General features: G+C 48.5%; 3 protein-coding genes across 14 annotated transcripts in view; 1 reads left to right on the top strand and 2 right to left on the bottom strand.

Annotated features, from left to right (window-relative positions):
• The window catches only part of LOC113981210 (ubiquinol-cytochrome-c reductase complex assembly factor 1), a 49,861-nt gene extending 38,564 nt beyond the window's left edge, over positions 1 to 11,297 (bottom strand). For both annotated transcript variants that reach the window (XM_027708498.1, XM_027708499.1), the window contains exons 1-4: positions 11,243 to 11,297; positions 7,445 to 7,549; positions 5,717 to 5,821; positions 768 to 875 (exon numbers count right to left, since the gene is read on the bottom strand). In XM_027708498.1, the coding sequence (XP_027564299.1) occupies positions 768 to 875; positions 5,717 to 5,821; positions 7,445 to 7,549; positions 11,243 to 11,266 (342 nt within the window). In that variant the 5' untranslated portion in view covers positions 11,267 to 11,297. The remainder of the gene's footprint in view (positions 1 to 767; positions 876 to 5,716; positions 5,822 to 7,444; positions 7,550 to 11,242) is intronic.
• An 18,675-nt stretch (positions 11,298 to 29,972) lies between these two features.
• Positions 29,973 to 38,363, bottom strand: GDF5 (growth differentiation factor 5). Of its 3 annotated transcripts, none has more exons than XM_027708497.1 (3): positions 38,086 to 38,363; positions 33,213 to 33,310; positions 29,973 to 31,626 (listed from the first exon to the last, which is right to left on the bottom strand). In XM_027708497.1, the coding sequence occupies exons 1-3, from the start codon at positions 38,148 to 38,150 to the stop codon at positions 30,758 to 30,760; spliced, it is 1,032 nt and encodes a 343-aa protein (XP_027564298.1). In that variant the 5' UTR covers positions 38,151 to 38,363; the 3' UTR covers positions 29,973 to 30,757. The 3 variants fall into 3 exon arrangements, with proteins under 3 accessions (XP_027564298.1, XP_027564297.1, XP_027564296.1); XM_027708496.1 differs by lacking the exon at positions 38,086 to 38,363 and adding an exon at positions 35,245 to 37,045 and having other exon boundaries at positions 33,213 to 35,154; XM_027708495.1 differs by lacking the exon at positions 38,086 to 38,363 and having other exon boundaries at positions 33,213 to 37,045.
• Positions 38,364 to 38,576: 213 nt separating this feature from the next.
• Positions 38,577 to 67,735, top strand: CEP250 (centrosomal protein 250). Of its 9 annotated transcripts, XM_027708491.1 has the most exons (31): positions 38,577 to 38,676; positions 39,259 to 39,315; positions 40,029 to 40,111; positions 40,669 to 40,834; positions 41,541 to 41,647; positions 42,914 to 43,141; positions 43,682 to 43,778; positions 44,253 to 44,351; positions 45,138 to 45,299; positions 45,612 to 45,790; positions 46,240 to 46,422; positions 46,569 to 46,713; positions 46,981 to 47,127; positions 47,298 to 47,528; positions 49,280 to 49,473; positions 49,813 to 49,940; positions 50,102 to 50,271; positions 51,129 to 51,308; positions 52,437 to 52,571; positions 52,839 to 52,982; positions 53,434 to 53,714; positions 56,780 to 56,939; positions 57,488 to 57,800; positions 58,232 to 58,359; positions 58,557 to 58,677; positions 59,498 to 59,652; positions 60,606 to 63,221; positions 64,854 to 65,009; positions 65,384 to 65,497; positions 65,663 to 65,713; positions 66,978 to 67,735. In XM_027708491.1, exons 4-31 carry the CDS (start codon positions 40,778 to 40,780, stop codon positions 67,254 to 67,256), a joined length of 6,960 nt encoding a protein of 2,319 aa, XP_027564292.1. In that variant the 5' UTR covers positions 38,577 to 38,676; positions 39,259 to 39,315; positions 40,029 to 40,111; positions 40,669 to 40,777; the 3' UTR covers positions 67,257 to 67,735. The 9 variants fall into 9 exon arrangements, with proteins under 9 accessions (XP_027564292.1, XP_027564289.1, XP_027564290.1 ...); XM_027708488.1 differs by lacking the exons at positions 38,577 to 38,676; positions 39,259 to 39,315 and having other exon boundaries at positions 40,029 to 40,237; positions 60,606 to 61,007; positions 61,038 to 63,221; XM_027708489.1 differs by lacking the exons at positions 38,577 to 38,676; positions 39,259 to 39,315 and having other exon boundaries at positions 40,029 to 40,237; positions 40,669 to 40,811.
• Positions 67,736 to 68,987: the final 1,252 nt, after the last annotated feature.

The following is a 68,987-nucleotide window of genomic DNA, read 5'->3' as shown; positions in this document are numbered from 1 at the left end:
GAAACAAGTCAGACTCAGCCTTCTCACTGCAGAGAAAGGCACAGATATTATATAATATACAGGTCTATAAAATCATCAGTGGAAGGCAGAATGTGAATAAAAGCTCCAAAGACAGAATAATAACCTTTTTTTTTCTAACTACAAAATTAAAAGGCATCAACTAAAACCAACTGTACTTCTTCCCCCAGTGGTGCCTCAGGCTATGGAAATCCCTGATACTGAAGGCTATGGAAGCTACAAACAAGAGTTCCAAGTGCAACTGGACCAATTTACAGAAGAAAAATCAATAAATATTATACCAAAAATGTCTGTTTTCATGCAGGAAGCCCTGAAACTGGTGGAAGCTCAAGGAGCACATGAGACAAATATCACAATGTGCTTTACCTGCAATCGAATTCTTTCTAATTTACAGCAATTGGTCATTATTAGGGGTAAGATGATGGACTATGTGGGTGTTTGACTTGCATGGTAAGGCTGTTACGGTGGTTTTTGGTGCACAAATGAAATGAAAAAATCAAATATTTGAAGAAATTCAAGAAGGCTTTAGACCACACAAACCAAAAGCAATATTGGTACCTGTGTCAATGATGGCAGTGGACAGATCAAGGGAGGTTCAAGCTATGGATTATTATTCCTTACATCAGAAAACAGGTAATTAACAATTTTCCACTAAGTACTATTCCTATCACAAGAAAAAAATGTGCAGTTTTTTGTCTGCTTTTTAGAACAATCAAACAACCAAAAGAATTATTAAATGACTGCTTTACCCATCTGCTGTACTTGAGTGGTCCTGTGAACCCCATTGCTTCTATTATCCTTGTGAAAGCACCCACTTTCTCTTCAGATGGATGCAAGGAATCTTTTGCAGAAAGATGCTGTAAAATTGAAATAGCACATATTTCAGTCTCAGCAATTAAATCTGACAAATCATTTTAGTTAGAAAAGACACAGATTTAATAGGGAATTTTAGGTTTTTTGTTTACTGTCTTTTTTCAACTAAACAAACACATATTTAGGCCTTCTCTGAAAATATTACCCTGGTTTTCCTATGTGACGTTCTTCTGTTTATGAATGTAAACACTGCAAACCACTGTGATAAAACCATCCCACTGGCAGCTTACATTCAAATAGTTTGTAGAGAAACCTGCTTTCCAAAATGTGGCTCCTATCTTAGACTCCCACATTCTTTCTAGGTCTGTGTCTTTAATTGCATTTAAGTTTTTTGCACAAAAACCAAGCAAACGAATCACAGAGAGAGAGTAAATAAAGCAAACCTTTTACATTCCCTCTCTTCCTCTCACAGGTATATCATATCCTAGAGTAATTACACATTATAGAAACCATCAGCTCCATTTTAAAACCAGTGAAGCTACACAAACCCACTGCTCTCACCAAAAAGCTCCCTCAGATTGTTATTCCCCTTCAGCTAAACAATGTGGTACTTGCAGAAAACCTACATCACTAAAGCATTTATTCCCCAAGGACTTGCAGTGCCTGCAAACATGAAGATAAATATTCTCTTCCAGACCAACTCTACACCTTAAACACCCCTGGGCTGATGCTGTAGCTTAACCCCAGGGGTAACTGGGGATGGGGGAGAGAACTGTGAGGGTAAAAGTGAGAAAACTCGTGGGTTGAGGTAAATGCGGTTTAATTAGTTAATGAGAAACCACACACACAAGCAAAGCAGCACAAGGAATTCATTCCCCCCTTCCCATGGGAGGCAGGTTCAGCCATCCCCAGGACAGCCAGGCTCCATCACAGTAATGGTGACTTGGGAAGGCAAACACCATCCCTCCAAACATCTCCCCTTCCTCCTCCTCCCCACAGCTCTGTGTGTGAGAATGATGCCACATGGTCTGGAATGTCCCTGGGGTCAGATGGGATCCTTGTGCACCCCCAGCTATTCCCCTGGTGGGGTGAGGAGCAGAAAAGGCCTCAGCTCTGTGCCAGCCCTGCTCAGCAGGAACTAAAACATCCCTGTTATCAGGACTGTTTCCAGCACACATCCAAACCACAGCCCATACCAGCTACTGGGAAGAAAATTAACACTACCCCAACCCTAATCAGCACAACTGGTAAGAAAACCTCCTGGCATTCTGCCTCTGAGCACCCTGGCAGCAGCAATCAGCCATCAGGAATTACCACTGGTACTCCAGCAAATCATTTCCATGAATTAACTCTGCAGTATAGACCTTTAGCTATCAACAAATTACTCTATTTTTAACCCATTTTTTGCACATGAATCTCCCACATACACTCGAGGAAACACAGCTGAGAGCCATTACAATCTGAGAAAGTTCCCTGACCAAAGAAATGTTAAACTGTTTTAAGCTGCTGGCATTTTACCCTAAACATTTCCTCCTAACACATCAACATACTAAGAAAAAGATTTTCTTAGCAAGGAAGTAATTTAGCATCACCAGGGCTGCCACACATGGCCAGAACAATGAGACCAGGCTGCCAACTCCAACAAGGAGCAGGAGCAGCTCCTTGGAGAAGACAGGAAAGCAGAGAAACAGCACACACCCCCCAAGATTCCTGGGCTGTACCTGTCCAGCTTTTGACAGACATTCCCACACTAGAAAATGTATCCAGTCATTTTTGGCAGCTCCAACTGGATGCACCTTCAGTACCCCAGTGTTTGAAACTGTTTAACCTCCACAACACAAAGGTGTGGTACGCTGAGGTTTCAGGGTTTAAGGATGTAAAAACTGTGCCTGTTTTAAATCCAACCTTGTCATTTGGACTAGGGACCTTTAAAGGTCCCTTCCAACCCAAACTATTCTATGACTGATTTCCCTGGATGCTCCCAATTTTCCTATAAGAACCTGCAAACAACCATTTTGTATTCCACTTTTCAGTCTTTTGACTTTTATAGGCCAGTATCATACACATGCCCATCCCTCTAGTTTAGAAGGGTCCTAAAATAGCCTATTCTCATAGAGAAAGCTTTTCCCATTGCTGATCATTCTCTATAGCTTTCCTAGCACTAATATAATGATTTTTGAAATGGCATGAATGATACATAAATGCATATTAAAATACAGACCCATATCCTGCACCAGTTGCTATACTTAATTAAAAACTCACTGTAAAGGTGACAAAAACTGTAGCTTTGAGACCTAATGCATCCCTGATCATAATCCACAGTCAGGCCTGAGCATTTGAGATAAAACACTTTGCCCCTGTGCACTGTCCACTGTTAAAGGCTCAAACCCCACCATGCCCAGTATCCAGAGAAATAGGGAGAAACACACTCAGCACCATTTCAGAATCTGTCTGTCACCCCCTCAGACAGTCTCACACTGCCCAGGACCTCCTGGGGTACTCAGATCCTTCTCTGATTGTCAAAACTGTTCACCATGTCCCCTCTCACCATCCAGAACAAAAGTGTCTGCAAAGGCACGTCCCACCCCCTGCCACATGTGATGGACCCCCTGAGTCTACCGGCAGTATGTGAATATTTAAACCAATTTTCAGCACCTCCTCTTCAAGAATATCCCATGCAATACCCTCCTCTACACTACAAATGACTCCTAACCTTGCATTGTAACTCCATAATCCTCCCCCAGCCAGGCAATGACAGGAATTGCTCAGTGCAGAACCTGTGTCCAATAACTGCCACACCAAACTCACTAACTCAACCTTCAGCTCCTCCACAGGAATTACAACCACACTGAACCTCTAGAGAATCCAGGCAGAACTTCACCACAGGCCTCTTATGTACAAGTGCATTAGGAAGCCTCCCTCAGCACAGGTCTTTCATTGCACAGAGGAAGTTAAAAACCAAAATTATCTCAATTCAACTGCTGTTAGCTCATCACTGACACAATGACTGGCCAGCAAGCAGGTTTTTCCTAAGAAATGCTGTGATTCTTGCTTCATTCCTCTGCAAGTCAGCCTGGACTAGCTCAGGAGATGGAGAGGGGATTTAAACAGGGAGTGTTTGGTTCAGCCAAGTGCAACTAAACAGTCCTATAACATCTATAAAATCGTATCTAGGAATCATCAGGGCAAGGAGGGGGAAGCAAGTGAGTGGCTCTGTGTTGCCAGCTGGGCTTAAACCATGACTCAGAGAGAAAACTTCAAAAGTATGTTGTATAACTCACTAAAAAACAAGCTCATCAAGACACTGCAAGGGACATAAGCCCACCTCAGGCTGCCTTTCCTGCTCAATGCAGTGCTTAAAGCAAACAATCTTCTTAATTTTGACACCAAACATAAACTGAAACATCTGGGGCTCACCATCAATTCCAAACCACTTTCCCACCAGGAGTGCACAGTCAAGTTCACATTTCAAAGATGAGTAAGTACTTCTCTATTCAAAATAATGAAGTTGCTGTCCAAAAACCCACCTCGAACCTACTCTGCTGTAAACTGCTTCCTCTCTGGTCATAAATCCTGCCTGGCTTCTTACACCAAGGCTATTTTAACCAGTTTCCCAATTCATCTTTCAACCTTTGGACCCTTCCCCTAGGCCTTTCCAATACATCAAAAGCAAGTCTTGAGTCCTGCCTTGAAGATCTTCATGCCACTCCTGGTTTGTTGGATCTGGTCATCCACTGCTCTCCCAGAGCTGCTCTGCAAACGCTGCCTGTGTGGGTACCAGGGAGCAGCGCAGGCAGGAACAGGGACTGGGGGATGCACCAGTCTGAGAGCCTGGATTACACCTTTAGCTCTGGCCACAATAAATTGTGCAACCCCTTTTGACATGCCTCAATCTCCCTGTCTGCAAGATGTTTGGTTTGTCTCACCAGCTGAAAAACACTGAAAAACAAGACTAAAGAAAGGAAAACCTCTAGTTAAGAACTAAATGTAAAGAGAAGTCAGGGCTTCTTTCCTTGCACACATTTCCTTGTTTTCCTTCATTTTTTCTATCCTGTCAAAATAACTAATTCTAAATCTTTCTTAGCATGTACCTCTAACTCTACACCAGCAAAATACATGACTAGGTAGATAGCAAACTGGGATTGCTGCTTTCATGGAAGTTTTACCCATCAATCCCCAACTTTCTTCTTTCTTCTGTCCTATCATTTCTCAGGCATGCATTCCATTTTGCCATTTTCTTCACACTGGCTTAACAAGATCCAAATCAGGATAATCATTAGTTGAGGGATGCTGACACCCGTAATTTAAGTGGTAAACTAATCTTATGGAGTTGATTCACGCTCCAGAAAACTTCTATTCCAAGACAAAATACAATAAATGTACAAGATACATAGACCACAGATTAACAAAACAGTACAAGTGAACAGTAAATAAATTATTAGACAATAATTAGCTGTTATTAGTAGATTGCCTGACAATTTTCAGTGTTTAGCAGATACCAAAACCATCATCACACTTTACTCCCAAGCTAAAGAATCAGAAAACATCCTGTCACTTCTAATATGTACAGAAGGAATATCTGCTCTGCACACCAATAACTATTCCCCTTGACTTAGTTTCTTTCCTCATTGGAAGGAAGCCCTCAGGATTATCACTGGAACCTTCACCCTGATAATCCAGCTGTAACTGCACCTTCCTATGCCAGCCTCTCATTTTCTGGAAAGGAACAGAATTCCTTCTCAAATGACTGGACCCATTGTTCTCACCACACTAAAATATCTTAGAGAAAAGTTCCTACATGTTCTGGGCAGTTTTTTGCCTCCTGTCCCTGTATAATCCCCAGCACATGTGCCCTCCAACAATAAAAACATCCAGCTCTTCTCACCTTATTTGTATTGTAAAAGGATCTGTTTTGCTGCGTGGTGGCTCCATTGGCTTGAATCAATCCTCGACAGAACCTGGACAGTCGGAAGGGGCCGGCCTTGTGCCTCTGGGAAAAATGATACAAGAAAAGAAAAGGAAAAAATTAAGAGGTCATTGACTTTGCTTTACACCAATCACCTTTAGTCTGCTAATTAGTTTTGGCTAATCTTGAAAAACTTTTTATCAAAAACCCAACAAATTTATTATCATAACTGTTACAAACAAAATAGCTGTCCATGGTTGATGCTCCACACCATTCATTTTCCAGTGTTCCATAAATGTACTGATGGAATGGACTGGCAGAACACTCCACTCAAAAACCACAGGCTGTCTGCTTTCACTTGCTTACACTACTTTTAACTATGGTTTTGTCTTTTAATGAAGAATACTTCTTTTTCCCGACCTTGCAGACAAACAGACTTTATGCTATTTTTGTCTACAACTTTATAGCCCGTTTAATTGTCTTTGTGGAAGGACTTGAGAAAACACAATTTACAGGGTAAAAGCTACCACTACAACCACTATAACTTCAGAGCACATGACTTGTATCACAGAGCTACTGCACAACAGAGAAAACTCTCAAGCAGGAGTGAGCAGGCTCCCCAGGAAAGAAGCTGCACCCTGAACAAAACACCCCTCACAGCCTCCCAGCACCCCCAGCTTAGCAGTACCTTGTCTACAAATTAACTCAAACTAAATATGCTGTTCAGAGCAGTCACCTCCAGACAGGTATTGAATGCACTGGTGGCTCAGACTGAGCCCAACTTCATCAATAACTTCACAACTGCTCATTTCCCTCTCTCCTCCAAACATCGTACGTTACTTGCTATGGACTGTGCTTTAATGGTAGAGTTGTGTCACAAAATCACCAGCAATCTTCCTACAACTGGAAGGTCTTCTCTGAGAAAAGACACTCAAGCCAAAGAGCTTACAGGGAATTTCTAATTCTGAATGTCATGGCTCTACGGCACGAGTTGTGATATAAAGGAGGATGAAGAAGAGGCTTAACCCCCTCGTGTTTCATTGAATGCAGGAAGGAAACACCGAGAGACAGACTCTAATTCTGTTCTGAGAGCTGGCATCTCTCCATTTTCTACATGTTTTTCACCCCTTTCTCATGAACTGCTACCACATGATGCTCCAGTTGATTTACTCTGGACAGACATGCCCTGGTGTCTGTGCACACTGTGCACACTGTGCCTGCTGTCACACAGCTGGAAGCCAAACTGCAGAGCTTCCACTGGAACAACACTAAATGTTGTGCTCAGCACGGTAAACATCCATCAGTACTTGGAAGTCCAAGGCCACTGTCCAGTGGAGACGTTCTATAAAGTGTTCTGGAAAATAAGGTGCTGGAAATTACAATTGTGACTGGATTGTAAAAGCTGCTTTGGAAAAGTGACACCTGCATTTGGACTTCTGCACTTAATCTCCTCAAGACAGATCATTTAGATCTATTAAACAATTAAATAACTTAGATCTATTAAAAGACACAGCCGGAATGAAGACCCGTAACAAAGTGGGAGCTCACCCTTTCTGCAGCAGAGAGCTCTAAGAGGTGCCTTGATATTTCAGCAATACACAGCGAAGACTTTTGGAAGACTCTTTATTGAAAAAACATGACTTTTTCTTAGCAATTTAAGCTCATTCCATTTTTGTTTACACAGTTTAACATGCTCTGATATCATACCTGGAAAATACTGCAGAGCATCCGTCTACACTGGCCCGGGACTGCGGCGGTCTGGAGCAACCCACTGCATCCTGTTATCCACTGAGTTACTCCAGTCTGGCAGCTCTGCAACAGGGACAGGAGCAATGAAGAAAAGGACCCAAATATGCAGAAACAGTTTAACTCTTCTTCTGCTTCCACAAGTTTTATTCATTCATACAACAAGAACAACAAGGAGCTGTGTCAGGGCAGGGTCAGGTTGGATCTCAGGGAAAGGTTCTTCCCCCAGAGGGTGGTTGGCACTGACCAGGCTCCCCAGGGCAGTGGGCACAGCACCAAGGCTGCCAGAGCTCCAGGAGAGTTTGGAAGGGCAGGGTGGGATTGTTGGGGTGTCTGTGCAGGGCCAGAGTTGAACTCAATGATCCCTGTGGGTCCCTTCCAGCTCAGGATACTCTAACAATCCTTAGATTCAACTCCCAACTTGTGCTTGACAGGAGTATAAATTTTGATTATAAAAATATTTTGCCTTCCAGTACAAGTATCCAACCCAAGTCTGATGGCAGAAACAGATGAGTGGAAGGAAATGGTGGGCTGTCTACATCACAAAACCACACCACAATTTTTCAGTCTATACAATAAATTCAAACGCTCAAGAAGCATTCTTCAACTGACAGAGTGAGCTCCAAAAAGCCCCCATCCAACTCACAGCTTTTATGCATCTTTGTCTTACTTTACTCAGGCATGGCTAAGAATTTTAGTATTTCAAAAGCACATATTGTCCCAATAAATTTCAGTGAAGATAATTATTTTCTTTTATGAAAATGTCAGTAACATGGAAAAGAGATGGAGTTTTCTTTGCCTGCACTTTCTTTGCATCTTCCATTTTCTGCAATATTCAAGTTCATACAATATTTGCCTCCTTCATATGTGCACTACACTAATACTGGAAATAATGTATATATTATTAGAAGGGATTGCCTTTATCTAATAAAAACAGCTTCATTTCCAACTGTAGCAAGATGACTCAATTTCTGCTTTTTCAAAGTAACATCATTGCTCAGAAAGTGAGATTTTGAAAACAATATATTTCTATCCAAAAAACCATTTCAGTTCAGTACCACAAAGTACTTCTTGAGGTAACCCAGTGCCCTGACATAAACAGTTTAACAAAGACTTCAGTGAGAAAGAAGGTACCTTTTTTTTTAATCAATTATTACAAGATTCCAAGGATCTGACACAACTTTTTTGAGACTTTTTCTCTGTAATAAGAAGGAAAATATGCCCAGGCTGGGATATGGCTTAGATCTTGAACATACTGTGGTTTATAGCTGTTGAAAAGCACAACTGCAACAGAACTGGACAAAGACATACGAAAACATAAAATAAGCATATGCACACTGAAAAGCTGAGATGTGATAAACAATCCAGTAACAAAGAAAACAGATACCAGCAGAAAGCAGAGAACACGAGGAGCTAAAGAATTTTGTCTAAGCCAGCATCACCCTTCACAGAACACAACCCTCTTTTCAAATTACAAGTGATACTTTTGCTTGGCTGAGAGAAAAAGCAGCAAGCCTAAACTGAACAGGATTACTCAGGAACAGCCTGCAGACTAGTTGAGATGGCAATGGAAGAATATCACTATATGGTCTTCTAAATGCTCTTGGCAATCATCAGGAAAGCCTTAAGTAGCAGACAAGCTATTTATCAAGATCTCTTGGGTAAAAACCAGCTTTATCCTAGTGGCAGTATTAGTGAGTAGAGCTGAAATGCCTGGACGATCATCAGGACGATATCACACACCAGGAGCTCCAAAGAAGGCTTGAAGACAGACAACAAAAGTAATTTTCCTTATTTCCAGTAGAAAGAAGAGACACGGAAAGTTTGAAGATTTATTTTTATACAAGTAGGCAACCACTAAATTCAAATGCAGCAACAAGTGCTGGGAGGTGCCAGGGATGAGCAGTGCACTTCAGATCACAAAATGGCAAATAACTCCATCTCCTCCCCTCCAATGAGTAATGTCTGCTCAGGCTGAAAAACTGAATCAGCTCACTTTGCCACATGAATGCCAGCAGCAGCTGGGCAAGGAGCTGCCCAGGGACAGGTAAGCCCAGGAGGCAAGTCCTTCCCCTTCAGAAGCAGGTTTTCAGTGCAAACCCTGCCCCGGGGGTGCAGCTCCACGGGCAGCTGAACTCATCTGGTGCCTCACTGCTTTCCCACTGCTCTCCCTGCTCCCCTCCTGCCTGGCTTCCCCCTCCCTGTCTGCTGGCCACTGCCTTTTTAATGCTTTAAAACTCCACAAAACTGTTTTTATGTTGACACTGTTCTGCTGCTCCAGAATTTGGATCATAGGGGCCAAGAAAAATGCTGGAGGAGGCAATTGCAGGCAACAGAGCAAGGACAGGAGCACAGAGAAAGGGCAGGGATGGGAGGAGGAAGCAGGAACTCAAGCTCGCTCCACTTCAGCTGCACTCGGGCAGGTTTGTGCTTGGCTGCTTTCACCCTGAGAGTGGAGAGGACAGGGCTCACTGTGCCGGTGAAAACCACACCCTGACCTCTGAGAACTTAGTGGATTCATTTCACAAGTGGAGATTGCCCTCTGGCCAAAGGCCTTTCCTGTTCCTGGGAAATCTCTTCCCACTTAGCAGTGCTGGCCATCCCTGTATTTGTGTGGTGGCATAAGATCAGACCCAGGTACAAAATTCCCTTTTCTAGACTATATGCTAAAAAGAAGAGCTCTGTTGCAGAGACTTTAAAGGCCAATAGAAAGAAAAACGCACACGAATGCACGGGAAAGAAGAAAAGAGTGGAGTGATTAGAAATCCACTCATTCACAGGAATCCAAACTCTTGCAATTTGAATCACTAGGGTTGGAAAAGCCAATCGAGTCCAACCATCAACCCAGCACTGGTGGGTCCACCACTAACCCATGTCCTCAAGTGCCACATCTACCTGGCACTTGAACACTTCCAGGGATGGTGACTCCACCACTGCCCTGGGCTACCTGTGCCAGGGCCTGACCAGTAACACAGGAATGGGAATCTTTACATCATCCTTGGTATCAAACACCTGAAATGAGAAGGGAAACTCGAGGAAGAGAACACACTGAGCCCAGAGGAGCCCCACACTGACAGACACGTGTCTCCAGCCCCAACCAGGAGCCCAGACCCTCACACGACAGAATCACAGAGTGAATTAGGTTGGAAGAGACCTCTAGGATGATCAAGTCCAACCGATGACCCAACACCAGACCACGGCACTGAGTAACATGAATAGTCTTTCCTTAAACGCCTCCGGGGACAGTGACTCCACCGCCTCCCTGGGCAGCCCATCCCAATGTCTAAATCACTCTTTCTGTGCAGAAATTCCTCCTAGTGTCCAACCTGACCCTCCCCTGGCACAGCTTGAGGCCGCGTCCTCTCCTCCTGTCCCTTGTTCCCTGGGAGCAGAGTCCGACCCCCCCCGGCTCCCCGCTCCTGTCAGGGAGGAGGAGAGGGCGAGAAGGTCCCCTCTGAGCCTCCTTTTCTCCCTCGCAGCTCCCTCAGCAGCTCCTGCTGCTCCAGACCCTTCCCCAGCTCCTCTGCCCTTCCCTGGACACGCTCCGGCCCCTCAACAACCCTTCTGCAAACACGAACTCCGCGGGGAAAAGCTCGACCCGCCGCTTCGCCAGACACCACCGCGGGGCTGAGGGGAGGGCGGCGGGAGCAGCCCCCGCTGGCACCCCTCGGGATGCGGGGGGAGCAGCCCCGGCCCCACACGGCGCTCGCCCCCTCAGCACCAGCGCTCGCTCCCTCCCTCCCTCGGTCCCTCGCTCACCAGGGCCCGCGCCAGCGCCGCCATCAGTGCCCGGCGCCGCTTCCGCCGCCGCCGCCCTCCCCTTCCGCGGGAAGCGCCGGGGGACGGGGGGACGGCGGCGATGGCGGCAATGGGGCAGTGGCGGCCATGGGGCGATGGGGGCAATGGGAGCGATGGGGGCAATGGGAGCAATGGGGGCAATGGGGCGATGGCGGCCATGGGGCAGTGGCGGCAATGAGGCAATGGGGGCAGTGGCGGCAATGGGGCAATGGCGTGAGGGGGGCGCGCAGAGCAGCGCTACCGCACAGAACGGGGTTCGCTCCCCGCTGTGCAGCAAGCCCATAATGACACGGTGGAGAGAGTAATTAATGTAACTGCGCCTCCGTGGGAAGGAGAGCGCCGTCCCCCAGTATTTCGGGTGCGGGTTATGGGCTGCCCACGGGAGGTGAGTGTCAAGGGGGCCGTTCCCGAGCCTCCCTGGCAGTCACGCTCCCAAAGGCCAGGGACTCTCACTGCTGCCACTGCAGCTCCTTCACCGTGACCTGACAGGTCTCGCTTGGCTCCTCACACACAGACACACCTCCAGACCAGGTTTCCCATGGCAGAGTCTCAGATATCTCATTCCAAAAAGCAGTTTATTCATGGCGCAGTAACACAGAAACACCTTGAGCTGGTGCCTCTGAGGAGCTCCCCCAACCAAGGAACCCCTGGGTTTTTATACCCTCACACTCTACCTGTGTAAGTCTCGCTCTTCCTCCCAAGTCTTTGGCTCCTGCTGCCCTGTCTGTGTCCATCCCCCTCGCTGTCATGACCGGTCTTCATCTCCTTTGTTACCCAAAAGGTCAGCAATTCCCAGCTCCTGCTGTAGGTCTCAGTTCACAGCTTCTTTGCTCCCACCCAGAGTTCAATCTTCATCCCAATCTGCAGATTGTAAGCTGAGCTACCTGGACTAAATGTATTCCTCAACAAACAGTGAAGGCCAGTAACAGCTTTCTGACCTGTCACATTTTGTACAGGAGCAATCCCTGGACATACTCAGATTTGGAGCTCGGCTCCAAATTGCAGAGGTTGGGTCCAGAAAGTGAATCAAAGTACCTTTCCTTGGGAAGGGAAACGCCTATTCCTCCTATTGCTGCTGCAGATGATCATCTGCCCCATGGGGGTAGAGGCCAGCAAGACCTTTCTGTCCTGGCACCTTTTGTGTATGAACAACCCTCGGATGTATTTAATATTGGAGGTGGTATCATAAATTTTGGTGGTGGGGCCCTGAATGGGAATGACAGTGCTTTTCCATGGGAAGGACAGCACCAAGCCCCAGTGTTTCCTTTCTCTCTTGGAACCTTTTGTGTTGTGGCAATCCCTGTGCCTATTCAGTGTTGGAGTTCGGTTCCTAATGCTGGAACTGGGGGCCTGAACGTGACTGACACCACCTTTCCTTGAGAAAGAAAGCACCTAGTCCTATTCTTGGTGCTGCATATGATCGTCTGCCCAGTGGAAGTAAAGGTCAGTAGGTTTATTTATTTCAGAGTTGTGCAAGCCTGGGTGCTCAGTGGTATTCCACAAATCCAGTGCACCCCTCCGGACTTTGTGTGGCATTATTTACACACAGAAATTCAGACTTAGAAACTTCCCAAGTAAAGCCCCTCTATTAGGACTGGTTAGTCATTTACATACAAGTTACATAATCAAGAGGTCTTGACCTGCAGGCATGATTTTTAGCAGTGGTTCAGCTATAGGATACATGGACCTTGAGTATTTTTACAGAATCACAGAATATCCTGAGTTGGAAGGGACCCACAAGGACCATCGAGTCCAGCTCCTGGCCCTGCACAGGCCCATCCCCAAGAGTCACCCCCTGTGCCCCAGAGCATCATCCAAACCCTCCTGGAGCTCTGGCAGCCTTGGGGCTGTGCCCACTGCCCTGGGGAGCCTGGGCAGTGCCCAACCACCCTCTGGGGGAAGAACCTCTTCGTAATACCCAGCCTAAACCCCCCTGACACAATTCCCTGGGTGCTGTCCCTGGTCCCTCCAGAGCAGAGCTCAGTCCCTGCCCCTCCTCTGCCCCTGCCCAGGAAGTTTTAACTGCGGTGAGGTCTCCCCTCAGTCTCCTCTTCTCCAGCTGAACACACCAAGTGCCCTCAGTGTCCTCACACGCCTTCCTCTCAAGGCCCTTCCCCATCTTTGTTTCCTCCTTTGGACACTCTCTGATGGCTGAACATCTTCCTTACATTTTGTCCCCCCAAACTGCCCCAATATTCAAGGTGAGGCCAGCCAAGGGCAGAGCAGAGCAGGACAATCCCCTCCCTGATGCCCCCAGGACAGGGATTTCCCTCCTGGCTGCCAGGGCACTGCTGACTCAGGGCCAAGTGGCCACCAACCAGGACCCTCAGGGCCCTTTCCTGGCACTGCTTTCCAGCCCCTCATTCCCCACTCTGTCCATACATCCAAGGTTGCCCCATCCCAGGGGCAGAATCCGGCATTCCCCTTGTTGAACTTCCCATGGTTGGTGATTCCCAGCCCTCGGATCTGTCCAGGTCTCTCTGCAGGCCCTCCCTGCCCTCGAGGGACTCAACAGCCCCTCCCAGTTTTGGGTCACCTGCAAACTTGCTCAGTGTCCCTTCCAGTGCTGTGTCCAAGCCATTGATGATGTTGGCGAGCACAGGGCCCAAGATGGAGCCCTGTGGAACCCCAGTAGTGACAGGTCACAGTCTGATGTCACCCCAGTCACTGTCACCCTCTGTGCCCGACCCCAGAGCCAACTGCTCACCCAGCACAGGATGTGTTTATCCAGCTCTGGGCTGGACAGTTTGTCCAGAAGGATCCTGAGAAAGACAGTAACAAAAGCTTTACTGAAATCCAAAAAGATCACATCAACTGGCTTCCCTTGATCAGCCAGGTGGGTCACCTTGTCATAGAAGTTAGCAATGTATACATAGACATAGATCAACATCCTTAAAGCTTGTTAGCTCCAGGTTGTCCATGACTAGGGAGTGCTCCTGCTGCCTGTTCCACTGATCAGGTCTTCTTTCTTGCTCATTAGGCTTGAAAGTATACAAAGACCTTACACAGAACATCCTGACTTAAAATAATCTTGACATATTCCACATTTTGCAACAGCAGGGGAGGCTCTGGGCCGGTGCTGGGGTTCAGTTCAGAAGGGGTGAAGGTGGCAGGTCTGTGCCTGTCTGCTGCTGTCAGCCCTGTCCTTGGGGCATGGCTCTGCCTGAGCTCAGGGGCAGCAGAGAGAGCAGCGTGGAAGCAGCTGTAGGTTCTCTGGCTGAGGTTGGTCAGGCCACCCTGGCTGCCCCAAGCATCAGTGTGAGCCTGCACAGGTGCCAGCACTGGGATAGTACCAGGAGAACAGGGCAGAGCCCCTCACCCAGAGCCCCCAGAGCCAGCAGCTTGCTTCCAGGAGCCATCCCACCTGTCCCTGCCAGGAGCCATCCCACCTGTCCCTGCTGCGTGTTCCCTGCTCCTGGCTGCTGCCGGCCCCAGCTTTCACGAGGCCGCAGAGTGAGCCTGAGCAGTGACCCGATGGGGTGAACTGAGGGGGCTTGTTTTGCCAGGTTAGGCTGAATCTGGATCACATCCACATCACCTCACAAACGCCAGTGCTGGTGCAGATGTGAGCGGCAGCAGCTGGGGCAGGGAGTGAGGCTGTGCTCCCGGCAGCAGCGCTGCCTCAGAGGGCTTGGGGAACTATAATATTCTCCTCCTCCCTTTCCCAGCACGTTAACTGGGATGTCAGCTTCTCAAGAGGGCAGTAGCAGCTGCTTTAATGGCCCTGAAACTCCACAGTAGTCCTTAGAAATCTTTCATATGTTCTTAAATGTCAGACCTCAGGGGGCCAATGGAATCACCTGCCTGGACTTCCTTTCCACAGGCATCCCTGTGCCTGCAGCCGGTCTTCCCTGGGATGTTCTGACTTGCCACAGCTATCTGGTGAAAGGGCTCTAACTGTGTCTGACAATGTGTTTCATGAACAAGTTGTTCTGACACAGGGCTGGATGTTGAACAACACAGGGAACTGTGGATCTCTGTCAGGGAAATGTTACATTTGATTTCATTCTTGTGCCCGTGGCAAATTCTAGGCAGGAAGGTTAAAACTAGTTCTGCTTCTTTCTAATTGCTAAGCTGTCCTCCATGTATTAGACTCAAAGCAGTATTAAATACCATTGTTAATAGCAAATTTTTTGTGAGAAGGCGATGGAGGAGAACGATTACACTTTTCTGAACCCTCTGCCATTAATGAGTTACAGTCATTACAGGTGATGAAGCTCAAGAAGCCCTACAGTGTGTAGTCATGCAGAGAAAAGGCTCCTGCCACCAGCAGTCTCTCTCAGTGGTGTGACATGGTCTGTGCATCACAGCGGGCACTTTATAACCCAGATCTGTGTGATAAATACTGACACTCACCTGGGTTTGTGTTAGTCCTACCTAATGATGCACAGGAGGGTTCTGACACATTTCAGTTGGAGAAAGTTGCTGTCCTTGCTAAGATTCCTCAGCCTGTCACAGTTCTGTCATTCCCATTTAGCACCAAGCCCTTTCCCTGTCAGTCTGGCTGGACACAGCTGCCTCAGGGCTCAGGACAGCACAGCACACTGCCTCCAATGGGACATGGAGCATGAAGAGCTGCCTATGGGCCTGAATTTCAATTTCAGCTCTGAAGGGATTCCCTCAGTCAGAGCACTGGCAATTTATTATCTTTTAGGTGCACTTTTGCTGTCCTTAAGTTCCTCCCCTCAGCTCTGCTCAGTGGGCAGCTCCACAGCTGCGTGGGTCTCACCTCAGTGACAATGACTCCTCCCTGTGGAACTGCTCCTGGGAGAGCATTTTAACCAGCAACAAGCAGTCCCAGAGCCAGGGCAGCAGAGTTCCTGTCTGGCTGCTGGTGTCCTGTCATCTGAGGCCACCAAAGTGATACACAGACTTGCTGTCACATGTGTGCTGAAACATGTTGGGGAACGTCAGCAGTGGCCTCAGGTGTGTTGGCAACCAGGTGGCTGAACAGGAAAGAAGGATCAGAAATACTATGATGATATTTAATGTATATAATGAATTATAAAATAAGTTTCTTATTATTTATAATAATAATTAATTTTTTTAATATATTATATTTAATGGGCTCCTGATTTGGCCTCAATCCTGTCTTCTCCCTTACTTGCAGCCCTGGCTTTGAGTTTACCACTCCAAGAGCAGCTGTTATAGGGAGGACATAAGGGGCCACAAATCAAGGGCTGAGAGAAAGCAGTCTAGAGCAGTTTAAGTGAAGGAGAAATGGAAAACAAAGAGGGACAGAGGGACATCCTTCCCTGAAAGTGCTAAGACATGCTGGAGAACAGCAGTGGCAGGGCTGGGTGCACATGCATGGGGAGAATGAGAGAGGAGACTGAGCGGGCACCGGTGCATGGAGACAGCAACAAGCACAGACTGGGAGTTTGGGGGAGGGCAGGGGCACAGGAGGGAGAGAGTGAGGAATTCCAGAATCCTACTGGTAGCGTAAACATCCAAGCTGGAATCTGCAGGTTAAATCTTTCCTGGATTTTCCACTTTTCAGACTGCAGACACAGGCACCTTTATGACCTCTCCTGGTATTTTTTACTTGCCACAATTCCTCCTCTCCTGCAGGGACGATGTTCTGTGCAGACCACTCTGCAGTCAGACCCTCTGTGTCTAACTCACCAGGGAACTGATTTTCTGTGTGTTCTCTTAATTTGTGTATTTCTGTCCACTTTCAAAAGACTTACCATACACTGCACAGAGATCCTTGGGCTATTATGGTCCTGAGATTATAGATTTAACCTCTCCCAGGCTGGTTCGGTGGTCATTAACTTCTAAATGAAGGTGTTTAGATATTTGATCTTCCAGCATCAGTACATAATTTTCTTTCAAATGTTATGGTAGCACATGCTTTTCCTGTTTTCACAGGGAAAAGCAGACTGATCGTTTTTATGTAGGCCTGTGCTTTTATATTTTAAAATATAACTATGCGGCTTAATAAACCATCTTGAAATATTCTAAATATATAAAGGCCCATAAAAGCTTCTTGTATTTTTCTCTTCTCAGTCACATGAAGAATCAAAATCAACTCGATAAGGCAATTGTTAGCCCAGTATTTGCTAGGGAGAACTCCCTCCTTCTGAAAAACAAACAGAGCTTTAGACCAGGGCAAAAGTACAAATCTTTCAGCTTCGATCTTTCCTCTGCTCAGTCTCAAATGCCTTTTTAACCACCTGCTCCTGCTTCTGCAGAAGGAAAGTCAAAGGAGTCTCATGAGCATATGAGGAAAGAGGATCTGTCCATGTTACCTGGGACAAGCAGGGCTGGGGCATTCCAGCTAACAAGAGGGAAAACAGTCTGTATGGGTATTCCAGGACCTTATGAAGATCATGATAAAGAGAAACCCAATTGAAAAAACTCAGTTCAGGTCCAGCAGGTCTTATTAACTCTGGTTCCGTGCCAATAGAGCAGGAGTGCCAGCTGGCCCCCTCAGCTATGTGAGTGTCTTTCCCAGTGCTCCAGGTTCTGAAAGGGCCTTGTATGTACCCCCGGAGCCAGTGCAGGTCTGGCACTGCCTCCTGTCTCATGCACTCCTTTAGGGCTCGAAGCGTAGATCAGTGATAACATATACCTTGGAGCCCTGGTATATGTGGATTGACTTCTTCCAGAGCTTTCTTGGATGTCTCTGCACTGCTCTTAGCAGAACTCCGAGTTCCAGCAGTGTGGTGAGGGGCCATCTGACCGCACGGGGAAACCCGGGTTCACTGGATTCCTACCTCTGGCTGTAGCTGAAGGAAAAGGGCATTTCTAAGGTTGGACTGATAGTTCATAACACATTGGACATACTTTGCTTTTGCAAAATTTTTCTCCTTTTTATACAGAGTAAATCTGGACACTTTGAGACCGAGTCCACCCTTCAGAAGACATTACAAGCTGAAAAAGGGCTTTTAATGGAAGTTAATTATATTTTAGCAGCATAAAGATGCTTAGTCCTTCCCATAAGACTCATTTTGGGGCGTCAATGTGCATACATTTTTCTACTGCCGTTTCCCAGGATCAATGTTATTTAAAAATATGAAATTAAGATATCTTTTTCAATCCTTACAATGCATTATGGACCTTAAAAGGTTTGGCAAGTACGAAGATCAATTCCCTGATCTGGAATTCCTTGGCTAGGGGTGCAAAGAGGTCCTTGCTCTGGTGTCCAGCAGGGAGTTACCCCTCTCCTGCACCAGTGCTGCAGGAGGAAAAGCAGACATAAAGCAGAACAGGCAGCTCAGTGCTGCACCTCGCTGAGTTTGGTGAAGCCTGACAAGCACAACCTGAACTCCATGGCTGAACTGTTGAGGGGGTGTAGAAATAGGACCTGGTTGCTTTTTCCAGGCTTCTATATCCTAGTGGCTGCTGCTACTGTTAAATATGATAAACTCCTATTTGTTCACGTTAGTTGGCCATCAATACTCCCTGTTTGCCGGGGCAAGCCCAGGACTTTCCCCTCCCCACCTGTCAAACCTGGAGTGTGCTTTGGCACCCTGCCACCAGGGTCTCAACGACTTGAGCAGACTGCTTCAGAAACAAGACATCGCAGTACTTAAGCCGCCTCTGTTTCATGAGCTTTTCTTCCCATCTGTCTGCTTTCTGAAGAAGAAAGTGTTTGCTGGTCGGAGAGGTTTTCCACTTGCGCCTCCTTCAGCTTTCCATTACCGCTCCGAGGTTATATGGGGTGCAGGGCTATACACTGTACTGTACTATATGCAGAGGTGTTCAGACTTAATTTATTCCCTTCTCCTGGATAAAGATTATTGCAGCTGTGTGTTTTGGAAAACTATCAATGAAGGGAGTTCAGCTCATACAACACACTTTCAATAGAGTACTGTACTCTATATTTCCAGGTTCTGTTTTAATTACACTTGCATATTACCTTGGAGGAAGCTGAAATCTGGAAAATGTTTTCTCATATACCATGTTTTAAACCTTCCTGACCTTCTGTTTTATACCAAATACTTTTATGTTTGTGATGAAAACCATGGGGCAAGCTCTGGCTATCCAGGATAATCTACCAGACACAAACTGTCAGCCCCTCCTAGCAAAGACTGAGCAATTGTCACTGAGAAATGTCCCCACCAGCCCTCACCCCACCACCTCCCAGCAGTCAGTCCTTCTTCCCTCCCTTCACATGGCTCCCAACAAGAGGGACGTAATGGCCCTGTCCTGTGGCAGTGAGAGGCTCCTGCTGCTCCAAAGAATCTTGAGGGACTGAGCTACAGGATGGCTCATGCACTGCCAGTGTACTGCCCATATCCTGAAAAAAACAAGGAAAAGGCCCAGCCTCATTAGAGGGGCTGTGTCCAGCAGTGCCCTCCCACAGCTCCCCGGGGGGTGGTGAGCCAGAGCAGCCCAGGAGCACTTGGGGTGCCTGCAGGGCTCCTGCTGGGCCAGGGCAGTGAGCACTGCTCTGCAGTGTCTGCACTGCCTGCACTGGGCACCACTGGAAAAAAAACAGCCCAGTGTCCAGAATTAAAACCCCCTCAAGACAGCTGGCACTGTGCAGGGAAAGCGGGGAACTTGGGCATGGCATGTGCCTTCTGGCCAGGAATAAGCGGCTACAAGCAGGTTACAGGCGGGTTACAGAGGTGCCCTGGACTCACAGCAAGAGGTGCAAACCTCCATCAGCAATCCAAGAGCGTGGGCTTCTCAGGGCTGACAGCAGAACAAAATCTGTAGGAATCAGGCATCTGGTCCAGAGCAGCTTTCAAATAACCTTTAAATCCCTGCCAAAGGGAGCACATCTTGATCTTCACATCCTTGGGGTGTCTGGAGAATGTCCTGGTACAAAGGGTTTTACTGGATATGTATGAGCAGCAGAGGGTCTGTCAGTCCCCTGCCCAGCTCTTGAAGGCCAGCACTTCAACATTCCAGAAGTAGGGATTGCTGCCAGTGTCCTTCTCCTGTGACTTCCCCAGGAGTTCTCTCCTCCTGGAGGCCTGGGATGGTGGGGAGCCATCCAGCCTGGGACACCGGGCTCTGCTCCAGAGCCTGACACTGACAGGGCTCGTGAGGTTCCACCTTTGCTTGTCTCAATGCCTCTTCCTAAAAAGCAAAGTAACTTTTACTTCATAATGAGTAACAGGAATTACATAAATCTTGTCAAGCGGGGACTTTTTAGTGGCACTAAACTGCTTTTTAACTCAGCTGTAAACAAGGATTTTCAACTATGAGGCAAGAACTTATAAAATGGAAAGTTTTTCATTAGAAAGCAGCGATTATGGAAAAGCAGGGTTGGTCATAATAGAAAGCTGAGTCTGAACTCCTAATGTGACACTGGAGCTGAGAGGGAAAGCTGATCCCTGGACTATAAAGGTCAAAATCCAGTAAAAGTAGAAAGTTAGTAGTGCCTCTGTGGCATTGATGAGACTGTTACTGCAACATTAAATGACTCCTGGTGTTTACATACGAAAAGTATTCGGAGAAGTGAGACCCTAAAGAAAAAAACCCAAGAAGAAAAAGTCTGGCAAGGAAGGTGCACAGCAAAAGCAGAATGAAGTCAATCAACCTTTTCCACAGAAAATAAGAGAAAAAAATTCATCACAGTCTGCACAGGTAGAACAATGCCCACGGGAGTAAGTTTTTTCATGTAGCAGACAAAGAAGCCAATTCAGTAATTCAAAGTGGAAACTGGACAGTGGGTAGAAATAGCTGCTTATTAAAAAATGAAGTGCTAATATTCCCAAAATTAGCTTAGAGCTGAATGTGGTAAGCTTTTTAAAACTTTCGGTCTTTAAATCACTCCTGGATCTCCCTTTCCAAATGCATAATACCCAGCTATTACATAGTGTCCCTTAATTCCAAGGAACGTTAAAAATAGGCTTTAAAAAAAAAATAGATGGGAAAATAGAGACCACATCAGACAGCTGTGCTCCTCTAACAGGACAGTGGCCAACCCTGGTAACTCCTACTGGTTTGAGCCAGGAAGTCCCACTGTATTAGTTCACTCCAAGTTTTGGGCTTCATACAGAACATAGGAATGGTTTTGCCAAGTCAGACCATGGATTCCATGGAGCCCATCTCTCCTACAGGGAACAGCAGATCCCTACAAAGAAAATAAGGACAGGACAAATATTCAGCAAAGTTTTCTCGGCACAGCTTCTGAGCTTCCAGCTACCAGGGGCTCAGAAAGTCCCATGGCCTCATGGTCAGCAGCTTTTTATAGATTTTTCTTCCATTTTTTTAAACTTACATGGATTTTAGCATCCCATCCAGGGTGTGCTCAGGAGTTCTGCAGCTGGGCTGCCCTGGGGGAATTAGTGTCTCTCTGCTTGCTTCAAACCTGTCCTGAACTGCCATCATTTGGTGCACTGTGGTTCTTGTTTGGGAGAAAACTTGCTCCCAGTTCATATTCTTAACCCTCATCACTTTTCCTTCTTGACCCAGTCACCTCTCAATGAAGAACTCCCATCTAATTACTGCTCTTACAGAAGCTGTTCCATATTTCCAGTCCTTCTTACTGCCCTTCTCCAGCTCTGCTGTATTCCAGAGTGTTGGAGTTGTGTCAATCCCTGCAGTGCCTGCATATTGTTTTCTCATTTGTTCTCTGTTTCTCTCCCAGTCATTCCTAAAGTTATGTTTGCTTCCCTGATTGCTCTAAAAACTGAGCTGGCACTTCAGGGACTCTGATTTTTTTACCTGGGGTAAGCAGGGCTCCTCAGGTCAAATGATTCTCACTGTTCTTCCTGCCCTTGTTGCCTGTGAATTAAACTGCCATCCTTCAGCCACGTGAGGAGACTCAGTTGGTATCAACAGACCCATAATTTGCTTATAATTGCCAGGTCAGCACAGTCACCCTTTATAGTACTGAATTAAATTCCTTTTCTCCTGAGTCTCCCAAACCTCTGGAATTTCCCCAGAATTCCAAGATTTATTAAAAATCAGTAGGCTTATTGGTGCAGGTTAAATATTTTAAAACTGAGAACGCCAGCACATGCTCTTCATCACTTTCTTATCTTACTGGCACGGGGAATATTTCATTACTGTTGCAAGAAGTGAGTTATTTCTTATGGCTTTTTCTCTTACCAAAAACATAATGTTTTGGGAGACAGATAGCTCCACTGTGTTTTGAGATGAAGAGCAGGTCATTTTTCTAGACTTCCAAAGAATTCGTGTTTAAAATTTCTATACCACTGAAAGATTCAATCTTATATTTTCTGGAGCTTACTGATCAAATGTTATCATGCTGCTGCCAGTTGCTCGAGTCCTTTCTTTCTCTCCTCTCTCCCTCCTCACTCTCAGTGTTTCTTGCCTGTAGGACTCATCCAGCAGCTGTTCTCACAATGCTCCTACACTCCCAGGCTGTTTGTAACCCCGCTGGTTACCCAAGGACCAAACAGCAAAAGGAACCAGGTAAAGATCTGAAGCCATCAGAGAGCGTTCAGAGGAGGAAACAAAGATGGGGAAGGGCCTTGATTTGAAGCTGTGTGAGAACACTGAGGGCACTTGGTGTGTTCAGATGGAGGAGACTGAGGGGAGACCTCACTGCAGTTCCAACTGCCTGGGCAGGGGCAGAGGAGGGGCAGGGACTGAGCTCTGCTCTGGGGGGACCAGGGACAGCACCCAGGGAATGGCTGGAGCTGTGCCAGGGCAGGGTCAGGTTGGATCTCAGGAAAAGGTTCTTCCCCCAGAGGCTGGTTGGGCACTGACCAGGCTCCCCAGGGCAGTGGGCACAGCACCAAGGCTGCCAGAGCTCCAGGAGGGTTTGGATGATGCTCTGGGGCACAGAGTGTGACTCTTGGTGATGGGCCTGTGCAGGGCCAGGAGCTGGACTCGATGGTCCTTGTGGGTCCCTTCCAACCCAGCATATTCTGTGATTCTGTGAAATGTGGAAGCATTTAGTACAAGCCCTTCCTCAAGGTCAGATCAGCCACCCCCCAAAGGATGTGCAGGGGTAGGTGTCTGTCTCAGCCCTCCTTTGCAAGCTTCATATTGTAGGGTGCAGGCAGGAATGTGACTTTCCCATAGCAGTGGGAAACATGAGGAGTTTCCTCTCTCGGTGCCTCCAGCCAGGTGGAAGTGCAGCAGGCAGAAGGCACCGGGCCCAAGCTCTCATCACCTTGGCAATTAAAAAACCCTGACAAAACCAGGGGCTATTGTGTTCAACAGGAGCCTCTCCTCTCCTTTTTTCCCCTAGACAGTAAGACCCTGTCATGCCTGCAGCTGAATCCCAGCAGGACAGAGACACCCAAATGCTGATCCCTGCCCCATCGAGGAGGCTCCTTTGGGACAATGTGCCTGGTGTCACTCACCAGCTCCTGCTCAGCACAGATGCTTCAGTTCACTCTGCCAGGGTCTGTCTCTTCCCTCTCACTGTTGGGGAAGCTGCTTACTTTAGTGCTCTGAATCAGCTGCTGTGAAAAGCATCAAAATGCCAAAATTAAGCACTTTTGTAAAGTCCAGAGCAACATGATCAGCCTTTTTAACCCCAGGCTGCTCATGGCTTGGAGAAGAAAGACTGCTTGTGCCTATGGCACAGCACTGACCTTTGTGATCCACCCGAAAGTCTCGTAAATGAAAGTCCCTCCTCATCCTCCAGACTCGGGTTTCTCAGCTCAGTTGCTTTGGACTTCCCACAACAGCACACGTGGCCACAGTCAGTGCTGTGCTGAAGCTCCTGCTGTTTCTGGCTGCCCAATGCCACTGTAAGAAGTTATTTGCCTTTGCTGAGCTTCAGAAATATTGTACCAGCAAAGATGTGTCGAACACGACCAGGACAGGGATCATCCCTCTGTGCTGGACACTGGTGAGGCCACACCTCAAATCCCTCATGACAACTAAGACACTGAGGGGTTGGAGCGTGTCCAGGGAAGGGAACAGAGCTCGGGAAGGGGCTGGAGCACCAGGAGCAGCTGAGGGAGCTGGAGGGGCTCAGCCTGGAGAAAAGGAGGCTCAGGGGGGGACCTTCTGGCTCTGCAACTCCCTGACAGGAGGGGGGAGCCGGGGGGGGTCGGGCTCTGCTCCCAGGGAACAAGGGACAGGACAAGAAGCAACGGCTGCAAGTTGTGCCAGGGGAGGGTTAGGGAATATTAGGGAAAACTTCTTCCCTGTAAGGGTCATCAGGCACTGGCACAGGCTGCCCAGGGCAGCAGTGGAGTCACCATCCCTGGAGGTGTTCAAGAACTATGTGGATGTGGCACTTGGGGACGTGGTTTGGTGGTGAACCTGCCAGCACTGGACTCAATGATCCCAGAGGTCTTTTCCAGCCTTAAGTATTCTGTGATTCCATAGTTCAGCAGCCAGCTCTTGCTCAAAGCCTTCGACAGCATCTGGGCCAGAGGTCTGCGGAAAGCCCTGAAAGCCACTAGCACAAGAAGGACAGGCAAGTGGAAAGAGAAAATTACTTGCACCAAGCCTTCAGAAAAAGTTGGGTTTTTCCTGGTAGGCATGTAGACAGAATCACAGAATCACAGAATCATTTAGGTTGGAAAAGACCTCTGAGATCATCGAGTCCACCCTGTGCCCAATCCCCACCTTGTCCCCCAGCCCAGAGCACTGAGTGCAACCTCCAGTCGTTCCTTGGATACCTCCAGGGATGGGGACTCCACAACCTCCCTGGGCAGCCCCTTCCAATGCCTGACAGCCCTTTCCTTGAAGAAATTCTTCCTGATGTTCAACCCGATCTTCCCCTGGCACAGCTTGAGTCCATCCTGTCACTGGGATATGTCTGTTCCCCCCGCCCGTCTCTGCTCCAGGTGGCTGTACCTGCACTCTACAGTTACTCCTGCATTTGGTCCAGCTTATTATTCAGTCTTTCACCTTGTCTCAGGCACTGCTGCCCTCCTCTGCTGGGGGGCTGCCTGCCTGCCTCCCCCCCAAGAGCTGCCTGTCGCCAAGTCCTCTCCCAGGCCACATTCCCTTGGAGCAGCTCCTCCTGCGGGGCTGCTGCTCCCCGTGTGCTGCTCCCCGTGTGCTGCTCCCCGCGCTGCCCCGAGCCCTTCATCCTCCCTGCTGGGTTCCTGTAACCCGACCACCAGCCCTAGGAGTTAATGACTCCTTTGCCAGCTGAAGTTTATGAGTCTTATTGCACCTTTGCAGAAAAGAGAGCTCTGGGGAAGATCTCCATCCCCTCCTCTCAGCACGGGGAGGACCCGAGTTGTGTTTCTCTTTCAGTATTTCTGGAGAAAGTTTAATGTTTTGAAGGCATTTGCATGAGGAAAGTGAAATGTGTCTGGTTTTATCAATTAAACGCTTATTTCTGACTTTAAGCCACGATCAACAGCATCGTGTAAAAACAGGCAGATGGAAACTGGATGTGCAGAAACAAGCAGTACCTTCGTTTTAATTCAATTTAATTAGTTTAATGGCATTTTTCTGGCATTACGATGGGCAGGGGCTGCTCAGCCTGGATTCCTGGATGGTAAAGCCTGGCTCAAGATATTATATCAAAGAGATTCTTAGAGGAGAAATGGTGAAAAGAGCATTTTCTGTCCCCTAGTAGAGGGTCAGCCAATTAATCACTGTTATTGTTAACAGAGTCATTTTTTTCTTGACAGCTGTGCCCTTCAAAATGACATCAGGGAAAACTGAATCCATTTGCATTTCTTCAGCTGGCCAAATCATTACAGAAAGTTGAAACTAGTTCTGAAAAATAACAACCAGGAAAACAGGGACATCAGTGAACTCGGAATGACAGAATAAATGAGCTATTCTGAGCACTCAGCAAAGTGCATTTACTGCTCTGTATTTACTGGGTTTTTTTTAAAAAAGTTAAGATTATTGTTTATTAAATTTGTTGAGAAGCAATGAAATCTCCTGCAATTTTATTTTTAAATATCATTTTACTACCCAACAGCAACAGTAAATCCATAAAATAACACATGATTGACCAGGACTATGGAGTTAAAAAAAATATTGTTTGCTTTGTACATTCTTATTAGTCTTGGCTAAGATGTTATAAAAGCAGTATCTTTTAACACCTTTTATTATACAAGGGTCAAGGGGTTTTTATGTTTCTTAAAGAAAGCTTCAAATAGCCCACATAGCGGGTTCCTGCATCTTTCATATGGCTGCTGTATAAACAAGCCCATTTTACACAGGAAATGACATAACCATGTAAAAGTGTACATGGAGTTTAGGCACATATTCAAACACTAATGGGAATGCATTGTTTTCAATGGCATACTTTTATGTTTACCTATTGAGCTTAGTACCCATATTTTAGCCAAATACAACAAAAATTATCCACACATACCTGTCTTATAGTGTACCGTTTATTTGAAATTTGGACCTTCACAAAGACTCCCGTGGGACAGATAATGACCCTAGAAAGTAAATACAAATGAGGCATTCTCAGTGAGAGTGAAACCTGCCATCATAAAGGTGGAAAGCTGAACTTTTAACCTGTATTGCTTTACAGCTCAGGTTTCTCTGCCTTTCTGCCATCCAGTCGCTCACACCAACTCGCCCATGGGAAGAAAGCCGTAACAATAACTTAGGGTGTCTATCTTTGCACGTTATATAATGACCAGGCTAAAGAAAGCAGTGCCAAACTCCTGCAGTCATAGAATCACAGAAAAGGTTGGAAAAGACCTCCAAGATCATCAAGTCCAACCTCCGACTGAGTACCACCATTCCACTAAACCCCATCGCCAAGTGCCACATCGACTCGTTGTTTGAACACTTCCAGGGATGGGGACTCCACCACTTCCTTCACCAGTGCCAAGGTCCTCTGTTTCTCTCCCCTTTCTGTGCTGTGTGTCAGCCCCAGGCTGTGCCCTATCCCTAAACCTGTGGGTTTGGAGGGGAACAAGGGTTGAGTGAAGCCCACCTGGGCTGTGCTTTTGTGTTCATCGGTGACAGTCACAAATCTGGGGAGTGTCGATCCGTGTCTCTGTTCTCTTTGCCAGAGAACCGGAACTGCAGATTTCCATGTAAATCTTGGCAACAACTGGTCAGCTCACTGTGGCAGCATCTTTCTGTTGCTATTGAAATTTTAGGAGAATTGAGAATAACAAACTGCTTCGAAAAGAGCAGTGAGAGAGGTCACTCCCTTCAACATGGTAGATTTAAGTGATCACAACCACTCAGTAAATTTCTTATAATGAATTGCAGAGATAGAAGTCTGTGCCGGGTGATCCCAATGCCTCCAACAATGTACCAATAAAGCACCTATAGGCAAGTACACATTTACAGCATGGGGAAAGTCAGAATAAAACAGTGTTGAACTGGAGTTCCCAGAGTTATCAAACAATTCCATAATGTAAACACAAAATGATACTCTGGACATCACAGCGCTGGTTTACAACTATTCATATAAACCAAGAATACTCAATTTAAGAGTTAAAAGTGAAAAAAAACTATCCTGTTCCCACCATTAGAAACTCCTCACTTTGAGCTGAACCAAACCTGAGCAGTGCCAGGACCATCCCTTCTGGATGTGACCAAATCTGAGCCACCAGCCAAGAAACATGAATGTCATGTTACGTCCTAACCTGAACACTCAGGCTGAAATTGCTTCTGTTTTGGCCAAACCCAGGTTTGAAGTGGTAATAATCCATGATAATTCCAACATTTTAGCGTAGTTTCAAATTTGTTTGAACTGATATTAAAGACCTACTAGCGGTTTGTTTTTTGTTTTCCCTTCCAGGTGTAACTGCTGCCGAGCAGAATTTGGGGTTTTGAAACATTACCAAAGGGTGTTTTTTAAGACTTTATTTTGTCAGTATTTCTTTTAATTTTTCCTCAGATAATTTTTCCTGTTTGTTTTGGGATAATTCCACAATCTTAGCATATTTTTCCATTTAGATGCTGATACATACTCGATTTAAATACCTTTATCTTGCTTTATTCATGCGTTGAGACATTCATACAAGGACAGGAAGCAAGAACCTCAGAGAGGTTTATACCTACTAGGTTTTAAAACCTTTTTATCATGACCAGCCTCACCAGGACCCTCAGGCTGGTCACCAGCTCTGCAGTGTGAGCTGAATAGGAATTTTCCTCCTCAGATTTCCAAACTATGACACCTTGTGAGTAACACCAGTGCTACCTTCCCCCCAAGCTGTTGCAGCATCTGACAAATCCAGCTGGAACTGAAGCAAAATGCAGGCAGTTCTAATCCCAGGAGTTCACTTTTCTGTTAAGACAACTTAGATTTGCTTCAATGGTATTTAAATAGGCAGAATTTGCTATTTTAAACATCATGGAGGAATGTGCCTGTGTGGTTGATAAATGGCATGGCACAGCTGTGTCTGTCACACAGCAGAGCAGAGATGTCCCTGGGAATGTTAAACAGCATTCCCAGCGAGTGCCACTCTCACACAAGGAAGAAAGGAGAAAACCCTTTATCATGGTCATCTAGCCAACCTCTCCAGGAGGCAGATGGAGCCAGTGCTAGGGAAAGGATCTTGAAAAGCTGCAAGGCAGCCACCTAAACCCACACAGGAGCAGGAAAAGAACTGCTTGAACAGACCGGGCAAAAAAAGCCTGAGCTGCCCTCTTGGTTGTGGACTTGGCAGGGGAATGTTTTCTCTCCTACTGTAGCAATGGTAAATCATAACTAAATCAGCTTTTAGTAAAGCTTAGACTTGTTGTTTTGAAAGTCATTTGAGACTGGCTGGAGATAAGCAGTTAGAGCAGGGTCAGTAACTGCTGGGCCCGGCCTAAGTCTCCATCGGGATGAGGAAGAGCAGGACCTGGGAAGCACACACTGAGAGTCCAGAAGGGTGATGGAGGATCCCTGGGGACCCCCTGACCCACAAAACAGAGCCATAAGATGCCAGGATTTCTCATGCCCACGTTGGGAAGTGCTCATCATTCTCTGTGTGGGGGACTCGCCCTCCTGGTCAGCTCGGGTGGCACCAGGCAGGGGCTGGGCTGGTACAGAGCCACCACACAACCAAACCTCCCTGCAGGGCTGTTCCTGCAGCACCAGGCTGTGGGTGAGGGTGCACCACAGGGTGTCTGCCCAGGGCAGCCCCAGGGGTCTGGCAGCAAGGCTGCTTATCCAGGTATTTTAAGCTGGTTAAAGGCTCAGCTGCCCAGAGAGTGCAGGAGGAAGGGCAGAGCTTTATATCACTGTTTATGGCCATTGAGCAGGAATTTAGGATGGTTTGCTGCTGGTGTAAACTAGAGCATGTCCAGCCTGGGGTGCTGACCAGGAGGATGTCAGGGGCCATACTCAGCTCCCTGCCCCAACCCACAGCAGGGATGCTGAGCAGAGGAGAGGGCAGACCCAGGAAACCTTATGACTTGATGGTCTAAGCAACATCAAATCTTAGCATTTATATTTTATACCATTGATAAACTCCTTCAGTAATTTCTGATGGTTCATATGACCTTTCTGATCCGTCTGCAGTTGAACATTTGGTTCCTAGTTTTGTGGGTGGAAACATACAGGAGCAATCCCACAATAAATTTATAATCCATGTCTGGAATAAAGGGGATATGCAAACACACAGCCCTTGGAGGGTGGAATAAAAGGATATCAGAGCTCCTTTGCAGCCATCTGCATAACTCATTTTTGCCCTAGATAAATCAAGTGATAGTCTTATTCCCCACCAGATCAAACCAGGACATCCTTTCAGATCTTTCTTCCAATGTTTCCACAGTTTGTCCCTGTGCCAGCAAAATACATGGACAGGTTTTGCATACCCCTGGTATTCTGCTTCACTGAAAAGTCTCTTTCACTTGTATTTATTGTACAAAAGCATAAAACAAATTTCTTAATAGCATTATAATTATGCAGAGTTGGACAGCTAGACACAATGCAGCACTGTGTCAATAATTTATTACATCTTATGCCATAATTGAACACTTTTACTATGAGCATTTGAGAACAACTTGGACCTTATACAGAATAATATATCTTGCTACATAATAATGGAAAGGTGGATACTTAAGAAAGATATGTAGCTTGGAGGAAAACATACATGGAAGCAAATACCTCCTGCATCACCTATCTTCATGTAAAACTTAAAACTAAACCAACATATTATATTTAATGACTCCTTTTTTCATATATGCATAGTTTCAAGAGCTAATCAGAAAGAAATCACATTACAGTGCAACTATTTACACCAAGATGGGGGCACACCAGAACACAACCTTCCTTTCTAGACATCGGGACTCTTTTCTTACATTTATGAGTGGACAAAGCACATGGGGATCAGACATAAATTCAGTCTCAAGAACAATGTTCAAAGGATCAAACAGGTCATATCCACAGCTCACCGATACCTTCTTTATCCACTGCCTTGAGGCTAAAAGCAGGCGATCCAGAGGTGTAGAGGTATCATCTTCTCTGTCATGGACTTCAGTGAGGGCCAGTCTCGTGTCACCGGCACAAGGCCTTACATCCAGCTGCATGACAGCATCCAAATGCTACTGAAATATGCCCATGGAGAGACATATAGCAGCACCGCATTTATTGCTACGTCCTTGTAAACATACTTACCCTAGAGGTAAGAAATGTAGCTAACCTTGTTTGAGGAGAGGTTATGTCCAAGGTGGTGCATTCATAACATATTCACGTGAGCGACTGTGCTGCTACCTGCAACCACACGACTCCACCACCATGTCCTCATACTGCTTGTAGACCACGTTGTTTGCAGAGTCAATGAAAAGAATGCTGATGGGGCTCAGCCGGGTTGGGACGCAGCAGGTCGGGGGGGTCGATTCCGGGTCCATGGAGTTCATCAACGTCTGGATCACGGCGTGGTTGGTGGGCTCCAGGTGGGACCGGAGGGGGAATTCACAGAGCCCTTCGCAGTGATATGCTTCATACTCCAGAGGGGCTATTATCCAGTCGTCCCAGCCCATATCCTTAAAATTCACGTGGAGGGCTTTTCTGCTGCACCTCGCCTTCAGATTCTTAGTGGGCCTCTTCCCTTGCCGTGTTGCCAGAGGAGCTCTTCTCTTTCGCCTCTGGTTGAACAAGTACTCATAAACAGTTTTGTCATCTTGGCCAGATCTAGCTTTGATTTCATTGAAGAATAAGTCTCTTTTTTTTGTCCTCCCAAACACCAAGAACAGAGCCTTTTCATTGACCTGTCTTCCTGTTCTGTTAAATCCCACACTCCTGAGATCAACAGCTCTCCCCCTGTCAAAAGTTTCCAGCTCAAAACACAAGTTAACCAAGTTTTTAAAGTTTCTGAAAAGTTTCCAGATGTCAAACACTTCCCACTTTGGTGTGTCGGTGATACTGACGGTCCGAGAGTCCAGGAGTGTTGCTGCTTGTCTGTTTGTAGAGCAGCTAAATAATTTCACTTGGGAAGTTTTTCCAGAAGAATGAGACTTCCATGTGTCAGAAGGCTTTTTCCTCAATATTCGAAGCTCTGCTCCCAGCAAACCATCTTTTTCTAATGCACTGATGTCAAAAATATATTTTTGTTTTCTTACAGTTGGTGCTCGCTCATCTAAAAAAAGCACACAAATTTTTAAATGTATGTCAAGCTCAGATCAATATCAGTTATTCAGTTCTTAATAGTTTTCCTCAAGTTTGCTCATAAGCTAGAAGTTGCCTTAATTAGCCCTCTGAACAAAAAAACCAATCTTTATCTAAGGGATCAGCTCTGTGCAGGGACACAGAAGAACTCAGTGACTCACCCAGGGAAATGAGTTTCTAAGTTTGCCTTGGAGAAATCTCCTTTCTTTCACCAGTGGGCATTTTCTACCTTCAAAGTTGTGAGTAGGCAACTGAAAAATAGTCCTTGTTCAGGGCTGAGCACTCACAGGACCTATTCACCACTTGTATCCTACTTAAATTACTGAAACAGAGTTTCAGTGGTGGCCAGGCCTCATGCTGGCTCCAAGCATGAGCAAATTTACCCTTAGATGATACAACAGTGAATTAGTCCTTTAAAACCAGCATCCCCAGGAACTGCCAGACTCAAGGATAATTGCCTTATTAACTTAACTCCGCATGATTCACAGCTTTTTCAAACTGGGCAGAAAAACATTCCTCCCTTTAACCTGACGTTACATTTGCTTGCTTCAGCTGGTGAGGAATATGGGAACATGGCTGAGCCAAGGTTTCAGTGACGTGACATTAACAGTGCCTTCCAGTGGCGAGCTGAGAACCTGAATGCAGTGCTTGTGAGCAGTGGATCATCCCTTCCCAGCAGCCAAGCTATTAATAATTAAATGGCAAACAAATCCAGTCCTGGGGAGGCTTCCATCCCCATTACTTCACCAGCTGTAGCCTGTGTTGCTTCCTGAAGTACGTGACAAAACTCTTACTAACGTCACTGGAAGCAACACGGGGCTCCCCAGCCAGAGGGGTGAGGTAAATAAACATCATTCTTTGGGAACCTGGTTGTTTCTCCTGTGAAAGCAAACACTAGCCCAAATTTCCAAAAATGTTTGGAACCGGAACGTGGAACTGCAAGTTCTGGAGTCCCAGAAGTTATTACTCCTGTTAGTCTGTGCTTAGCTGGGGGCTCCTTGGTGGTACCTGAAAGCTTTGAGCTCGTAGGGATACCCCACCCTACCTATAATAATGCCTCCTGGGTCTGCAGTGTAGCTCCTCACAATTCTACCTTGAACCAACCAGACTGACTCTTTGATACTGAAAATTGTGGGGTTTATTTCACAGAATAACACAGAATGTTACGTGTTTTTAGACATTACACTATAATCTAACATTAGCAGTTCCCAGGAGCTAGTTCCCAGCTTGCTAGAAAGAAAATAAGACAAAAATGCAAAAGGGTTTTAAACACCTAAGCATGCAAAGACTGATTGATTTTCAACAATATACATCTAAAATACTTTCTAAATGTTTTCTTTGGCTGCCACACAACCATCTAGTTCTGCCTCTAAATGAATTTTCCAAGATAAGGCAGGAGGACAAAATCTGCAGCAAAGTTGTGTGATTTCATTTACATTAAAAAGAGCTATTTGACTTTACCAAAGTATGATTATTTTCTAATACTCTCTACATGTATAAACACACTCAGACATCTCTCTCTGTCCACACTCACTCACACACGAGCTCCTTTCTTACCTTGTCCTTTGTCTATAAAGCTGGTTATTGTATTGGCAAGTCCAGCCTCCAGTTTTACACTTCCATTAACACCTTTTCTTTCTGCATCTGAGAGAGTCCTGTACAAAGAGAGCATGTATTCATGTGGCGTTATCGGGGGATGTCGGAAAGTTTCCTTAGCTTCCCTCTGGGTTACAGGCTCTTTAGTCTTTTTGGTTTTGAAAGAATCAGTGTCAGTACTGCTTGTGCCAGTTTTTTTCAAAGCCACCTTGCTGCTAAGATTTTGAACCTTTGGAGTCACTGTCCTTACTCCAGAAGGTCTGCTGGGGAGATGTCCTACCTTGCCCTCCGCGGCTGCTGTTCTTGAGGGAACCTTCTTTGACTCATCGTTCTTGGCCAGCAGAGCTCCAGCCTGAACAGCACTGCTTTTAGTCCTAGCCTTTGAGGTCCCAGCACTATATCCATGGCTTGCAGTCCTCAGTGTACCTGCCCGTGCAGAGGGACTCCTCTCCTTTCCTTCTGCTTTTAAAAACCCTAGTTTAGATCCTGGATTACCCTGGCCTGCTTCAGAATTACTCAGCGCTCCAGGAACTAGATCCAGAGACAGCCAAGTCAAATGCCAAAGCAGTAAAGTGAGAAAATGCAGGATTTTCATCCTCTGGTCTTCCTCTGAATGCCACTAAAGAAAAAATCAGAAAAGGTTCCTCCAGTTTGGCAGAAGAAAACATGAAAGAAATTAAAAACCAAAGTCAGCAAAAATGGTTTTTGTTTGAGATTAAAACATTTCAAATCTCGTTGTTCAATACTTGTATCCAGTCCCATAGTGGAAATGCTCATGTACTCAGATACGATCTCCCCTGACTTCAGTTAGCAGCTATAAAGAACTTGTTCTTGAAAAGAGAAAGTTTACCACCTCGTTTTCTTCTGTAAAACTGACTGAAAACTTGAAGGAGTCCTGTTTAAATCCAAGGGTTTTTTTTTTTTTCCAAGAAGGAAGAATGGCGTAATGCTGCCTCTGTGTTAAAAGGTTTTTTTAAAGTTTTGAATCCTTTCCAGTGAAAATATTTCACACACAGAGACCTGCAGGTGCTCAGAAATCTTTTACAAACCTGAACTCAGGAATTGGAAACGGAATTCCAACAAACCTATTTAATTACTCTCTGATGTCATGCTGTCTAAACTAATTTAACTGCGATATATTTCTTAAAAAAAATCTTCTTTACCCTTTTCATTAGCATGAGTCATACTCTGCCTCATGTGAAACAGCTCCACAGGCTCAAAACTCCAGAGGATGCCTTTTCAAGTGGCAGCACGGCCTCTGCCTCAGCCCTCGATGAACTTCACGTTTAGACAGGACAAACTGCAAAATCAACAACTGAGCCTTGTCACACGGTCTGCTGGACACATACATTAAATAATCGAAGAATAATTCATTTAGTTCCTTTTCCAGAGAACTGTAACAGTGGCTTCGCTTTGTCCTCTGGTGACTGAAGGGCTGGGCTGTAACGCCAGCGCTTAATGAGGGTAACTCTAATTTGACACAAACACACAGGGCCGTGCCTGCAGACAGTGTATTTTGGCTTATTTATCGCTATGCTTAAAAACCCCGTGTGAGCCCAGCTGGAGAAGCAGCTCCTGGCGGAGGGGATGCCCTGCAGGGCGGGCGCGGTGCAGCGGGGCAGCAGTGCACCCTGCAGGCAGCCATCCTCCTCCTCCTCCTCCTCCTCCTCCTCCTTCCTCCCCTTTGTCCGCAGCTTCTCGGGAGCTGGAGACAGGCTTAACCCCCGTCTTTCATCCAGACACTGCTGGACACCAGCCTTTGTTTTAATACGAGAAGCAAAATGTTCCGAGCCGCCGACCCCACGGCCCCAGGACGGCGGGCAGGTCCAACCCAGGTGTCACGGCTGTGCTGTGGCTTTTAGCCCTCCAGGACAGAGTGTGGAGCAAGTGTGTCTTTCATAAGCTGCAAAAAAATGAACTGCTGTTCTAAATGAGCCTTCGGGAAATGGGGCACCGGGCTGGATGGAACAGGGATTACTGAGACCTGTCTCACCTTGCACTGATGCTAAGCCCAGTCCTCCTCCTGCAACTGCTTTTTCTTTCTGAGGCAGGAAGGGAAGAGGTACAACACTTTTTAGCTTGATCTGTGTGTGCTGTGGCATTCCCCACCCACCCTGACCAGTATCAGAAACACTGGACTACTTTCATAAATAACAACCTGCATGACATGAGGAGCTCTGAATACTTGTTTGAAGGAACTGAAGGATAGAAGAGTTCAGTGATTTCATAGATGTCACAAATAAGGTAGATCCAAACCCTCCTGATTTTGATCTAATGGCCCTTCCTCTGATGTCAGTTGTACTTTTGATTGATACTCCCCATCAAAAAAAAGCAGCTTCTCCCTGAGTTACCTCTGGTGAAACCATTCCCCAGCATTCACTCTGTGCCGTCCCACAGACCTCCCAGCCATGCCATCCTTTTATCCTTCCCAAATTGCCCACCTTTCTGCTGGGCAGGAGGCCATGTGTGCTTCTGTGCCATGATCATCCTGCCAGTAAGACACAAAAGCAGCTGAATGTTGAGTTCCCACTTTTAATCCATCCAGCTTCCAGTTTTCACAACACTTGTAAGAATTTAATATTTTTAAGTTGCTCTATCACACCTCATTGAGATTTGCAAACAGATTCACAAGTGATTTAAGAGATGGACATGAAAGAGCAGCAGGTAAAACAGTGGGATTACATGGGCCTTGTCTTAGTAAATCAGGTTAAAGGCACAATCATTCATATGTTCAAATGATATTTACATTTACGAGATTAAAATATTTTAGGGGGCTGGACAGAGCTGGCCAGAAACAAAAAGGAAAAGCAAGCAAAACAAGCTGTGCAAACTGATCTTTGAAAGAGGCTTTCTTGAAGCAAACTCCACCAAAGTGCTTGGAACCACGGGGGCACGGATGCTGCTCCTGTATCGCCACCCGTGGGTGTTTGTCATCCGGATGAAGTGCTGGCACTGAACTCCAGCCAAGGGAAGTCCTGCCTCGTGTCACAGCAGGCACCAGCAGGGCCCTTCTCAGGGACAGCTCAGATCACCTGCTTGGTCTGTCAGAACACACTGTGGAACAAAGCAGAAGCTGAGCCAAGCAGGGAATGCTCCCAGAGCCCAGAATTCCCGGGGTGCCCTGTAAAACACACAGGACACATTTCATCACCCCAAGCGGCTCCCAGGAGGCTCCGCTGGATATGTGATGCCAAGAGTCAGAATCTGTTCGCTTGCAGTTTGAGCTGCACATGGAAATCTTTATTCCAGTGATCTACCAGGAATTTCATTGTTCTTTCCCAAGTGAATTAATTTCCAGAAAGGATTTAAAGGATTGAGTAAACTCACATATTAGGCTATTTGCTGTCATATTGCTTTTGCTTATTGAAACTAATGAACATTCTATTTCTGTGGGAATTTATCCCTCTGCACCATAGCTTTTGGGGGATTGTTTTTTAAAAGTATGAAGTTATAATCTGAGGAAGGAACTTAACAGTTCTCTGCTTTTCAAAAGGAAAGAATTACACAAAAGTCACAGATGTTATAATTAAAACTTGCTTGTCTTCGGCTGAAGCAAAACCAAAGATAATAAAGTTCCCACTTCTATGGAAAATTGTGGCATAATTTTAAAACACTGTGCTTCAATGTTGTGATGTTAAATAAAAAACTGGAAGTCCAAAGAAACAATTGTGTCATTGGTTATCAAGAGACTTGGCTACATCTGTGAATAATAGTGAGCTACGGATCACAGATTCATAGAATCACAGAATATCCTGAGCTGGAAGGGACCCACAAGGACCACCCAGTCCAACTCCTGGCCCTGCACAGACACCCCAACAATTCCCCCCTGTCCCTGAGAGCATTGTCCAAACACTCCTGGAGCTCTGGCAGCCTTGGTGCTGTGCCCACTGCCCTGGGGAGCCTGGGCAGTGCCCAACCACCCTGTGGGGGAAGAACCTTTTCCTGAGATCCAACCTGACCCTGCCCTGACACAGCTCCAGCCGTTCCCTCGGGTCCTGTCACTGGTCACAGAGAACAGAGACTGAAGCTGCCCCTCTGCTGCCCCTCGGGCGGAGCTGCAGCCCCTGATGAGTCTCTTCTCAGTCTCCTCCAGCCTGAATAGTCCAAGTGACCTCAGCTGCTCCTTGTATGACCTTTCTAGGCTCTTCACTATCTTCGTAGCTCTGTGGACACTCTCTAACAGCTGCACATCTTTCTTATACTGTGGTGGCCAAAAGTGCCCTCAGGACTCGAGGTGAGGCTGCCCCAGCACAGACCAGCCTTATCCACTGCACAGCCCGTCTCAGGATCACGAGGACTAAGCTGAGGCCACAGCATTTTGCTGGCAAGGCTGGAGGACTCTTGCTTCCACTGTAGACCCAAGGATTGAGGAGGCTCTGAGTGCTCAGCATGTCCCACCCGCAGGCCAGGGGGCTGTGAGAGCCCACGGCTGGAGCCATCTGGCTGCTTCCCGCGGCTCCAACAGCCAGACCTTTGGAGCAGGGCCCGAGCTGGTGCTCAGACCCAGGCAGAGCTGCTTTTCCAAATCAAGAATTAATTTTTATGTTATTTTTGTTTCTTGGATCCACAGATTTACGTGATTCTCCCAACTCTGAATAAAGTGGGAATGGGTTTTCCCCTACATTTTGGTATCTCTGCCTGTTATCAGTTAGAGAAATACAGGGTTTATTTCAAACTTTTGAAAGCCTACTTACTTAAGGAGTTCCTTCATTCGGCACACAATGTTAATTAGCCTACATTGCCTTCTACAGGTGTTGTTCCTCTCTGCAACACAAGCATGTTTAAATGATTCGAGATTTGAGAAGGAGTCAGTGATCCCAATTACTTAGCTGACCAAAGAGAATTTTGTGGCAATTCATCTGTTCCACCTCTCCAAAAAGCCCGGCGGTGGTGAAGCATTCACTGCCACAGCAAAAAGCAGGGCCTGAAAACAAGTCATTGTCATTCAGCAGCCAAATACAAAACGATTTTAAACGAGCTTAACCAGCTCCCAGAACGATTCTCGGTGAAAAGCAGGGGATTCATTAACAGCGGTTTTTCTAATTAATTAATTTTTCTGCCAGGGCAGCGCTTTCCCTCAGCAGCACGGCGGGACCGGCGGAGAGGCCTCACACTGAGGCTGCGCCACGGCCGGGCGGCCCCGGGCGGGCCGAGGGAGCCGCTCCCCCGCGCTTCGGCGGGAGGGACCGTCCGGGCGGGCCGGAGCCTGGGGGCGGGCAGGGCCCTCCGGGCGGGACCCTCCGGGCGGGCGGGAGGCGCAGCCCGGCGGGGCAGGGCCCTGGTGCGGCCCGGCGGGGCGGGCGGGCTCGGCCGGGCCATGGCGGAGGACGGGCAGCGCAGCCCGGGATCGCTGCGGCGGCGGCTGCGGAGCGCGGAGGAGGCGCAGCAGCGCCAGGCGGGGCTGGTGCGGCAGCTGCAGGACGAGGTGAGGGGCGGGCGGTGCCCGGGGCCGGGAGGGGGTGGCCGGGCCGCCCGCGCTGCCCGGGGGGACTCGGCGTGGCCTCCCCGGGGCTCCTCGCCCAGCCCGGAGCTCGGGAAAGGGGGGCCCCGGAGTGGCCGCGGTCGCCCCGCCGAGCTCCCCCGAGGTCGGTTCCGGGCCGCAGCAACGCTGCTGGTTGGCCCCCTTAGTGGGACTTGTCCGGGGCGGGAGCCGAGCTGGTTGGCTCGCAAAGCAAATTTGAAAACTCATTTCCATCGCTCCAAAGGAGGTGTTCCCTCGAACACCCAGGCGTTGTCTCGGGGTAGGTGGTGGCCGTGGGCCCGGCAGAGCTGCCCACGTGTGTCTCCATCGCTGTCTCAGGTGAGCAGGCAGCGCTACGTGTGAAAGAAACCCCGCCTCAGTGTCTGTCATACTAAAGTGAGGCTTCTCTCTGTTGTAATCACTTCTTGTTGACTGTATCGGCATCATTGTGCTTGGGCTGTACAGACTCAGAGAAAAACTAACGCAGGAGGAGCCAACTCTGTTGCACGCTGCATTCACTCATCTTCATTCTCTGTATCCACCCAGGTACTGCGGTACCAGACTTGGTGTCGAGAGTTGGAGCAGCAAGTGAAAGCCGGAGGGGTGAGTGTGCAGGTTGTGGACTAAAGAGAGTGTACATAGCATTCCTAATTGCAGACCAAAAAACCACCTTCACAATGCAATGACAGGAAAACGAGATTTTACTGTCTGAGGGTTTAGAGAAGCGCTCTGAGTTTTCCCATCAGTTTTGTCCAGTTGCCATTCTTAGGGCAGCCAGTAGTCCCAGAAATGCTAGTCAGGAAAACCCAGCTGAGGATTTTAATTCTGTGAAAGAGTGCTTTATTGCTGCAGTAACCTTTGTCCTGGGTCTCAGGAGTGGACTGTGCTGCCTGTTACATGGTACAGCTGTCTTGGAGGAAGAACCAGTTGAAACACAGCATTTTGGAAGGCAGGAATGCTGGTGTTCAATGTACAGACCTGGCTCTGTGCTTTTCTTTCTGCTTCACAGCTAAAGTAAACATAGAAACGGAAGGGTAGGAGAATAGGAGAGCATTCCCAGGCTTCAAGTCAAAGTCAGCACTTGAGGTCATGAGCTGAGGATACATAGCTGTGAGCGTTCAACAGTGGGAGAGTGAGGAGAGCTACTCACTGAGTAACACTCTTCCCTTCTCCTCCCTTCCTCCCTGTAGTCACAACAGTTACATCTGGAAACCACGAGCTCCTGAGATATCCAGCTAGTGGACAGGAAGGTGGTGGGTGCTAACAGTGGTGAAGGAAACACCAGCATTTGACTAAACATTTCCTTTTTTCTTAAGGGATCCCTTCCAGGCAGGTGGGAAGCCACAGCAGACCACAGCCTGGAGAAAGCCCTGCTTCAGGTGGAAGAGGAGCAGCAAAGGTACAAGGAAGAAGCATTTCTTCATACTTGGTATCCTGGATGCTCATGGAAGTGAGGGAAAACCTGTCGGTGCTGCCTGGTGTCCCCAAGGGAAGCGGTTGGGCAAGCTGCTTTGGCAGGAGAAAGGTCCACCATCTGTTTTCTGTGGTGCAGTAATAGTGCTGTGTGCTGAATGGCTCTGCTTTGAGTGGGGAGGGGGGGGTGTGTATTCTGGTAGAAAGGTCCCTTTCCAGCCTAAATTATTCTGTGGTTCAGTAGGTGAGTGGCTCAGGCAGTGCTAGAGAAAGGTGATGCATCCAGTGACCATCAGCACGAAGGAGGGGGCGAGTTGTTAATTGTGGGCATCGTCAAGGATGAAAGGGAAAACAAAATCATAGGTGGAAATTAAAGGCTCAAAGCAAGGGAAAGCAAATGAGTTTTTCATCACAGATCTTCATCCTAGAAAGTGCTTTTACTGCCTCTCAGACAGCAAAGTCAGTGTTGAGGGAGCTGTAAAATCACAGGGATGCTGGAGAGCAGTTGTTCAGTGACCTCATTGCTGTTTCTCCCTTTCCAAGGTGTGAGAACCTGGCAGAAGTGAACACTCTCCTGCGGGAGCACCTTGATAAAGCCAGTGAGGTTAATTCAGCCCTCAGAGAAGATGTTGGAAAGCTGACGGTGGATTGGATGAGGGCCCGGGAGGAGCTGGAGTTGAAGGAGAGTGAGTGGCGCCATGAGCGTGAGGTAGGGATGGGCTGCGGGAATTCAGCCGTGACGCCAGGTCGGAACACGAATGCATTTTGTTCCTGGCATAGAGAACTTGCTGTGTGGGGGTTGTGGCTCTGCTGAAGATTACTGGAAGTTTTGGTGTTGGTGAGCGGGACAGGAGTGTGAGGGGGAGGAGTGTCAGCAAATGGTGCTGGTGGGAGATGCCCACCTGCTGTGACTGTACTGCTGGGTCCTAAAGGCAAATGCTGGCTCTTGCTGGGCACTGTAGGGCAGTCACAGGAATGCTTGTCTTTTTAATAGTTCCTAAATCCTTGTCTCGAGCAGTGGAGACCAGAGAGCTCTGTGTGTGTTCAGATTCAAAATGGCCAAACAGAGGAACAAGACAGGCCTCCCGTACCTGTTGTAAGGCAACCTGACACAGGGCTTAGAGGGGCTTGTGTTTGTGTTCCTCCACAGAGGCTGAGACACCTCTGCAAGGCGAGGGGATGAATCATGATCAGTTTGCTTTGCTGCTATCCACTGCTGCAGGAGAAGTGTGGGTGTTCCCTTCTTGGCAGGTCTGCTGTGTGCCTCCGTGGTACCTCTTCAGTCCTTAATGTCCCTGGTGCAGTAGTTCCTCAAGGGCACTACTGGTGATGGTGGTTGTACTCCCCTAAATGAGAGATGTGTACAGTGACAATGAAGGCTGAATTGGCATTTCTTTCTGTCTTTGCATGTTTAGCTTTATGACAACTACTTAAGGGGGGAACATAACCGTCTGCTCAGCCTGTGGCGTCAGGTGGTGACGTTCCGCCGTCATTTCCTGGAGATGAAGACTGCCACGGACCGGTGAGTGGAAGTTAAGGCAAGAGCTGCAGAAAATGTGTGGCTCGCCTTCACACCTGCTTTTTGAACCTCAGTGTTGCGTTAGTTACAGCAAAAGAGGGGATTTCTCCTACCTTTTTTTCTGTTGGCAGTTGGAAGCAATGCTTTGGGCTGTTTTCAGAAGCATTTTGTTTGCTGCTGGTTTGCAGGTAGAGCTGAGGAGCTTGAGCACTGCAGAGTCCCTGAGCAGGTGATTTGGCTGTGGTGATGTGTGGGCACATGAACACAGGCACGTGTGGACACCTGGGAATAGATTCACTGGAGCTGTGCAATGCTTCGGTGTATGGAGCAGTCCCTTGTAGAGAATGATGAAAACCTGCCTTAAAAATCTCACCAGGTTTCTTTTCCTGAGAGAAAGATCATTAATGCATACCTTTTTTCCCTTTTCATTTCCAGTGTACATTTATTTTGATTGGTTTGTATCCACTTATTCATCTCCTAGTGTTGTTCAGAGAAAAAATAGCTTCTCTAGGCTGTTACTGCATTTATCTGATTTATTTTGCTTAGTTTGATACCTCTTTTTATGATTGTTTTCTTGTTCTTGGGCTCACTGAGGTTCCTTTCTCACAGTTGCCTTCTATGCCAAAATAACACAGCCATAATAATACCACCTTCTGGTGTCAGCATGCAATTTCAAACTCTGGGTTACTGTCAGCCATTTGTCTTATTTGGTTATAAGTCTTCCCTATTGTGTAAAGTCTGCCTGACCTGCTATTTAATGTTTGTGTTATTTGTACTTTTATGTTAAAGCATTTTAGGCCAATTCTTACACCCCTTTCCTGAAGTGTTTATTATATAGGTATGATCATGAGCCTCTTAACAGTCCAAGGGGGGATGATAACAGCACTTAAGGCTGATCCCCTTGAATAAAAGCTGGGGACTTTGGTGAAATTCCTGGCACCTATTAAAGATAATCAAGAGTATGTTAATAAGATAGAGCAGGAGCAACAATAATAAGAGTAATTAGGGATTCTCGAGGCCTTCTGGCTGTGCCATATCTTTCTTCTTACATCTGAGGAGAAGACAAACTCCTCCCTCAACTACCCAGGAAAGTCATTGTTCAGCTGTCAAGATGTGTCCTGGTCCCCAAGTGTGACATTAATGACTCTCCCCAGCAAAGAGGTCATCTTGCCTGCCAGCGTTTGCTATTGCATGATTACATGCTTCAGAAGTGAGTCAGCTGATAAAGATGGTGGTGTGAACGTTGGCTGTTTCTTGGTTCCTCTCCAGAGATTTGTCAGAGCTGAAGGCAGAACAAATGAGGCTTTGTGGATCTATCCTGGTGAACTGCTCCCACCTGAACTCCAGCGTACGGCTCAGGAAGTCCATCGCTCTGGGTAAACCTGTCCTGAAGGGTCAGGCAGACCAGCAAATGGAACAGAAAATAAACCACAAGACTCAGGAAGTGGTGGCCTCACAAGTCAGGTGGGACCTGGAGAAGAAGGAGCTTCAGGACAGGTAAAGGTGTTTGAAACTTTGCTATTACAACATTATCTTTTTGTTCACATTTAGAACACACCCAATTCTGCACAGCCCTGTTTCTGTCCCCGGGCAAACTCTTGCCTTCAACAGAAAGGATAGAAAAAATCATCTGCCCAACAGAAACTTCTGAGTAAGACAAGAGTGGAAAAGAGATTGCCTCTTAGAGTGCTTTTGCTGTTGGTTTTTGGTCAAAAACCAAGACCAGTATAAAGAGAACTGTGTCCCTGTTGCTACTCTGGGCTGTGCTGAAGGAGTTGGGAGGAATTTGCCCAGGGCCATCACAAGCACTGTAGCACCTCTGTGCTGACAATTCCTTGCAAGACTGAGTGCAGAGGCCTTTGGGGCAAGAAGTGCCATTTTTCAAGATGAAGCCTATTAACCTGTAGAGATAAGAGCTGCCTTTGCTGTGTTTCCTGGGTTGAACTTTCTCTGCTATGCTTCCGGGAGCTGCTTTGCACTTTAACAGGTGATGGTGTGCAAAGCTTTTGGAATGGCACATGGACCTTCTCTTCTCAGGGTGATGGAGCTCTCAGCCTTGCTTGTACAGTCTCAGAAGCAGAACGAGGAGAAGGAGAAGACCATGAAAACACTTAACGACACAGTGGAGATTCTAGTATGTTTTACCTTTACCTGGGAGATAACCCAGTGTTTGCTCTCCAGCCTGAGCACAGCTTCCTCAAGAGACAGAGCAGGAAAGAATGCTCAGCATATGGGAACATCAGGCACCTGGCCAAACTATTCCTTGTGAGTTTGGCAGATGTGGAGTCAGTTCAGGTGCAGGCAGTGGCAGAGGAGCTGCAGACGGTTCAGGTATCTTCCTCTGAGGGGGTCACACCAATGCTCTTCTGCCTGTGACTTTAAGTCTCTGGGGATCAGAGTTGCTTGGAGCTGACAGCTTAGTAGCAGTCTATAAAAGCCAGCTGTTGGTCTTCCTCTTCCTTTTAGCATAGAAGAAATGGAGGAGATATGGGTAGGAGTATACTGGAATCACTAGAGCTGAAACCCATCAGCGTGACAATGCTGCTGAGGATGGGAACACTGCAGATGGGAGCAGCTCTGACCTGCCCACCCTTTATTCTGTTCACAGGAATCAAGTTGGATAGAGAAAGAGTTTGAAGCTTCATTGACTAAAAGTGCCAAAGAAGAGAATCTTTTCCTCCAAAAGCTCATAAAAAATATCACTGAGGTGAGTACAGCGTTGGTACAGTACCAGAGTTGGTACAGAGTTGGTGCAGGGACCACATCCCTGTAAATTTGATTTTAAAGTACTTGAGGAAGGCAACAGACTAGCCCAGGGACCAGAGATACATGTTGTGTACTGACTGTGTTAGCTGGCATTGCCTCTTTGATTTTTAGACCACTTTTATGACATAGAACCTGTCCTAACTTGCAAGTTGCTGTCCTGTGACACTTCAGCTGAACCACTAGAAGTTTCAGTACCTTTGCCTTCACTGTCCCACTGAGGTGTCTTTTGGAATCTGCTTTGACTGTGCTACTTGACATTTGTATTCCAGTGTTTCTTAGGTACTTCCTCCACCCTCTTTGAGCAATGACTGTTGCTCTTCAGATTTTTACAAAAGGTCACTGACTCAATCAATGCACTTGCCAACTCTCCTCCTTCCCTCTATGTTCACTGACCATCATAATCTCCCCAGAATTGCAACTGTTCAGGGGTAACCTCAACTTATACCTAAAATTCCCTTGAGGGAGGAGGGTTTAATTATCAGCTCTTTTACACAGCTTCAAGGAAGTGAGCATTCAGGCAGCCTCCAGCCACTTCACACTTGTGAAGAGTAGCTGTATTCAGAAATCCCTGGAGTACCTGTGGCCACAGGGACAAACTTGTTTGGACTGCAGAAATGAGAGAATTGAGTTTTTAATGACTCCAGGGTGAAGTGAGGGGAAAAGGAGAATAAGATAAAGAAAACCAAGTAGAATGAGCAAAGACTAACAGCTTGCTGTGGGCTCTCAGGTGGTGTTAGACGACAGTGACAGCCTGGTCAGCATTATCTGCACCGACAGTTCCCATCACGCAGAGTCTGGGAACATCTTCTCCGCTCCGAGATTGGTTGATACAGGGCATGCCTTTGGACTGGTTCTGGAAGCACTGGCAAGGATGCGAGGGGCAACACAGGTGAGCCCTGGGGCTTGTCTTGCCCGCTGGCCACAGGCTCAGCTGCTGATGCCTCGCTCAGCTCAACACCCTTCCCATTCCCTCAGCCAGCTGAGCCACTTTTGTTCTCGCCTTCGCACTCGTGGTCCCACACTGCCTTGCTGGTCTCACCAGCTCTGTGTTCTTCTGCTTTTCTCTCTTTGATCCCCACACCCTCAGCACAGCTTTTTGCCTTCAGGGGAGCTGTCTGTGCTTGCTTCTCCCAGCTCTCTTGGAGCCGTCTTCCCTGCTCCTTACTGCTTGTTTGTGCTCTTTCCCTGTCTGTTCCCGCAGGCCCTGAGAGAAGAGCTTTCTGCCAGGGAGGACTCAAACAATTTCCTGCTGCAGCAGCAGAGACAGCAGGAAGAGAAGTGCAGGGAGGTGCAGCAAAAGCTTGAGAAATTGGAGGAGAAATGCAAGAGGTCCAGCAGCCACCAACAGCACCTGCAGTCCTTGGTAGAGGAACTCAGGAGGTGAGTGTTTCCTCCTCCTCCTCCTGCAATCAGAGGCAATCTGTTTCCAGTTGTGGGAGTTCAGAGGTGTTCTGAGCAAAGAACTCACCTGCCCTTCCACATGTAGGCCTCAGTGTGGCACTTCAGCATCATCCTGTCAGGGCTTTTCATGCTCTACAGTGACTCCCAAGGCTGTCTTTGAGATGGACAGCGATGTTGGAACACAACATGCTTCCCTCTCGCCAAGCTGTCTCCCTGAATGCTGTTCTTTGGGTGCCCTTTCCCAGCACTGTTTCTCAGTGAAGGAAGGCAGAAGCCTGCCTTTCTTTCCCTCTTCAGGGGTTTCCTTGAGAGGGAAGGAGCGAGGTCTTCCTTAGCTTGCTGCCCTCAGCTCCATCCTGGAGTGCCGAAAATGGGATCTGTGACTCTCCAGGCTTCTTTGTTCTTCTGACTGAGCCTTGTCTCTGCAGGGACTGTGCAAATCTTGAGAAAACTCGGGAAGAGCTACAGCAGCAGCTGGGATTAATGGAGCAAGAAGCCTCTTGTCTGCGTCAGAGTAAAGCTGAGCTGCAGCTGAAGGAAGAGTCAGCCCAGGCGGAAAAGGCAGAGCAGCAGGAGAGGATGGAGAGAGCGCGACGTGACCAGGAGCTCCTGTGAGTGTTCAGGCTTTCTCTGGGCGGGAGTGGGCAGTGCTGGGCTTGAAGAGGCTCAGCATAAAGGAACAAATGGTGCACAAATGCTCCTCATTTGGATCATAGACTGTTTTTTGATAAAAACCTTGCCTTTCCCCTCCTCATAGAGTGAAGGACTTGGCTGCACTTGAGGGAAAACACTCGTCATTGCAGAGGGAGTTGTTAGTCATGAGACAGACACTGGAGAAATTGCAGCTTCAGAGGGACCTGCTAGAGCAAGAGAAGGATGAGCTTACCATGGCTCTGGAGAAGGTATGGACACCTTATTCCTAGGCAGCACTTGTCAGAGGGAGTTTTGCTCCCCAGATAGTGTTTCTGGCAGTAGAAGACAGGGACAATGTTGTTCTCCATGGAAAATGGTGGCCTGACCAGACTCATTGTTTGGGGTCATTGATCCCCATGAGCTCATTGGGAGCTCTGCCCTGGGAGTAAGTCAGAGACAGCCAGGGAGGTGGAGTTGCTGCCTGAAGTGTGGGATTTTGCTGCCTTTGTTGTTCCATTGTTCTTTTGCCCCTCCAGGCAGAGCGGTCAGTGGCAGAGCTGATGGGGGCTCAGAACAAGCTGAATGCTGAAAGAGCCGATCTCCAGGCTGCAGCAGCAAAGATGAGCAGCATCAATGAAGCTCTTGCATTGGACAAAGTGCAGCTGAACAAACACGTGCTGCAGGTGAGCAGAGTTGCCAAAGATGTTGCCAGGTGTTCGTCTCCAACTGCTGCTGCTTCTCAGCCTTCTTGCCTGGGGACAGTCTGACCATGGCAATGTTCCTTTTGTGTCTGAGCCAAACTTCTTAGTAATTCTTACTGTGCTTTATTTCCTCTGTGGTTCTCTGACTGTAGTTGGAGCAAGAGAAGGAAGTTCTGTCGGCTAAAGTGGATGAAATGGAGAGAGCAAAGATCTCTGAGCGGGAGAAGCTGAACTTTTGTGAAAGAGCTAACGAAGAGCTCAGCACAGAGAAAACCCAGCTGGAGCAGCTGCTGAAGGAAGCAGAGGAGCAACAGGAGGAGTTGCGGGTGGAACTGAGGGCACTGAGAGAGGAGAAGGCAGAAACCCAGGAGAAATTCTGTCAGGTGAGACCAAAAAGGTGGCATGTCCAGGTGGGCATTTAGCAGCTTGGCTGAGGGGAGCTGTACCTGTTAGATTCTGCAGTGGTTTGGTCAAGGGGACACATGGTAGTGCTGGAGGTCACGAGGCTTTGTTTGCTCCTTTTTGGAAATGTGTGGATGGCTTGCAGAGCTGTTCTGCAGTTCTGAGTTGTCCTGTGCTTCTATAGAGTCTTTTAGTCCTCCTGTCTCTGCTGACCTCTTTTGTGGCTTTTGATAAACTGCAAAGAGACGATTGTGTTGCCCTTGAATCTGAGTGGGGCTACTAATCTCACATGTGGCAAAAGAAACAAACTGTGTAGGTCTGAACCTTTCTGAAACAAAAAAAATGGGCTGCATGTTTCTGTTGATGCTTTTTATTGTGGAATCTGCAACTTTCAAAGCTCCGTTTGTTTGAGCCTAGAGAGCAGGAAAAAGCTGCAGATCAATGGCTGCTGTCCTGTGCTGCTAAGAAAGTGAGTGATGTCGTTAAGTTCTTGAAATTCTGTTTTAAGACATATGTGCAACTTGGTGACTGAAAAGCTGCCTGGGGGAAAAGGTTTTGGGAGTGCTGGTGAACAGCAGTTGCACATGAGCTGTCAGTGTGCCCAGGCAGCCAAGAAGGGCAAAGGCATCCTGGCTTGTATCAAAAATAGCGTGTCAAACAGGACCAGGGCAGTGACTGTCCCCCTGTGCTGGGCACTGATGAGGCCTCATCTCAAATCTTGGAGTCAGTTTTGGGCCCCTCACAACAAGAAAGACATTGAGGAGCTGGAGCGTGTCCAGGGAAGGGAACAGAGCTGGGGAAGGGTCTGGAGCATCAGGAGCAGCTGAGGGGGCTCAACCTGGAGAAAAGGAGGCTCAGGGGGGACCTTCTGGCTCTGCAACTCCCTGACAGGAGGGGGGAGCCAGAATGGGGTCAGGCTCTGCTCCCAGAGAAAAAGGGACAAGAGGAAATGGCCACAAGTTGTGCCGGGGGAGGTTTATATTGGGTATTACAGGATAACTGTGAGAAAATGGTTTGTTTCTTTTCTGTTAGTCACAATTTTGGAGGATGTGGTAGGTTTGGCAAATACACAGCAGAGGTTTTATGCTGAAGAAAACAACTCAAAAAACACAGTTAATCTTAAGCTACATTAGAGAACTTCTTTGTGTAAGTAAATGGTATTGTTGGTGTGAACTTCTGTGCAGATAGAGTCTGCTTTGGCCACATCAGCCAGACTTGCATAAATCACTAAATGACTGCTCCCCACAAGGGCTGTTTCCCTGTCAAGCATCCCCTCGCACATAGAGCTGCTTTACACACTGAGGGAGGTGACACTTTCACATGGGTTTTTTTTCCTAGAAAAAGAAACCCTGTGTAGTTTCACTTGCTTCAGCGAGCAAAATTGCTTTTGTTCAGCCTTCCCTGAAAATTTCCCGCTCTGGAATAGGTTGATGGAAATTCCGTTTGCAAAGTGGCAGTTCTGGGAGATGCAGTATTTCTGCATGACAACACATAGTTTGGAGTAGGGATGTTTGTCATGAAGGAGGTGTCTGGTCCCAGGCAAACCAGAAGGGCCTGACACAGCACTTCAAGTTGACAGTGCCAGTGCCTTTTGGCAGCCCAGGGTATCAGTGCTGCATACGGCAGATGCTCTCAAACTTTGAGCCCAGAGAGCAGGAGCTCTTTGTCCTCTGGCTGGCTCTGCACAGGGCTCCCGAGAAAGGACTCGAGCTGTGGTGTGTCCACCTTCCAGGTTTCCCGCGAGAAGGAGTCGGCTGGCAGGGCTCTGGAGCAGCTGCAGCAGGAGTCCTCTCGCCAGGAGCAGGCACTGGCCCAGGCGTGCAGGGAGAAGGAGCTGCTGGGCCGGGAGAAGGCTGCCCTGGAGGTGCGACTGGCAGCCACGGAGCGGGACCGACTGGGCATTTCTGAGCAGCTGGCAGAAGCCAGGTAAAGGCAGGGAGGACACCCTGGGCAGGACGTGACTGAAGGGCTGTAATAGTAAAGGTGAAAAGCACTACACAGGGGTTTATTGCATACTCTGTGCTTTTCGGCTGTAGATTTGCTATTGAGGTCAAATTGGGCCAGGCCATAAGGAAAGCCTGGGCATTCCCTTGGAGGGCCCTGCTTTGCTATGGAAATGGCACAAATGTGCCCTCTATATTCAAGTTTCCATGCCACCCATTTTCTGTACTTGGGTGTGGGGATTTTGAGCCATGTTATTTTGGAATACTCCCTGTGGGTGTCAGGAGCAAGAAACTCATTTCTCTGTCCATTTGCATCTTGTAGGTCAGTGAAGGAGACCCTGGAATCCAGCCTGTTTGCGGCTCAGCAGCAGGTATCTCAGCTGGAGATCACCAGGAGTCACCTGGAAGCTCAGCTGCACACAGTCATGCAGGCCAAGGAGGTGATCCAAGGTGGGAGCTTTGTGTGCTTTGGCTCTAGGCCCCGGCCTAGAGAAGCTGCTGTAAAGCCACCTCTGTCTGCAGGGCTTCTGAGGCAGGGCCCTCCTACACTGAAACTGAAAGGGCTGGAGATCAGTAAAGACTCTGAATCTTGCCGTTGGTCGTGTTTGCAGGGGAAGTGAAGTGCCTCCAACGTGAGCTGGAAGCAGAGAGAGCCCTCAGGAAGCAGGAAAGGGAAGACATGGCCCAGCAACTCTTGCAGGCAGAGCAGCAGTATCACGATACCCTCAGACTTGAGGAAACTGCTCATCAAGGGGAAATAAAGAAGCTCCTGCAAGACCTGGTAGGAGACAACATGCTTGTGGATTGTTCAGGCCAGCTCTGTGGGCTGGTTTAGCAGAATCAGAGCCTGAGCGTGGGAAATGGCAGCAATCACCTGCCATGGGCTTCACACTGCTGGGCCAGGCAGCAGAGCCAGCAGCTGGGAACTGAAGGCAGTGGAAGACCCAGAGGATGATGCTGGGACAGTGAATGCGGCCACGGCCTCAGTGTGGGTGTGGGATGAGTTGCAGAGCAGGCTGGGAGGTCCCCACCCCAAGCCTGGCAGCCAAGGGCAGGATCAGACCCGACTGCCTCCTGCCATGGAACAGATGCCAACAGTGCTGCCAGCTGCAGTCAAGGGAACTTGGTTCCTCTCTTTCTGCCCTTGCCCAGGGGACAGAGGGATCAGCTTTGGACTTGAAGCAAATGGAACAGGCCCCTTGTCCCTGGTCCTTCAGTCCTCGTGACTGGGCCATGGGCCCCCTCCTCGCCCTGCAGATTGTCTGCACCTGCTCATGGCTGGCAAGGGAGGGGAGCTCTGAGCAGAGAGACCCTGAGAGCAGAGAGAAAGGCTGAGGAGAGAGGTGCCAGGAAACAGGCAGCCAGCAGAGGGGGCATGGGGACGTCTCCTTGTCTTAGTGGTTGGACTCATTGCTCGTAAAGATCTTTTCCAACAGAAAGGATTCCATGACTCTATGATTCTTGCACCTGCTGACCCTCCTGTCAAATTCTGTGGTAATAGTTCAGGATTTCTGGAGGGCAGAAGGCCACTCCTGTGCTCTGTTCAGTTTGGGGTTTGTGGGAGGGATAAGGCTTCACATTTTTCTGTGAAGAGCTTGGCTGGCACTTCAGCTGGAAGGCTTTTCCTCCCCTCATCAGGCAAGCGAACGGGAAGAGCACCATGCAGAGATGCAGAAGATGCTGAAGGAATGGGAAAAAGGGAAGGCAGAGACAGAAGAGGAGCATGAGAAGATTCTGTTTGAGATGAGACAGAAAGTTGCCACCCTGCAGGCTCAACAAGAAGAGGAACGAACGAGATTGGAAAATGCCAAGCAGGAGGTAAAGATTGTGAAAGGAGAATTGATGTGGTGTTTTTGCAAGGCTGGAGCTGTGGGAGATGGCAGGATGTCAGGCTGTGTGGAGCATGTCCTCCATGTCTTCTACATTGCATTTGGAGGGGTGAAAGGTGAACAGGGCTATCTTCAGGACTAGGAATGAGACCTCTCATAGAAAGCCAGGCAGAAACGTCAACTTTCAGTTGAGATTTTGGTGCTGCTGTTGTGTTCTGTTTTTTGTAAGACTCACCTCAGAGCATCTTCACTTTCTGCTAACGGTCCCCTTGGGATGTTTTCTAATATGTGGTTATAGCCAAACTGATTTTGTGGGAGTGAATCCCCAGGAGGATGGATAGGGGTTTTCTTTTGTGGGAATGGGGAGGGCACAGCAGGAATGATGACTAGAGAAAAATCTTTTTAAAGCCTTCTCTGGAATATTTCTGAACAGTAACCCAGAGATGTCTTCTGGGCTGTGCTTTAAGTCACTTCCTGGGAAGCAGTTTCACAGTTTGATCTCCTGTGCCAAAGCAACCCTGTCATACACTGAGAGCCTCCCTTGTGTCCTCCCCAAAGTGCTCTTTGTGCCGACTGCCTGGGGACAGCAGCACCCCCAGCTGTGTCTGCAGGTATTGAAATGCCAGGGCAGTGCTCAGGGATGACAGTGTGTCCCTGGAATGTCAGTGTTTTCCAAAGGCAGATGAAGAACTTGAAACTGAAGTAATTTTCACCAACCTCCTACTTAGAACACATGGGTTTCCTGAGGGAGCTGCTCCCTTCAGCCCACAGGAGCTCTGTGTTTGCTCTGCTGCTCACGAGGTGCAACAGTCGCTGTAGAAAGACAAGCAGACAGGGCAGGAGAGGAGGGACACCCTCAGCAGCACAGCCAGACAGCAGGGAAATGCCACCCTCCCCTGGGAGATGACTGACAGTCTCTTGGGGCTTCAGGCATGGATGGACCACATTTATGGTGCCAGTCTCCCTTGGGAAGCTGTGTCTCCCCGTGGGCAGATAAGGACCCAGGAGAGCAGCAGCAGCACAGTGCTCTGAGGAGGTGTGAGCCCATCAGCCCTTGTGTCCTCACACACACGTGTTGTATGAAGCGTGAACCCGTCTGCTCTTTGTTTCTGTGCAGGTCCTGCTGGAAAAGCAGAACGAGAAGAGTGTTTTACTAGAGACACTGCTCCAAACTCAGGGAGAGCTAAGCCAAGCCTGCCAGCAGGTCCAGCAGCTGAGGCAGGAGATGCAAGAACAGCAAGAGAAGGGGCAGGTAAGTCTGAGTCGCCAGGGAACAGAGTGAAGGGCAGTACCAAGGCCATAAAATGCAGGTCCTGGGACTGAGGCAAGGGCTAGTGCAGGCACTGAAAGCCTGGTGAGCTCCAGAGCTCAACCCCAGGAAGGAAGGGTTGCAATGCAAGTGGAGCTGGGTAGAGAAGCCATAAGAAGTGGCTGAATAAATGGGATTTTGAGACAAAAAGGAGAAAAAGCTGAGCCTGAAGGAAGGTCCCAGGAACTTGTTCTGCGTTTGTGTTTCCAGACCATCAAGGCAAAGCTGCAAGCAGAGCTGCAGGAAGCTCAGAGGGAACTCCAGGCAGCAGAGAAGAGGCACAAAGAAGAACTTGAAAGCATCCAAGAGGAAATGAATCTTCTCCTTGAGCAGAGGGAGGATCTACAAAAGCAGGTGTGTGAAACAGCAGCAGCCACCCCACAGTCATGCAGCAGGTGGTCTGTGCCCTTGTTGCCTTTCCCTTGCAGAGCAGCAGCTGGTGGGCTGATCCCTCTGCCTGCCTCATTCCCTGGGCTCCATGGCCACTGCTCTGGAGGACACGTCCTGGTCTGCTGAATCTCAGCTGCTGCCCTGGATGGCTGGGCCAGTCCTTTGGCCTGTTGGGCAGCAGTCACCAGCAGGGATTTCTGCTGGCCTCTTACTGCTGGCCTTGCTTTTGAACTGGTTTCTCAGATGCCCTTGGTGACCACCTGAGATTCTGAAACAAGTCATCCGTATCCATTGGGAATCTGATCCCCTCGGGACAGGGTGGAACTGAAAGTTGTCCTTTGCCTTTCTTCCCAGTCTGTGATGTGGCTGACAGCAACAAGCTGTAGTCTCTGACTGCTTTTTCTTTTGACTTGAGGTGGGACACTGGACATCTCAGCTTGCAGCCTGCAGAGAGTCCCACAAAGCCATTGCCCACAAAGCTCAGCAAGATGTGAGCGAGGCCCAGGAACTCTCAAAGCAGAAGATGCTGGAAGTTGAGAAGCTCCAGAAGATCCTGGAGGAGGCTGAACAGGAGAAGAAGGAGCAGAAAGTTTGTCTGCAAAACTTGGAGAGTGAAAGGAGCCGTTGGGAAGAAACAGAGCGGCAAAACTCAGAATTTCAGGCTTCGGTGAAGGCCCTAGAGAGGGAAACAGCCAGGTAAAGGAAAGCCTGTGGGACTGTGCTTTCTGTGTCATGGGTTGCCTCTTTCCAATCTTTGCATCTGCAGGTGGCTCTGGAAGCATTTCCTAAATGGCAGAGTTCTGAACCATCCATGCAGAGGTGTTTCATTCTCTTGCTGTTGTGTTTCATTTTCTTTTAATCCTTCAGTTACAGTTTTTTCTGAAGGCAAAGGCTTTTGGAGTGGCTCTTCCCCTATAAGGGGGTGTTCTGTTGTCAGGTAGGGGGTTAACACTGGACAAGGTGTGATGTAATGAGCTGGATACATCCATCAGCTCCACCTTGGGTCCAGGAACTTGAAACCTTTGGGGTCAGTATCACCAGGCATCCTGATCCCTGTGGTTGGTAGAAGCCATCTTAAGGCCATGATTTTTTATCTGAGCAAGATTAACAGAATCGTGGAATGTGAAGTTTGGAAGGGACCACAGTGGGGCCTCTGGTCCCACCTCCCTGCTCAAGCATGTGGCACAGGATTGTGTGCAGAGAGTTCTGGAATATCTCCAGTGAGGGAGACAACACACCCTCTTTGGTGTCTGTTCAGTGCTTGGTCACTGCACAGCAAAGAGGTTCTTCCTCATGTCCAGGTGGAGCTTCCTGGGCATCAGTTCCTGCCCGTTCCTCCTGTGCCATTGCTGGGCCCCCCCGAGCAGAGCCTGCTCCATCCTCTGCCCCCTCCCTGCAGCCCCTGCAGCCATGGCTGAGGGCCCCTCTCAGGGTCTGCTCTGGAGGCTGAACAGCCCCAGCTCCCTCAGCCTTCCCTGCTCCCAGAGATGCTCCATCCCTTGGGCATCTCCACAGCCTGTGCTGGACCAGCTCCAGGAGCTCCGTGTGTGTCCTGTGCTGAGGAGCCCAGAACTGGACACAGCCCCCAGCTGTGCCTCCCAGGGCTGAGCAGAGGGGCAGGATCCCCTCCCTGACCTTCTGGCAATGCCCTTCCTAATGCACCCCCGGATCCCTTTGGCCTCCTTGGCCCCAGGGCTCTCTGCTGGCTCAGGGGCAGCTGGTTCTCCCCCAGGACCCCCAGGTCCTTCTCCCAGAGCTGCTCTCCAGCAGGTCACCCCAGGCTGTGCTGGTGCCTGGGGTTGTTCCTCCCCGGGTGCAGGACTCTGCATTTGCCCTGGTTGAATTTCAGACAGTTCCTCTCTCCCATCTCTCCAGCCTGTCCAGGTCCCTCTGAAGGGCTGAGCCCTCTGGGGGATTGACCACTGCTCCAGCTTTGTGTCACCAGCTGAGGAGGCATCGACCCCCTCATCCCAGTCATTGCTGAACAAGTTAATGAGCAGCACTGGGCCCAGTCTTGAACCCTGGGGGATACCACTAGTGACAGCCCTCCAACCAGGCCCTGTGCCACTGACCCTCTGAGAGCTGTTACTCAGCCAGTTCTCAAACCCGTCTCACCATCCACTCATCCAGCCCACACTGCCTGAGTTTGTCCAGGAGGATGTTGTGACAGACAGTGTCAGAGGCCTTGCTGAAGTCGAGGTAGACAATATCCACTGCTCTCCCCTCATCCATCCAGGTAGGTGTTTCATCATAGAGGGCAATCAGGTTGGCCAAGCAGGATTTACCTTTGGTGAATCCTGATCTCACTGTCCATGTGAGTAGAGGTGGTCTCCAAGAACAAGGCACTCCATCACCCTTCCAGGGACTGACAGGAGGCTGACTGGCTCGTAGTTCTGGGGGTCCTCCTTCTTGTCCTTTTTCCAGACCAGAGTGACATTTGCTGTCTCCCAGTCCTCAGGCACCTCTCCTGATCTCCATGACCTTTCAAAGCTGACCTTGAGCAGCCTCTCTGTGGAGTCTGTGAGCTCCCTCAGCTCTCATGGATTCATGCTGTTGGGGCCCATGGACTTGTGGATGTCAAGTCTGCCCAGATGTTCTCTAACCTGATCCTCCTTGAAAGGAGGACTTTCCAAGGAATTTCAGAGGAAAGTCTTGCTTCCAGCACTCCTTTGCCCCTGTTTCCTGGGCGAGAGATCTCTGAGGGATGGTCTTGTCAGTGCAGACTGATGCAAAGAAGGTGCTCAGTAACTCTCTGTATCCTCTGTCACCAGGGTCTCCCATCTATTTAGGAACACACATTATCCTTTGTTTTCCTTTTGTTATTGATGCTTTTGAAAAAGCTCTTCTTGCTGTCTTTGACATCCTTGGCCAGATTTAACTCCAGGTGGGCCTTGGCCCTTCTCATTTCTGCTTACTCTGATAATCTCTCTATTCATTTCAAGTGGCCTGACCTTTCTTTCATCTCCTGTGTATGTCCTGCTTCCACTTGAGTAATGACAGGAGTTCTTTGTTTATCCACATAGGTCTCTTGCCCCCTTTGCCAGATTTCTTGCTCATTCTTGCTCATTCTTGCTCATTCTTGAGCCTGGAGGAAGTGATCCTTGAATATCAACCAACACTCTTAGACCCCTTTTCCCTACAGGGCCTGTTTCCATGGGATTCTTTCAAGAAGATCCCTGGAGAGACTAAAGTTAACTCTCCTGAAGTCCATGGTTGTAATCTTAACTTGCTGTCCTGTGTCCTCCTTGCCCCCAACAGAACTCCACAATCTCATGGTCACTGCAGCCAGGCTGCCCCCAAACTTCACCTCTCCAACAAGGCCTTCCCTGTTGCCAGTCTGAGGTCGAGCAACACACCATTCCTTGTGGGATCCTCCCCTGCTGTGACAGGAAGTTGTCATCAATGCTTTGCAGGACCATCCCGGACTGTGTTGCTTTTCCAGCTGTTGTCAGGGTAGCTAAAGTCCCTCACAAGAACCAGGGCCTGTGACTGTGAGGTTGCTTCAAGCTGCCTGTAAAAAGCCTCATCCATTTCTCCTCCTAATCATGCTGCCTGTAGCAAACACCCACAGCAAGGTGACCCATACTTGTCTGCCCTTTTATCCTGACCCATAAGTTCTCAACTTGCTCATCATCCACCCCAAGACAGAGTTCGATACATCCAGAGTGTTGCCTCACATAGAGGGCAATTCCCCCACCCTTTCTTGAGGCATCCAAGAAAGAAGAATGCCTTTCACTGCCATCTGTTGCTTTGTTCCACAGGCTAACTGTGTGTCTGGAAGAGAAGGAGTTGAGCCTCAGAACCCTGGAGGAAAAGAACCTTGCCCAGCAGAACCAGGTGTCTGAGCTCCATTCTGCTCTTCACCAGGCCAAGCAGCTCCTTTCAGACAGCACAACAGAACTGCAGGAGCTCAACAACCAGGTGACCTATGCACTGGTATCCTCTTCTCCAGGGACACACAATACCACCCACAGCTTGTAGGCCCCCACTGGTTTCCCCTTCCGGCAGCACACACTGCTCCTGTGCTCTGCCCAGAGATGCTGCACCTTGAGGCCAAGGCTGGATCTGGTGTCTCCTGCCTGTGTTTTTCCCTGTTCTCTCCTGGGTCCCAGCAGGAGCTCTCTGAGGAGAAGCAGCAGACTGCTTTGAGCTTCTCCATCCCTGTGTTGTCCCTGATGGAGTCTGTGCCTGTGCTGGGCACAGAACAATGTGGGGACACAGAGGTGGTTCTGGCAGGCTGGGGAAGACACTTCATCTGGTGTTTTGGAGCAGCACCATCAAGGATGCCCATTGTCTCCCCTTTCCCTGTTTGGAGTTTACTGTTCTCCATTGGAATGCTTGGCTTTGTACCTTCTGTTTCTGGTGTGTCTTGTGCTTGAAGGAATTTGTCCTTTGTTCCTCACCCTGCTGCCCGCTCTCCTGCCTCAGGAGCAGCCCAGCCCCTGACACTCTGTGCACCCACGTTCCAGATCCAGTCCCTGAAGGAAGCAGTGCAGGAGAAGGAGGCTGCCCTGGCAGCTCGAGAGGAGCAGCTGCTGCAGGCCCTGGAGGAGTCGCGAGCAGGTGAACGGAGCTTGAAGGACTCTCTGCACACTCTGGAGGCCGAGGGGTTTGAGCTGCGTTTGAGGCTCCGTAGCTCCGAGAAGAGAGAAGAGGTCCTGGCCACAGAGTGTCAACAGGCCAACAGTGCCCACCAGGAAACCCGAGCCCAGCTGGACAAACTGCACTTGGTTCTCCACCACATGATCAGTGACTGCAGAGATTTGGTCACTTGGAGCTCAGGCAAGTGTGGGAGGCTGGGTTAATATGTCTGTAGAGCATGTGTGGGACAGCAGATGGAGGAAGGGGTGGTTCATGGTCATCCTGGTCTGACAGACTCATCCTTTCACCTTAGGCTGGCTCAAGCCTTGGGAAATTTTGAAAGCTTGACATCCTTACAGAGACACAACTCCATGTTTGTACATGGAGAAATGATCAGCATGAGAATGGGAAAAGGCCTGAGTCCTGTCAAGCCACAGGGCATGTGCAGTCATCCTTGGGGCAGCACTGACATTAGTGGTCATCAAAGTAACGTCAGCCTGTGACACTGGCTTGCTGTAGGGCAAGCTCTAGGATGATGGCAAAGGCACGGCCACTTCTCCTGTGTAAAAAGAGGCCTTGTTTGTTGGAGACCCTTGGATTCAGTTTTGAAACAGAATGTCTTCTCTCTTCAGAACAGGGTCATGTTGTGGGCCTAACTGCTTCTCAGGCCAGGGACCTCCCCACAGAGCTCACAGTGGACAGAGTGGCAGCAGCCCTGCAAGACCTGCGTCAGCACCTGGAGCAGACTCAGAAAGATCTGGTAATGTGTGCCCTGGGCACCCAGAAATCCTGTCCCACTGCTGGACAAGCAGAGTGCCAATGCCAGGGTGGGTGTCAGTCCTTTTAGGGGGGGTTGGGCTCACTGCCACGGGGAGGAGGCAGGATCATGATCACATCTACCATTACTGTGCCAGCAGTGGCTCTGAGAGGTGATTCTGCTCCTCTTAACTCTTCCAGAATGACACCAGGAAGAAAACACAGGTCTTGGAGCTGGAACTGAGCACAAGGCAGGCTGAGAGGGACCATTGGTGTGCCCGCAATCAGGAGCTGCACAAACAGTTGGCTGAAAGCCAGGAAGGTACAGCTTCTCCTTTCCCACCCACTGCCCATCCCATCTGGCCAAAGGGCATCTCTGATGCCACACAGAGGAAAAGTGCAGTGCATGGGGATGAGAGAGGAGAAAAACAACCAGCAGGAGACTTCTCCTTAGAAGTCCCAGGGAAAGCTTTTGATAGACAGAGATGGTGTGGCTGGCAGTGCATCTGGCTGTGCTACAGAGGAACCTGTGCAGAGGTGGTGCCTTTCAGGTGTAGCTTGATGCCTGAGCTTGATTCCTCCAAACTCCAGGCCATCCCAGAGCCTCCAGGGCTATTGGTCTCTTTATAGCATAGCTGGACAGACATCCCCACTCCTCTCTCTGTCTTTGTTTGCCCACTCTGCACATCAGAACTGCACTTTCATCTCAGTGCCTTGTTTCCCTTGTCTCAGACTCTCTCTCAGCTATTCCTGGTCAATCAGTGGTGTCCTAGTCAGTCTTCACTTTTGCTTCTTCTTCCTTTTCCTTTGGGACCCTGGATTTGACTGTCCCCTGCTGTCTGTCCCTGTTTCGTCCATGTCAATTCTCCCTGCTTCTAACCCTGTGGCTGAGGTGCTGCCATGCCCTCAGCCCTGGTCTTTCAACAAGCAGAAGGGCAAACACACTCTCATATTCCTCAGATTCTTGCCCCTTTCATTCTTCCTTTTTTCTCTGCCTGGAAGTTTCCTTCCTTTCTGTCAGCTTTGGAAGCCCTTAGGGCCTGGGTGACACAGACAGGGAGAGAAGACACTGCTGTTGTGTCTGCAGGATGCACATCAGTTTGGCTTGGCTTTGCTTTTCCCCTTCCCCTTTCCTGCTGTAGCGCTGTGGATGGCAGAACACAAGAGGGATTCTCTAGAAGCTGCCCTGAAGGAAGAGGCCTCTGCAAGGAAGGAAGAGGCTGTGACTCTGCATCAGGAGGTGGAGTCTCTGCAAAGGAAACTGGAGAGCACAGAGAAGCAAGGACAAGACATGCTGGTGAGGCTGGCAGATGCCATGAAGGGCCATTTCCTAGCTGATTTTGGACCTTGTGTTCGTATTTTTAAAGAACAACTTTTTCCAGTTTAACTTTTCTAATTGCATTCTTCTGAATGAGGAGGAAAAGATGTCGTAGTCATTTCAAACCCAGTTAGGGCTGAGGGTGCTTCTTTTCCTCTGTGCTGAAGTTTTCTGCCCTTGAAGCTTTAGTCAAAGTAATTTCCAAGCTTGTCTCTATTTACATTGCATGGTCTGGGCAATTCCTTGTGTCCAAATCCATCTTCAGATTTCCAAATATCTGGATCTGGAAAAAGGGGTGAGAGGATCAAGTTTCCTAATAGTCACAAGACGTTCAGCATTGGCCATCTGAGAGCAGACAGTGGGGAGAAAAGAGAGAAAACAAAACTGCTGATGCAGATAATAACGTGAGCCCGTGAAGGGAAAACTCTAGTCCTGATTGGAAAGCCAGCCTGACAGACTAATCTGGCCATTGCTGCTTCAAGAGAGGAAAGTGGGGCTCTAGGGGATGGTACTATGGCAACTCTCCACAGGAGAGGTCGAAAACCACCCCCTCTTGCCCCAAACCCAGCAAAGGAAATGTTGGTGTCCTTTGCTCTCCCCTTCCATCCCAATGGAGAGCACATTGTCATGGCACTGCCTGAGTCATGCTTAGTCTGGACTTGAAATCCTGGCTGCAGTTCTGGCAGCTCCTCCCCAAAGGAACATTCGAGTAGAGCTCCAAGAGGTTGGGGAAGGGCAGAAAGGGAGCTGGGACTGGCTGAGGGAGCTGGGAAAGCTGCAGCGTAAAGGGGGGCCCCAGAAGGGTCTGCAGCACCCCGAGAGGCAGGGAGAGAGGGGCAGCCTGTGCCTGCCACTGTGGCAGGAGCTCAGGTGTGCTACGAAGAGCAGACATAAGAGATGGAATGACTGACTCTTTTGTCCCTGCTTTGCAGCATGAACGGGACAGGCTGCAAGCAGAGAAAGAAGAACTGGAGTGTCAGATCAAACTTCTTGAGGAATCAGTCACAGCCTCTGAAACCCGAGCAAATACAGCAAGAGACACAAATCACTCCCTTGAACAAGAACTCCAAACTGCACTGTCCCTCTTAAAAATTAAAAATGAGGAAGTGGAAAATCAGATGAAGAAAATGGAGATGCTCCAGAAAGAGGCAGCAGAGGGCAAAGCTTTACAGGAGAATGTGGCTCGTATGACTGCCATCCTGTCAGAGAGGGAGAGAGAAATGAAGGTGTACCAAGAGCAGATGAGAGTCCTGGAAAAGCAGAAAGAAATGCAAAAAACTGCTCTCAATCAGGTTATTAAGGACATAACAGAGAAAGAAAAGAAGACAGAATCTCAGCAAGAACAGATACAGGAGCTGGAGAAGCAGCAAGAACAACAAAGGATTGCTTTAAGCAAAGAGCTGGAAGAGAGAGAGCGGGAGATGAGATCCCAGCAAGAACAAATACAGGAGCTGGAGAAGCAGCGAGAAATGGAGAGGGCTGCCATCAGCAAGGTGAGCAAGGAGCTAGAAGAGAGGGAGCAGGAGATCAGATCCCAGCAGGAACTGATAGGGGAACTGGAGAAGCAGTTAGAATTGCAGAGCACTGCTGTCAGCAAGGTGAGCAAGGAGCTGGAAGAGAGGGAGCAGGAGATCAGATCCCAGGAGGAGAAAATAATGGTTCTAGAACAACATGGTGCATCACAAGTGAGAAATCTGCTTGAGGATCTTGATCATGTGAAAGGAAACCTGAAGGAGAGAAACTTGGAGCTTCTGTCTCTGACTCAGCAGATCCAAGAACTGGAAAAGGAGAGAGAACAGGGGAAAACTCTGCACACAAGCCTTGAACACCTGAGGGCAGCCCTTAAGGACAGAGAGAGTGAGTGTGATACTCAAAGGGAAGAGTTAAAGCTCTTGCAGCAGCACAAGGAACAGCAAGAGGGGCATCTGCAAGAGCTTCTTGGTAAAGTAGAAAACATGACACTTACTTTATCTAAAAAAGAACAAGAGCTTGAGTCACAACAAAAGCAGATCCAGGAAGTTGAAGAAGCCCTGGAAATGCAGTTAAGGACTGTCCGTGACCAACTGGAGCAGACCTTAGCAACCTTAAAAGAAAAAGACAGACTCATAGACATCCAAAAGCAACAAACAAGGAGCTATGAGGAGAAAACAGAACAACAAATGAATGTCTTGCACAGAGACTTAGAATACACTAGGACAGTACTGAAAGAAAAGGATGTCATGATCGAATCTCAGAAGGAACTGATTGAGACCTTCCAAAAACAACAAGAAGACTCTGAACAGCAGAAGGAAATTCTGCAGCATCTTCAAGTGGAACTAAAGGAAAAAGAGCAGGAAATTTTATCCCTTAGGAAGCAGTGTGAGGCATGCAAGGAAAAGGAAGAAAAGCATGAAGCTGAGCAAAACAATTTCCAAGCAATAGCACTGACTGTGAAAGAAAGAGAAGAAAAGATCTGGGTTCTGGAGGAGGCTGTCTCTAAGCTTCAACAGCAAAAGGAGGAGACAGCGGGGCAGACTAAAGCCATCATGCAAAACCAGGAATGTGCTGAATCCTCTTTAGAAGCCAGAGATCAAGAGAGAGCATCTGTGGACGAGCACGTCCAGGACCTTCGAGAGCAGAAGGAGGTGGAAGGCAGGCAGGCCAAAAGTCTAGAGCAGGATCAAGACAAAATGAGGCAGATGTTGCAGGAGAACCATTTGGAGTTCCTCAAGCAGACAGAGCAAATGAACATGTTCCAACTCCATGAAGAAAGCATGAAAGTAGCACTAACATTATGCCAGAAGCAAATAACTCTGCTCGAGGAAGTGGTGAGGAAGAAAGATGAAGACAATGAAACCCTTCTGCGAAAACTCTGGCGCCAAGAAGAAGCAGTGAAGACTTGGCAGAATCTCCAGCTTAGGGCAGCTGAGAAGAATGAAGAGGTTAGACATGAGGGAGAGCAAGAGAAGATGCTGGAAGAAACCTTCCCTGAGAGAGAAGGAGAGACCAAGGCTCAAAGCGACCAAAAGGAGTTAGAAGAGGTAATAAGAGCTCTTCGGGAAGATTTCCAGCACATTCAGCAGACTCTGATGAAAAAGGATGAAGAGATCAAGTACCAAACAGACAGAGTCAGGTATTTAGAGGAGGCACTGTCAGGGAGAGAACAAGAGCTAAGGAGGGAGAGCGAACTCCTGAAAGAATTAACATCAGCTTTGCGATGGAAGGATGAAGGGGAGACCCTAAAGAAGCAAATCCAAAACCTCCAAAAATGGGAGGAAGAGGTAGTAGAGAAGATGAAAGTTCTCCAGGAGAGAGACCATCTCTTGCAAAGGCAGAAGGAGCTAACCCAACAATGGCAAGCTGAGAGGAAGGCCAATGGGGAGGAACTGGAGTGTGTGGCTGCTGCTTTGAAGCAAACACAAAGCAGAGAACTCGAATGGAGAGAGAAGGCCCAAGTCCTGAGAGCTGCCCTTACCAAGAGTGAAATGGCCAAAGGGACTCTGCTGAAAGAATTGGACATCCTGCAGAGAATGGTTTCAGAGCGGGACACGGACCGATTCCATCAGCAGGTAGGCACCGGGATTGATTTCAACTCAAACGTCCGTGAAGGATTCCAATGATGTTTCCCTCCAAGAGGTGGGAATATAGATTCCTGTCAGTACAAGACCTGTTTGGGCAGAGCAGCCAGGTCTGCAGCCAGCAGCCTTGTCTGTCTGTCTGTCTGGCTCCAGCAGAGACCATTCACCTGTGAGAATGTTTCCTGGCAGGCCCAGAACGACTGACACAACTGTGGAGCTGGCTGTTCAAATCAGCTCTGCTCCAAAAGCTGGGCATGGGGAACTGGTTCTCCCCTGCCTGGGCAACGCGTGGTGGCTTGGATTTGGCATGGAAAGGAAAGGAAAGGAAGCTGCTGACCAGACTGATGCAGTGAACTCAGCAGAGTTTTGTACTGATGGCTGAAGAGCAGCTGCACTGCTGGAGCTTAGAGGGTGCTCTCAGACATGGAGGTTTCTGAGGGACAGCTTGTCCAGTGTACAAAAAAGAATGGGATTTATACCATTGCCTGGTCAGGTTAAAGGCTTCATTGCTCATTCAGGACATGCTTGTGCCCCTGTCCAAAAAGCACAAAGGTAAATTTGTGTGGATTTCTCCGAGGTGAACTGATTCAGGTCCCACTAGTGGAACAGCTGCAATAGCCTGTGCTGCAGCCTTGCCAGGAATTTGCCAGTATTCTGGCATTCCATTAGTATACTGATGTAGAGAAAAACTACTAAGAAAACCCTGTATTTATGCGTTATACATTTACACATGACTTAAGAAATATTACTGGCAGCCTGATCAGGATGCTGACAGGTCCTGTGACCTGTTGATGGGAAGCAAAGAAGTGACAAGCGCAGGAAACGTGAAAACATTGGAAGATTTCAGTTCCGTCCATGTGGATCAGCTGGGCAAGAGCAGTAGATCAGGAAATGCAGTTGAATCCACAGAGATTGGTTTAGTGCTGGTGTCAAGAATAAAATTATCGATGCTCCAAGGAGCAGTTCACCAGGAAAGGCACGACAGGGGAGGTGACTCCTGACTAGGTTCAGAGCAGTGCACGTGGCTTGATTGATAACGTGATTTTTTTCCACAGAGCAATCCTGGATGAGGATGTAACAGGCAAAGAGAACAGAGAACAAAACTGTAGTGTTCAGTCACTGCAGAAATACATACTTCACCCACAGCTTGCACATGTTTGGTTGTCTAAGCACAGAGCTGTAGATAGGAGAATGTACAGTGATAGTCAAAGAGGATGACCAAAGGTGGCAAATAACTTCCCTAACAGGAAGGTGTAAATGTGGAAGTCTTCACAATCAACACAGAATGGCTGAGAGAGGGAGCTGGAGACACTCCAGACCTTTGTAAAACTATGAAGTGGCTAAATAGGAAATGAATGTTTCCAGTCTCTCTCAAAACCAGAATGGGGGACACCGAACAAAACTAGCAGAAAGCACATCCAGAACAAACAACTCAATTCTCCAAGCTGATTTGGAGGAGGGCCCCTAGAGAGAGGGGGTGTTGCTTTGGGCTGTGCACCAGGAGGAGAAGGGCCTTAGCACTGTCCATTCCTGATGTGGTCACTCTGCCTGACATGTTGGTTCTAACACCCTTCTAACCTTTATGTGGCACCAGCTCATGGAATCTCCTCTCTGAATGCCCAGCAGGTTGTTGCAGAAGGGGAGCAGCTGTCATGGCTCTCAGAGAAGAGACTCATGTCACAGAGCCTGGAATGTCTGCAGCGAACAGTTGCAAGGCTGGAAGATGAAAAGGTGGAGCTGAAGCAACAAAATGCTGAGCTCAGGAGGACTCTTGAGCAGGTAAAACGGGCTTTTGCTGCCTCTGCAAAGCCTCACGGTCCTCTGAACCATGACACATTTCCCCAGGCGGCACTTTGGAGTCCTCTGCTTGTTTCCTTCCCTCTCCTTCTTCCTGCTGTGGACACACACTTTGTATTTTCTCTCTCTTCTGGCACCCCATGGCCTTCACTAATGCACCTTCACTGCAGTGCCACCCTCCTTGCCCCACTGTCCCCAGACACACACTTGCCTCTCTTCCATAGCCCACATCGAGTCCTTTTCTGTTCTCCAGTGCAATCTCTGAGCAGAGATCTCCTTGCCTTGATGTCCAGAGGTCTTTTTGCTCCCTGTTTGGTGGGAGGTTTCTGTGACCATTTCTCCTATCCAATGTGCAGGTGGAACGTGAGCGGAGGAGGCTGAAGAGATGTTTTAGGGATCAGATGCTGCCAGATGCCTGTGGATTGTCTCTCTCCCAGTCTGACCAGCACAAAGTGTCCACCTCTAGACAGGTGAGAACAGAATCTTCCTTGGTGGGAGGAGGCTCTGGCCATACAGAGGAACAAGGGCAAATCCCAGTGGCAGCAGCCCCCAGGAGAGACCTAATGGTAGTCAAGTATAGACCATGCCCTGACCAAGCTGCAGACTAAAATGAAATCCTTGTGTTTTCTTCACAGGAGGAGTCTCATGCTCACTGCAGTCAGCGGTTAGCTGAGCTACAGAACCAGGTGAGGAGTAGGAAAACTCTCCTCAAAAGCTGCTGTGGCTCTCCTGATGGGCACAGCTTTGCATGATGCTCCAAGCCAAGTTTTGTTTGGCTGTCAGGAAGTGAGTGCACCAGGCAGGGTCAGTCCTGCACCTGTTGGCAACAACCAAACAACATCCTTCACCTCGGTCTTGTCTCTGGCTTGCCTAAAGGTCAGGCAGGGTGGGATAGGGGTGGTCGGAAATTCAGAGCACTGGAACTCACCTGAAAATATCAAGATCACAGAATCATGGCATCCTTAAGGCTGGAAAAGCCTTATGAGATCATCTAGTCCAGCTGTTAGCCCTGTACTGTCAATCCCAAACCTAAACTGTGCCCCTGAGCACCACAATTACATGTTTTTTGAGCACTTCCAGGGATGGTGATTCCACCGTTCCCTGGGTAGCCTGTTCCATGGTGTTCCCCTTTGTTGCCTGTCCCCATTTTCCCTTGCCTCCGTTAGCAGTGGAGAGGTCCAAGGCTCTGAGGCAGCACCAGAGCTGAGCCTTCAGGCCATCCTCAGTCTCCTCTTGCTGTGCTGTGCTAATCACCACCCTGCTGTGGGACCGAGTCAGAGACCTCAGCACTCTGAGGATGTTTGGTTTATCAGTGTAAGAATGTTCATTCCAGCTGCTGAACCCTGTTGCATCCTTTGGCTGCACAGCAGGAGGTGGGAGCAGCTCTCTGCCCCCGGCCAGCCCAGCAGGCACAGCCCCGTGGGGTCAGGAAAGAGCAGAGTTTGAGGAGTTCCAAGGCTTCAGCACTGCTTTAAGGCCCCTGGGCTTTGTTCACCACATTCCTCTGCGCTTGTGTGTGAGATGCTCTAAAGTTTGGGAGAGGGAGAATTTGTTCCCTTTCCCTGGGCTGGCTGTCAAGGTGCTCCAGTAGAGCAGTTCTCCAGTACCTCGGGTAAGCAGCAACCCTCCTGCTGAGGAGGAACTAAGGGCTCATGGCCCAGATTTGAAAGTCAGAGCTGGGTTAGTAAATCCTGTTGGAACTCTCTTTCTAATAGACCTGTGATGGCTGAGGGTTGTACGTGGGAAGGGTTGGCCAGCAAGAAACTTGACGTGTTGATAAGCTGAGCTCTGTTCAGAGGACTCTGGGAGCCTGTTCCTTTCCCTTCCACAAGGTCCAAGTGTTTGTCAGGGCTGGTCCAGGCTGTGTCTGTCCCGACTGCTGGTACTGTGGAGCTACAGATGGTCCTGACAGCGTGGGCTTGTCTGAGCTCAGCTTTGTGCCTCTTTCAGGTGTCCCTCCTGCAGTCACAGCTGGCACGAGACCGACAGCACAGGCAGAACTACATTGAGAGCTGTGCAAGGACCAACCAGGAGCTGTCAGACCTTCACCAGGAGCTGTCCTGCTCCTTAGCAGCTGTGCTCAGGGAGCCCAGAGCTGCTGTTCTGGAAGCAGAGACTCAGAAGCTGGATCAGTCTCTGAACTTGGCACTGATGTCCCTGGACTGTCAGTCTCCCGAGAGACAGAGGGTGCATCCAGCAGCCCAACCTGCCAGAAGCGACCTGAGGTAACAGCACCTCTGGTCTCCATTTGAATGGAAGGATTTCTGCTAAGACAAAGAGCTCTTGGAAGTGAGAAATGGGATGAACTCCTCAGGGCAAGGCTGCTCCCTGCCTTTTCCCTCTGTTCCTCTCACAGTCAGCTGGTGCTGTCAAACCTCACCTTATGTTGAGGATTAGGATCTAGGAAGTGTTATCTCAGGCAGATGATTTCTGGGGACAAAATGTGAATATGTGAGAACGAAGACATAGGTAAGGAGAGAGAATGATGTGTGGAGAAGGAAGCCCCAAGACGAACAATCCCTGAACAGTAAGACTTCTGGGTGACAGCTGTCCAAGGGCAGCTGCTCAAATAAAATAAAAGGACATAAAGGTTGTGCTACAAAGAGTTAAAGTAGCATAACAGCATTTGTACTGTTTGCATTTCCAATCATCTCCTAGGGACAGGCACTTAAATATTTTTCCTAATAAAATTTTTTAATAAAATTTTTTTATAAAATTTTTTAGAAGAAGGTTATACATGTCTTTACCTGGCCCAATGAGGTTGTTGTGTGATTTCCCCTCTTGAGGGCAGAGCTGTTTCCTGCCAGGAGAAATGGAAATTTGAGGAAAGGGGTGGAGAGAACACAGCGGGGATCAAAGGTGGGTGAGAGAGAGGGGGTTCCCTTTTCCCCCCCCTTACCACCTCCCTTTCTCCCTTCCCTTTTTCCCCCCCTTTTTTTTACCCCTCTTTTATACCCTGTCTTTTCCTTCCCCCTTTTCTCTCTCTCTTTTCCCCTTCCCCTCCCCTTTCTCACTCCCCTTTTTGCACCCACTCTTTTCCCTGCCTCCTTTTCCTCCCCTCTTTTTTTCCCAGGCTTTCTGCCCCCCTTTTCCCTCACAGCTTTATTTTTCCCCTTCTTCCCCCCACACCCCCCTTTTTTTCACCCTCCTCGTTTCTCCCAATCCCTTTCCATTTTTCCCTCCAAAGCACTGGGACTCTGCCGGGACGCTCTGCTTTCTGCACCAGCTGGCGGGGGGCTGCTCTCCAAAGGGCCTCAGAGCCCAACCCAGCCCTTCCAGGCCAGGATGGGGAGGGTGTCCTGGGCAGGGAGAGCTGGTCTCCACCAGCAGAGCAAGTTTCTGGGACCTGCCCTCATGCTTAGCTTTTTCTGCTTTCTGTCTCAAAATCCTGTTAATTCAGCCACTTCAGTCAAGGAAAACTCTCAGTGTATGACAACCTTGCTTTGATAGAGGAACACTGAGGGACCTTCCTCCTGCCAGGGCTGTGGCCCCTCACTGCCCCTCATAGCCCCTTACATCCTCTCATGCTTCATGTCCTCTCACAGCCCCTCCCGACCCCTCCCAGCCACTCATTCCCCTCGAGTTCCCTCCTGCCCCCTCACGGTGCCTCACAGCCCCTCATGGCCTCTCACGACTGCTCACAACCCTTCACAGCCCTTCACAGCCCCTCATGGCCCCTAATGGCCTCTCACGACTGCTCACAACCTTTCACAACCCTTCAGAGCCCCTCATGGCCCCTCACAGCTCTTCATGGCCCCTCACAGTGCCGAGTCCAGGGGCTGAATCACTTCCTTGGTCCTGCTGCCACACTATTCCTGATCCAGGCCAGGATCCATTGGCCCTCTTGGCCACCTGGGCACACTCTGCCTCCTGTTCAGTTTGCTGTCAATCCACTCCCAGCTCCCTTCCTGCCTGGCTGCTCTCCAGCCACTCTGTCCCAGCCTGTAGAACTGCAGGGGG

This window comes from Neopelma chrysocephalum, unplaced genomic scaffold (genome assembly GCF_003984885.1).
Source record: "Neopelma chrysocephalum unplaced genomic scaffold, ASM398488v2 Primary Assembly neopelma1_96250, whole genome shotgun sequence".
Classification (NCBI taxonomy): domain Eukaryota; kingdom Metazoa; phylum Chordata; class Aves; order Passeriformes; family Pipridae; genus Neopelma; species Neopelma chrysocephalum.
Note: the sequence above shows the minus strand (reverse complement) of the source record. Positions and strands in the feature narration are given on the sequence as shown.

What these genes read in the sequence shown, in the direction of transcription:
- CEP250 (XM_027708491.1), top strand. Translation starts at nt 40,778, where the DNA reads ATGAGGGCCCGGGAGGAGCTGGAGTTGAAGGAGAGTGAGTGGCGCCAT. An exon ending in AAGAAGGAGCTTCAGGACAG is followed by an intron (nt 43,142 to 43,681) that starts GTAAAGGTGTTT and finishes TTCTCTTCTCAG; the next exon opens with GGTGATGGAGCTCTCAGCCT. An exon ending in AGCAGACTCAGAAAGATCTG is followed by an intron (nt 58,360 to 58,556) that starts GTAATGTGTGCC and finishes TAACTCTTCCAG; the next exon opens with AATGACACCAGGAAGAAAAC.
- GDF5 (XM_027708495.1), bottom strand. Translation starts at nt 33,846, where the DNA reads ATGAAAATCCTGCATTTTCTCACTTTACTGCTTTGGCATTTGACTTGG. An exon ending in CTTTATAGACAAAGGACAAG is followed by an intron (nt 31,627 to 33,212) that starts GTAAGAAAGGAG and finishes TGCTTTTTTTAG; the next exon opens with ATGAGCGAGCACCAACTGTA.